We start from the raw sequence: 72,089 nt of genomic DNA on the forward strand, positions 1-72,089 counted from the left end.
GGGTCCACAAGAATTGTAGCGGAATAATAAGCCCACTCAAGTCGGATCCACAATATCTATGCCCAAGCTGTAAAGGCACAGCAAGACCCATAGACGGTAGGCCAGTAAGCGAGGCTGAGGTTGAAGGTGGCACACTTGATGTATGGTAGCTGACTGTTGCTACTTTGAAGACACCATGTCTTTTGGAGGGAGTGTGAACTTGCAGCCATAACGCGGTGCAAGTCAGCCTGATGCTGTGTGAGGATTCTCTATAACTCCAAAACATGGGCAATACTAGCTAAGACCATCAAGCGCCTACAACCTAATAAGAAAGCGATGATAAGATGGACTTGCCTGGTCAAGTCTGGAGACAGCATCCTGTTTGAAACTCTTCTATCACGGCGCGTGATCTTTTTGTGCTGAACATGGATTCTGTTAACCCAACTGACCACGAGGTGTTGAGAGAAAGACTTCGCACTCGACAGATAGGCCACACCCTAAACATGAAAATTAATTCATGACCTGTAATGATGATGAACCAATGTGTGATCAAATATACGACGTAACCCATAGCCTGTACCAGGGATTTCCAAACTTATCCCACGCGCGTACAATTTAAATTTTTCGTACCGTGTTCCCGTATTATCTACTGCAGAGATGCGACGCATGTTTTTGTTTCGATGACTTATTTTGACCAAAACAACATACAGTGACAATGCCTAATCAACATTAAAAGGATTCCCGCCGAAGTGAAAAATATTTGCTGTCTAGCGGGACAAGTCGTAACTATTCATTTTAGCTCCAAGCTTAGTGTTGTCAGAGGTTGCAAATGCGAAATCGTTTGCTTCTGTTTCCATCAAGATTTTAAAACACCCGGTAGGTGTTTTCATTCTTCGTTTTTTCTTTGAAGCTGAATTCAAGAACAACACGTGTTGGATGTTCTGCTGGAAGTTGAAATAGGCGACTGAGATAGATGTCGTTTCTTAATGAATTGGCAAAAATTGATGTTGTTGACGTATTCGTGCCATCTAATGCCTTTCACGAAACAAGCTTACTTACTATGATAAGCTGTGTCTTAATTGGCAGCAAAGGTACCTGAGAGCAACAAGTGAGTTAACATCCGATTCTTATCGATCTGTAATTAAGCCTACGATATAAATGGCATTCTTTTATGGTATTTTTAATTTACTGACCGTTTCCCAGCAGGAACCCCAGGAGGGAGAACTGACGAAGTTGTACATTTACTTGAAATCCTCTTTCTTAAATTTACTTACTTAAAATAGAAAAACATACAATAAAAATAAGTCGTCAGTAATGGTATAGCCCATTTCCTCTTAAATACAGTAGAGTGGAGTTGGTAAATCATTTACGTTTTTGTTGATTTAATCTTCACACACGTAAATTCTATGTAGAAAAAAATATTTTGCCACTAATTTCAAGTTTTGTTGGACCATGGCTATTTGGATTCCATAAAAAACTGTAAACACGTTCAGAAATATAGCTTAAAGGCTAGGTTGTTTAATAGGCTGTTTTTTTTAAACATCGCCATCATTATTTTACTCAAATTGCTAGCGTTGTTCTAGTTGCTTTGTAAAGAATGACCACAAATAATTTATTTTGCATCTTCCAGGACAGGCCATCAAATTCTTTATTGCAGTAAAACGAATTCAATTTCTGTCGTAAACTGACACAGAATAAAAATACATTCATTCACTTCAAAACCTAAATCAATATTTTTGAACGGCTAATCGGGTTTCGTGTTTTTGCTGAAGATTTCTTTACCCAGTACACATTGTAGAGGGAAATTTTCGTCATCGATTTTTTATTAGCAAATGTTTTGTTGCCTGTTTGAGAAGGGTTCCATTTCTATTAGCCAAGTCAGCTGTTTCCTTTGTTTTTCGTTCGTTCAAAACATGGATGTCAAAAGAAACCACTTGCCACGAAAGCAAAAATGATTACCCGGGGGAACTACGCCTAGAGACGACTAAAAGCATAAAAGTATTTCTCAGTAAACAGAAAAGACTCCGGCTGGCGATTTATAAAGCGAAATAACTACTTTAACGTGTTTTACGATGAACCAAGATCAGAAAAACTGTTGCGGCTGTCTTGCAACATTTTTAAAAGTGTTTTGGTACAGTAGTAAATAATATTTAAACTTTAAATGCCACAAACAAAAATTGACGTCTAACAAGGCAATTTTAAGCGAAAAGTAATTTTCAGGATAAGGGGCGGGGGGGGGGGAGAGGTTAGACGGAAATTTCAAATTTTATTTATCAAGATACTCAAAATCACAGAAAATACTGTTGTATCCTAAAATCAGGATTAAAGTTGAATTTGAAAATAAGCCGATTACTCCCCCCCCCCCCACCTTACTTCTAATCATTGTTGAAAGAGGTATGTAAAGATTTCTCCATATCACTTTCCCACCACTCTTTGCCTACTAACACCAAATATATCTTAAAGCCTAAATAAAATCTACTTACAACGTGCATTTCATGTTTTCCCTCCTATGATTTTGCTTGCACCATTTCATAATCCCACAGTTTGGAGACAAGCTTCGTAAGTTCCAACCTGCAAGCCAACAAGGGACCCACTGAGCTAAAGTATGATAACCTTTCTTTACATCTCCTTCCAAAACCTTAAATGTCTCATCTGACTCAGTAGCGGCGGATCTAGGAGAGGGAGCGATTGAGAGATCACCTCCTTCTAAAACATACAAAAGTAACTTTATTTACGCAAAATCACAAGGTAGGATTAATGTACACTTACGAATCATTGTGTTCTGTTGAAATCTCCCCTCCTCATAAAACTACTTGCTGGATCATTTCCTGACCTGACTACGGCTGTGTTCCGCCGATCATCCCCTGTTGATTATTAAATCATCTCCAGAAATGCCGATTAAAACTGATCGATTGATTTACAAATGTAATAAGAGTTAATTTGCAAAATATTGGTGCATTGAAATTGTGAACGTATCGGTGGATAAGAAACATATGACGTAGAATAGATAAACACTTAATGTTTTTAACATAGTTATCTTTTCAAAACACCGAAGTGGTGAAAACAGCAGGAAAAATTAAATAATTTGACCCGGTTTACACCCAACTGAACCGATAAATCAACTTGATTTCTGCAGTTTCTTCCAGTTTTATCACAAGCAATAGTCAACCTTCATAAGATGCAGTTAAACAATTGTATCTGAAGATAGTATCAAAGTGAAACAATTGGTAACTTTTTAATATGCGGTAATGGCTACCACTGCATCCATAGTCCTTTTAAAACAACATTGCACTTTGGATGATATGGCGTAAGCTTCGTTTAACTCAACTCAGTTTAAGAAAATTGACTTCTGAACAAAACTTATCATGACTTTATCGTTTTACTGTAGCTCACTTCAGTCATATATTCGAAATAGATTTTTATTAATGTCAAATCGCGTTACGACAACGGCAAATATTTACTTGTGATGTCTTATGAGTTATGAAAGAAAAGAGCTCGCAAATTCGTTAACAGCCAACCTCCACCATGTCTTATGTGCTGAAAGCAGTAAATACATTACATTTGTTTGGCTAACCCAATGCTACTCTTTCTTGTTGCAGCTGACTAGTGACTAGGCTGCCAACCAAACTAACATGTACCGTCGCAAAAAAAATCATCGCTGACTATAATGTGTTTTTTTTGTTTTTTTATGAATTTACGTTTGTAATATAGAGTTCGCCATGATGCTTGTATAGATGGTCGAAGTATTGGGCCGCTTAGGAGAGGACATGTAAACCTTTCTTTTCAAGACTTTGATCTTGTGCTGCTCAAGACAACTTATTGGACCATTCTCTCAAATAGATCAGGCAAATGCAACTTATGGCTGGGTCGAGTGACGCTATTTCTTTTTTGGTGTCGAATATTTATTGATTTACACTTGTCGGGTAGAAAAGCTTCCCTCGTTATAGAGAGGGATTCTGTGTCTTGCTCTGATGAAAACAGTAATTTACATCCTGAGATGGAGATTCAAGCTCAGCCAAACCAAAACAGTGACGACAGTTTTTCACTTAAACAACCGGGAAGCGAAGCGTGAGCTCAAGATCAACACCGATGGAAACACCCCGCTCTTCTGCCCAAACCCTAAATATTTAAGGGCAGTCCTGGACGCTCACTTACCGTCAACATTTGTAGTCACTACGCAAAAAGATCTCAACACGCACAGCTTTGCTAAGGCGTCTGCTCGGCTCAGGCTAGAGAGCCGGAGTTGACACTCTGCGCATTGCCACCATTGCGCTAGTTCACTCTCCAGCAGAATATTGTGCACCTGTCTGGAGCCGCAATGCCCACTGCCATCAAATTGACACTCTCATAAACGACGCCTTGCGTATCGTGACAGGTGGTTTGCGACCTACACCATCGGACAATTTCCCTGTCCTTGCAGGCATACAACCAGCTGTGCTTCTTCGCGAAGAAGCCACCCTGTCTCTTTCTCACCGCGCTATGAATCACAACCACTTGCTCCACTCAAGTTTCTACGAGTCTGTAAATGAGCAACCCTGGCAGTTGAAATCGAGACACCCATTTGTACGTGCCGCACAACTCTTGATGAAAACCGCTGAAGACCAATTCATCAGTGCGGCTACCTGGGCGGACCACCAATGGAGCTCGGAGTAGAAGAAGAATTCAAGACTCCAAAGTTTCATCTCCGACACCGGCCCCCACACGACCGGAATGCATTTGCCAAGGAAGGCCTGGGTGCGGCTCAAACGCCTGCGCACTAGCGTCGGACTATTTCACTCCAACATGCACAAATGGGAGATGGCTCCATCCGGGATCTGTGAGTGTGGCAAGGAGGAACAAACCGCAGACCACACCATCTGTAACTGCCCCATTTACCATGCGCCAAATGGTGTGCGTGGTTTGCGTGAACTGGATGACGAATTAATTCAGTGGCTAGGCCACACCTGCCCAAGCACCTAGACAGCATCGCCGCCATTGCCTAAGGGTGGTAAAAGGCAAAGCCCCTCGACTCCTGGACTGGCGAAGAAGGTTCAAACAAAGGAGAAGAAGAGTTAAAAGTTATGTTCTTTATCAAAAGACATTGGACTAAAGATCTTAAGGCTTGTCTTGGTTGAGGAAAAATATCACAAAACTTACGAATCATTGCCACAACCACAACACAAGAACTATTATTTTCCTATTGTTGAGCGTGGTTTTGGAGTGACAGAATATTTCTTAGAAAAAGTAGAAGGTACGTTTAAAATCATTAAAAAGCATTGACCGCAAATAAATGCAATTTTATAGTTGCTTTTTCATGTTTTAAAAGCTTATGTCTGTATTGTATTGCTTATTTTCAAACACCTTGGTCTACTATGAGTTGACTGAATAGTTGACAACAATCTAATTATGATTGAGCCCTTTGAGGTTTGGCAAGAAATAATCAGTTCAAAAACTACAGTCTGCTACAATAATTATTTATTAAATATTATATTAATTAATTTCCCCCCGGAAGTGATGATGTAGTAAATCGATAAGAACGACTTGGTGATTCTACTTTCTCAACATCCACTAGAAGAGTTTTTGAAAAAAACGTTAGTGTTTGCACAACTTCATGAGCAAAATTTATGCCTAACTAGACAAACAGTGAGAAAAAATTCTCGCTCCTTCAAGAACCGAGAAATGTTTCGACTTTCCCATAATCTCACTTTTAAAAACACATCGCTGTTCCAGTAGTCTTTGTCAGCCGTGTCGAAGCCGGTATGCTTCATTTGGCAAACCTGCCCTCGTGATGCGTTTTAACTTTTAACAGAGCTCTCATTGTTTTAGGATGTCCAAAGTGTTCTAAATAAAAATATTCTTAAGTCTTATCCAATCCTTGTTACTTGAAATTTGTCTTGATACATGTGCATTGTCACTAAACACTTATTTTTCAAACAAGCCATCAAACTGATCACTGTGGCATGGACCGTGGGTCGACAATCTACGGGCGCAGAGCAAACCGGTCTGCCAAGCAAAATTATTCGGCTCGCAGCCCCTCTACCAATTTCCGTAGGCCTAACTACTATGTGGCCCGCTTGTTAGTATATATTAACTTACATTTGTAACAGAAATGCAACTATAATAAAGTCATCTAGAAATACAAACTTTATTCTCATTTTGTTGGTCAGTGCAAGAGAACAAGCCTACGAGCAAAAGATCACTTTGTTGTTATGATACAACAATGACAAATTAGATTTTCATCACATTTTGATCACAATCGTTTCTTGAAAATGATATCAAATTGTTTAGCACAAAGTTTGATTTGCAAATCGAACCAGAGAGAATTATGTTCGGCGCCGGACCATGACTACTTTGGCTGGGTGTTTGCTATTTTACGAAGTTCAAACATGTGCATTTATATTAGAGCCCCCTTATTAAATCCACTAAACCTACTCGCTTGGGAAGCCGAGCTTCCGATGCAAAATGGGTTAGTAGTGCAAAACAGGTTTGTATAATGCATACTTCACTTCTTTTGTTAAGAAAAAAAAATTTTAAGCTTCACACCCCGCTTAATAAGCCAAGTGTTCGGTTTCATTTGCTTGAAATTAGGTGATACACGTCAAAAATCGCACTCATTGTCTTGCTGTTTACTGATGACGTATCAACTCACCTACACCTATGAATGTTTCCAACACCAGCCCAACATTTTCCAAATTACATGCAATTTTCGTCATTTTCAAATATACCAAACTGTGTTTCGAAACAAAAATCTTCAATTTTTACAGGATGGTGCTTTTGTTTAAAGACATGTGACCATCTCAAACGTCTTCCGTCTTCCGTTCGTCTTCATCATCTTCAAACGTCTTCCGTTCGTCTTCCGGCAAACCCAAGCCTGCCGGAAGACGAACCCCCATTACAAAATAGCGGTTCGTACCCGTCTCTCTGGTCCGTCCTAAATTTTCGGGTCGCGGCCTCATCAATTGGAATTTCGACCAATTCTCTCCTCACAGGCACCACATCTCCCCAGCTCTGGCCCCGCGTCCTTAGCTGGTGGACTAAATGCTTCCGGGCGCAAAGTCGTCCGTCCACTCACGTCGCGCCTCGCATATGCTGAGCGCGGTAGGCCGGTTATTCAAGGTCTTCACGATCGGGCTCATTTTTATTTTGTGTCGATAGTTGTTCACGTTTTATCGCCACTGATGCAAATATAAGTTCAAACGAGTGACGTCTTGTCTGCAGTTAAACAAACGATTAATTTTTTGCAATGTTTTCAACACATCATTATGTTCTTATCTTTGTTTGTTTTTTTAGAATAGCTTGCAGTCTCTTGAAAACGTTCCGATAGGATCCTGCTCGTTCCCATTGTATCATTTCCTTGGTGCTTGTTAGAAAGTCGAAACAATGTAGAGAAATTGAGATGAAAGTTGCTTGCGGTAAATGAGAAATCTATTCAGCAATATTTTAAACTAAACAAATTAATTCTACGAATAGTTGAATACATTGCTTCATTCAGATGTGCACAGCAAACTTAATGGTGATCATCTCTTCTCAAACTACGGCTTAAAAATACATAACTTATTATACATTGAATATCTCAAACAATCAAATTAATCTGTACTGTAGAAACTCATATTTTAGGGAAAATCCGCTTGAAGAGCAAAATTTTTGTTGATAAACGAAACCATGCTGGTGACGTCAGAGTAAATTAGCATTGTTCTGGCAAATTTATTTATTTTTTCTTGTCAAAGAACCATCCCTCTGTTGAATTACCTGGCGAACTATCTCAACTTCGTAAACTAAGTAAACCACTTAAACTGTTTGCAGTCACCATTCAAAGTGTAAAAAAATAGTAAAATATTTTGGTTGATTAAAATAAAATTGAAGCAAAAACACATTAATGTTCGACTTAAACGATTACCAAAAAGATTTCTATGTGTCACTGATCAGTGGGATTCATTAGAAAATCAAATAAACTGGCTCATGTCAACAAGGTTGTGTTTCGTAGGCTACTGGATTTCCGTATGCAATTTTATTAAAAATGAAATTGTCAGAACTTCATTTCTTGCTCCATGAAAGATCTCAAAATGATCGTTTCCTTATAGTGAGAGCATATTGTCAGGCTTTACCTTAAATCTATTTTTTGAATTTATGTTTCAAATTTCGATCAATGTTGTACATTTTTAACAATACCAAAAAATACAATTCCAACGTCCTACAACATCAATTTGCCGTAACGCAAGATCATTTTTCAGCAATGGCTTACGGCAGATGGTTGATAATAGGAGCTATGTTATAGTATGCAAACAGAGCATCTTTGCTCAATAAATATGACATCACATATATTGCTTACCAAATGAGCGATGGCCTGCAGTTGGCCAGGTCTGTAGTGGAAGGCTTAGTATACAAGTTGCATTATATTCGTTAAAACAATCGATTTCCTGGTAGAAATGTAAATACGTCGTATTTTTAACATAGCAATGCAGTATGGCTTCTATTGCAGGCGGTTGGAAGAATATATTCTAAGACTTTCGTAGTGTTTTCATGGTGGTAGAAGAATAAACACGTTGGCTATGTGATATTTTTATGGTTTAGAGTTAGAAAAAAAATATTGGTAATGCTGAGTTCGGCTTTTTAGCACTTGCTTATCAAAAAAACTTTAAAAAATATTTTCAAACTGAACAGGATTTTTGTGTGCAGCCGTTTTGTGAAATGCAAATGTATTAAAATCGAAAGAACTCAACTGACATCGTATTAATATAAGTCATGCAAGATGAATAAAATGTAGTTTATTTTAGAATGAAAAACCTTTTTCAAGCTTATCCAACTTGTATTCATTTCGAATTGAAATAAACTTTTATTGCCATCTACACTACAAACATTTTCGCTTGAAATTTCCCTTTCGCTTCTATAACCGGTTTGTTACTTTTTTGTATAAAAACATGCACTCAAAAGACTTTAGCTTTTAATATTGATGTGACAATGTCATTGCAGAAACAAAGCTAACATTAGGAAACTAATATTTTTAATGCAAACATGACAATCAACAGAAGCAAAAGCTCAAATGGAAGAAACAAATTGGAGCAAAGAAGATTAAGGTAACAGATGAAATTTCTGATTAAAACGTTTCTTTTTTGATTAAAATGTAACAGAACCTGATTTAAACAAACCTTTGTTTTACTATTTTCGCAAACTTTTTGCTTACAGTACAGTACTAGTACCATAGTACACTATTAATTTGTTGGTAGAGTCGAGCATATACTTGCTATGGGAATATAAGGTTTATTTAGGCAGTCCAAAAATTTTGCTAATAACGATTAGCAAATACTACGATTAGCTAATAGGCCGATTAACAAAATTCTTGGATTTCATAATTAAACCTTCAAGTATGTGTTCGACTCTAGAAGATTTCCCAGCAAGTATATGCTCGACTCTACCAACAGATGCTTAGAAAATGTTAATAATTTTCCTTGCCACAAAAGTAGGCTATTAGTTTAGAGTGTAATTAAATATTACAAAGCGCACAACAAAGTGAAAAATGAAGATTTTAACATATTATGCCAAGTCCATATACTGTAAGCTATCATTTTTGTAGTTGTTAGGATTCTTAAAAAAACTTCATCAGCTGTCGTCATTTTATAGAGCGTGCTGCGCTACTGAAAACCTCTTACCTTTAATTAACCTTCTGTTGGATTGATGCAACCATCACACAGAGTCTCGAGCACCTTAAATACAGTATCGCAGTTAAAAACCGGATATTTGTATCGACATGTAGACTTACAACCAACCTGTGAAGCAGCATCTTATGTTGGGCACCAATTTTGTCTTTGAAGTCGGAGACCAGTTTTGTTAGTTGGTTCTGGCTAGTGGCTTTTGTCACACAAACAGTTATAACGCAGCAATTTTTATTTAGTCTTTTAACGCAGAAATAAGTTTTTTATTGTCTTTTGTTAACTTGTTTGCCGGTTACTATAATGTTTTTATTATTTATTGTCGTCGGGTCTCCATAAAAATTGTCAGTTAAAGTGAGCTGAAGTTGCCAAAGCGAATTACGAGAACTAGCCTACTGTGCTGAAGACTGATGCACAATAAAACTATTTTGCCAAAAACAAATCAGTTAGATTTGACGTGCAATCAATCCTTGTTTCAATAAAACATTTCTTGTCTTTGACATACCTTATTTGCTTGTTTAAATTTATTTGACAGAACAAAGAAACACTTTGTTTTTGAGATATTTTATGTTTCAAAAACATGAGAATTGTGCATAGTGTTTTGGTGAACTGAACCTAACCATGAGTTGAACCATAAGTAAACGAAACTAAGGATCACCCCGGCATTCACCATAATCAAAATTAATAAAAAGATTGCAAACGTTTTCGGCCATAGCCATAGTCCCACTTGGTTTTTTGTGATTATCACAAAGAATGATTTGGATGCGTCACTTCGTTTAGAAATCACTTCCTTCGATTTTAAACATTTAAAAATTGAAAATTTTGGTCCCCATTAGTCCTTTCCATGAGCATCAAATACCAATCGCAGTTAAGAAATTTCTCGTTTGCAATGAAACCTTTATTTGTGGACACTGTAAGAGTAAGTTTTACAATTTATTATAAAAAATTCACGGAATGCAGTCATTAAATTTTAATACTTGTAGTTGTAGGCTATGTGTAACAGAGATGCTTTTGAACTACATTCTAGGCAGCCGATTGTAGCAAGAATTAGTGCAAAAAGTTAATGCAAACAAGAAAGTGTAAGAAAGGGTAGTTATTGTTTGCGCTTTTCACAGATTGTTAAGTCTGTTTTAGAAAGGCAAAAAAGCATTAAGGGGGAAAACTTTTTAAATCAAAAGTTACGCCTAGTTTCCAAGGAAGTGTACACCTTTTCGATAATGTCCCACGCAAGTATTTTTTGACAACAATCCAAGACAACATGTTCCAGTTCGTTTACCTGCATCTATTGATTTCGGATATTTATGGCCTCAACGACTGTCTCTGACTACTCATGCAAAAAAGCAAAAAATCACTTTAACCAAATTTCTATTTGCATTTCAAAACTAAAACTTTAGCAACGCATTTTTCCGAAAACCTTATCTGTATTTTTAATCACGAGTAGCCGTTTGGGGATGTACTTGGGTAAAAATAAAGTTTTTAGTTTACTTTAGCGTTTCCAGAGATGAATCGGTGTGGATAAATTTAATTTTAGCCCGACACTCGATCTTTGTTCATGCACAAATCAAACATGCTTCCACTCCATGAAAGTCGCAAACAAAAGAGATAATCTGCAACGCAAACACATCAGCCTTAACCGGTGAAGGAAACAGAAAACAAACTTACCTTCAAAATGATTTAAAAAGAATGAAGAAAATAGTCAACGTATGAATTTTGTCGAAACAACGTGAATGTAAAAAAATCGTTCTTGAACCTATTTTTCTTTTATGTACCTCACACAAACTTTATGAGCTGATAAATTGCATGCAAATAAGTGGATCTATTGAGTCACATGAAGTAGCGTGCAAAACTTCTGACGGAACAGACACATTTTTAGTAGTAATTTTAACTGTTCAATTTTTAAAGTGCTTTATGGAAGTATCCATTCTTTTTATACTTTTAATTTTCAAAGCTGTAGACTAATAAAGAAAAAGCTTTTATTACCGTACCGTACTGAAAGCTATAATCTTTAAAAATGCTTTTTCAATATTAAAAATTTCAATACCTATGTTGTATCTTCAAAAAAAAAACTTAAAAAAGATGTTTCCCACTGCACGGTATGTCGTTTAATGCTGCGACCATTACTGACGGAAAAGCAAAGGACTCAATGTGTCCATTTCTTGTAAATAACACAAAATTGTATCGTTGCATTGATTTTCTTTCGTTTTCAAAATTACAAAATAGTCATAGAAGCAATTTTGTCAGCGTCTCCAATTTATCTAAACTTGGTACAAATTTTTGCCTCTTGACACTAATTTTAGTTGCTCTATACAGCTGTTCTTGCCCGATCTATTAGCTTACATGTTAATTTTCACATTTCCTTACAGCGGCGTTTAAACCTTTAGTGGTAACGGAAACATAAGTTACGTTTCAAAAGGAAGCTGATTAACATTCGGTGAAGAATAATTAAGTAAAACTGCAGAAAACGCTTAATTTTAGGACTTTGGTACAAAACGTTGAACTTCACTATGTAAAGATACTAAAAATTTGATTCAACGAGTACGTCGTCGTCGTCGTTCGTATGAAGCAGAAAGTTTGTGATCAGCCGAATGGAAGGGCTTGGAGCCAACTTTTCGTCAGATCGTCAAGTGTGCGGAGACCTGTTATTCCATTGGTAGGGAAATAGATGGGACACCCAAAAATGATGTGGTTAGCTGTTTGCTCCGTCGCACCGCACTGGCAAGCAGCAGAGTCCCTCATGCCCCAGCGTGTCAAGCAAGCATTGAAGCGCCAACTGCCGTTCTTAATCGGTTCAGTGTCACCCACTCCCGTCTCTGAAGCTCAGAACCAAGTGGGAGTGTTTTATGTGGTAATTTGCGATTTAACGAATTGTTCAATACACCTTCTACTCTCACGATGCAGCATCACACTTTCAGAAGTACCCGTGTTTAATTTTCTTTTATTGTTCTATTTTAAATTCTTTTATTATTTTTAAACGAGACAGGGAAATAACCCGTTGTATCATCCAGTTTGTACCTTGTACGCAATAAATCAACGTGTCAATATATGCTAGTACTAAAAACAAGCCACTTTTAGCAAACAAAACACAAGCCATATGCAAACAGAAACACACACATTCGACTGCACATACAGATACAGTAGGCCTACATGTCCACTTTTTTCAAAAAGTGTCGAATGAATTAAATTGGTGGTTTAATATTGTGCAGTGTCTAAATTCAAATTATAAAAATGGGGTAAAATGACATTTTTGAGCAGTATTTATTGAATTACAAAACACAACTTTTCAATTAGTTGATATGCTTTTGGTACATATCATTGGCTAGTTTTGAAGCACTCCTTTACACTACTTTGTTTTGTATTTGATTGCTCAGTTTTGTATTGTCTCTCTACGCGGTTTATGTGACGTTTTAAGAATAACAAACGTACCGGTAACCTAATAAAAGAAAAAGCAAAAGGTTGTATTTTAATATTTTTATAAGTTAAGTAAGCAGAGATATTTTTCAAAATATTTTTGCGGAACTTGCCTGTATGAAACTACAGAACTACACAACGTCCACAAATCAACATAAAAGACAAACAGACGCGAGTTTTCTATGAATTTGGCGACGATGTAACACGCATTAACGATACGGAAAACAAGATCATTATTGCAAAGCAGTAAACATTGTGTACAGTGTATTTGGCTGTTGCATATAGCCTAGTCCATGCTTACCTATCTGAGGTTAAAAACAAGTAAAGCACATAAATTTTGCTTTGTTTATTACGTGTAAATGCTACTGTATGTCTCGTAGGCCAAGTTAATTCCAAAGTACGCACCATAGCTTTCGAGTTTCAGCGAACTTTAGCCTAGGGATACTTAGGCTATTTTGCATTTGTTGTTGCGTGGACCAAGAGGACAAAAGAGCTGCTTCACCTTTGGAAAAGATATGAAGATAGGTTGGCAAAATGCTAGTGTTGGGCATCATCACAATCGGAAATAGATTTTAAGGTAAAATTTAATGACCAGAAGAAACGTTCCTGTTTGAACTGTGAAGCTTGCGACCGAGTAAAACGAAAACAAAGACCAAGACGGCCATTTATTAACTGAATTGTTAGGAAGTAAAAAAAACTATTTTCGACAAAAAACAAAGTGGAGTCGACATGATTCAAGATCAACCACGACCGCTACGTCTAAAGATTGCGCTTTAATCCTATCTTAATACGAGCTGTTTTAGTACGCGAAAAGCACGTCACGGGCTATCTTAGCCCCGTGCTAATTAGTCGCTAATAACGGGAGCTCTGAAAATCACAGAGCCAAAATATTTTATAAGATAATCGCCATGTGTATTGTGCGTATAAAAGTTAAATTGTTACCCAACAAATATATAGAAATAAAGTGTCTGAGATGAAAAAACATCAGCAAGTCGGTTTTTATTCTAATTTTCCGAAAATAGCTTCAAAATTGAAATTTTTTGAATTATAACATAAAGTAATCCTAAACTGAACAAAAAATTACTTTTTCTCATAAGTATAAGGCATTTTTGGGGGTTTTTACACTTCAAAGTAATTGCACTAACATTTATATTGCACTAACATTAAAATATATATACCTAGCATTACACGAAAACGTCTAGTCACCTGAGACAAAATGCTTATTGTGAAGAGCAGGAAGGTAGAAAAATGACCAGTGTAGATTTAGAAATTCGCAAAGAATACAAACTGAAAGTCAAGAAATTTCACATTTCTAGCACAGTGCTCTTCAACCTTTTTGTCCGTGGTACACCTTTTTTCAATTTTTAATAACTACGTATACCTCACAGATAGCAATGTTTAATTGTGCACAGGAAGTAAAAACATAATAATTAATTAATTGTTTGTTAAAGGAATTATAGTAGTCTTAAACTGGGCACAAGAAACTACGCATGCAAAAGTACAAAAAACGTCAAAATTGAAGTTGATTTAATGGTTAGCTTGTTGTTGCATTGTTCGGCAAGTTGGACATAACGTGGTGTTAGCTCTTTCTCTATTCCTTCCCGCATTAAAGAATCAATGTCAAGTATCGAGTTTCGTTTGTTTGACTTGATCTCAACAAGACTGGAAAATCCTTCTTCACACAAATAAGTGGTAGGCATCTGCACCAAGACATCAATGGCTTTTTGCGCGAGATTTTTGTATTCGGAAAATTCAAGAAGAGAAACCCAACATTCTATGTAATCTTCTTGGAATGAGTATTTTTGATTTAAATCAGCCCGTAGTTCCAATAATTCCTCATCCTCAGTTGGTTCTTCATTAAATGGTTGGATAATCCACAAGTTTGCTTCCAGACAATGGTCGGTAAAAAGTAATTTCAGGTGACCAACAATAAGGGCAGACAAGTTATCTTCAGTAGAAACGTCCTCAAACTGTATACCCTTCTCCAGCTGTATACCCTAGTTTTGATCTGGTATGCACTTGGGTATACAGTATACCCGGTTGAATAGCACTGTTCTAGCATATTTCCTTCTGTGAAATATTTCACTACTAGAGTGGGGCGTCCTGATAAAACTTCGTGTCGCTACAGATAGGGTTAAAGCAATGTAGAGTCTTCTTCTACATCCCACATATTATAAGGTTGAAATAGGTCAGAGCAGTCTATAAATTATTTTGTAATATAAACACGTGGACTGGAAATTCAGTTAAATCAAATTTAAATAGAAGTTACTCGGTTAAACATGAAAAGTCAACACATAACCTAAAAATAAGGTTTGTATAGCAAAACTAATTTATGTACTTCTGTCGCACAAGCTGGATTGTGTTGTATCGTAGCCAACAACAAGCAAATTTTTATTCAGGATTGCAGAATTAAAGAACGCTTTGTTTGCATTGCTTGTGTGCATCTTTATTGCTTCTTTTTTCTTCCATTCCCAGCTTAAGACAACGACTTACTCAAAGAGAGATCGAGCTTTGAGAGTCAATCACCAATTGAACTTGATATTTTAAATTGTAAAAGTTTTTTTGTTTATTAGGCTTTGATACACATAGGTTCCTTTTTTATCACTTCAACATACAGTTTTCACGACTTTTTGTTTAACTCTAAAAATTGGTGTTAGAAAAAGCATATTTTTATAGTGTTTTGGTCAAGAGAGTGTCTATGAAAACAAAGAAGACTTGCAGTATAATAAATCTGCCCGTTATCAAAACTTCCCAATATTTTGCCAGCTATATCCAACCTTTTGTTGTTAATAAACTTAGTAGAGCTTTTATTGTAAAAATTAAAATGCAATTCAATTCAATTCAATTCAATTTATTTTTTGCTGCTGGCGCAAACATGTACAAAACGGCAAAGTAAACATACGAATTTGACACCAACAACAGGAAAAGATGGCAAAACCCAAAAGTTATTTGAACTATTTGAACTAACACTGGGCTACTGGCAACCTTAGCGGCTAGCTGCGTAATTCACCTGTCTATTTTTTGTGCCAAACCTAATTTTCAATCGCCACAGCTTCCACCGTTTATTGGACCATTCAGGTTCAATTGAATTAATTGAACTTGGCTAAGTTGCAATGAGATCTAAGTGTTTGAAATTAGTTACATACCGAGAAACTTTTAGAACATTTTGCTTCATTTTACTACAAAATTCTTCGATTTTCTTTCATTTTGAAATCGAATCAGTTTCACTTCGTGGCGCAGCCGAAACAAGGGTAAAGTTGATGAGAATATTACAACACAAGAAGCGCGCAAAATTCTTAGGTATAGACTAGAGGCCACGAACCAATAGCGGAACTAGAAAAAAAATTGAGAGGGCACCAGTGTTTTAACAAAGCAAAAACTGTAAGAGAAAAATAGACAATCGCGGTGTTTGAATAAAAGAATTGTGAATAAATTTACAACAAAATAGGTTTGTTTGCGCCACGGTTTGCCTGAATATTGGCAGACTGTGGTTCCCGAAAAAAAATTGAAATTACTGTTCTCTACAAGTTAGTTCCTTGTTCCACCATATTATTCTTTTTGATAATAATCTTTTTCGTTAATGCGCTGTAGAAATTGGAGATAGAAAGTTTGATTTAAAATATAAGTTTATGGTTACAGACTGGCTTTAATGTCTTACTTTTTTGATAGAGTGCTGTGTATTCAATCAGTAGAACTTCGAAACTCTGCCAGAGGTATTCTCACATTCCGCTGTATTGCATGCACGGGATATATATCGCCTTACACCTCTATTAACATTAGAATAGGCTGATCTAATTTTAGCTAATTGAGTAGCCAATATGTTTACTTCGAAATATTGTATTAATGTTTCATTGTTTGAGGGCTTCATGAAAAAATTCTACTTTTTAAAACTTCTGTTGAACACACACGCGTATTATACCACCGGCTAGATTAATAAAGTTTGATTGAATGAACAAAACCAGAGGAAAAAAGTGAAGAAAAATGACAAGTTTTTTTATCAGTTTTTTTTTTTGGAGAGCACTTGATCCAATGCATCGTGGATCCACTACTAAATACAGGGTTCAACCACATGTATCACATTCATACGTTACTTACACTTCATTGTTGGTTTTAAAGAAAAAAGGGTTATGCTGCTAGTGACAGAAAAGCCAAGGCCATAAAAAAGAAGAGAGGATTATAGAACCGTTTCATTTTCAGATTGCGTGATTGGTTGGAGATTAAGATTGATGATCCGAACTACCCGGGGCTGGATTGGGTAAACCGGGAAGAAAAGATTTTTCGTATTCCATGGAAGCACGGAGCAAGACACGGATGGAGAGAAGAAGAAGACGCAAGACTTTTTACAGAGTGGTCTAACCACACAGGTAAAAAAAGCAGGTTAATCGGTAGAAAAATACGAACTTTTTAAAATACCCAAGTTGAATATTATTTGGTTAAGTGTCTCTGGTAGTGGCGTAAATATGTGTGGTTTTCAAGACTTCATTCAAGTTTTGTTCCTGGCCCATTTTCTTTTCACTTTAGCATATTAATTATCGTCGATATTCTGTGCATTCAATCGTGGCACAGTGATGATCAAATAAAAGGACAAATAAAATCGCTTTCACTTAGCAATTTTTTTTTCACTCTTGGTCGCAATTTGAATTTGCTTCATACCCTGAAGAGATGTAGCCAAAAGTCGCCTGTCTGACTCAAAAAAAGTAATAAAGTAGCTACGTTGATGAATAAGTCTCCAGCGAAAACAACGAAAATGAAGTAGTTGGAAGTTTTTACTATCTACCATAAAAAGTAAAGCCTACAGTTTTAGCTTGAAAGCTGTTGACTAGGGCATTTATTTTTACTCTTGCTGATTGCATGTTTTCAACAAAACAATGTAGGTTAATGTTGTTTTCAACAGTCGTAACAGCACAGCATCAAATTAAAATTACGACAAAATTGATGAAAATTTGTAATTCCCAGGTGCCAATCCGAGAGATGTGAAACAGCATAAAGCAAACTTTCGTTGTGCTCTTAATTCCTTACGAGACGTAACTCAAGTCCATAAGCTGAGCAAACAAAAAGGAAACGATGCGTACCGAGTATATCAAATGCTACCCAAAAAGAAAATGAAGCAAGGATCAGGTAGTCATGAATTACTTACCTTTTCCAGAAACTCCAGACAGTGCGTTTTCTGTTAATAGTTTTGTCTAATTGTGTTTGTAATTGCAGTATGGATACGAAAGAGAAAGCAAGGAGCACATTCAGAATCCTCCAACTCATCGTGCCCCTTTTCTACAACTAATTCGTTGATACTCCCTCATAGCAAGTTTGAGTTTGAAAGGCATCTTTCTCCTCCAGCTTTAGAACTACCTTTCAACCAGTCACCTGCTCAAAATGCTCCTCCAGTACATCCTATCTTTTCAAGCAAAATCATCAGCACTTGTAATGGTAACCAGGAAATGCATCATTCTATGACAAATTTTCATCCAAATGAAATGAAACCACTTGCCTCTTCATCTCATGGCATTGATTCCATTGGTTTCAGCAACAATATGATCTCAGATACAAAGAAAACATCAATAGACACGCATGCTACTTTTTCTATTCCTACAAGCGAAATTAACTCGACATTTCAATTCAACTCATCTGTTTGGAATGTTATGAAAGATGCAAACGATACTGTAATGGAAGAAGAGTTTCCTCAACAAAACAATTTTCCAGAGTCATCTGAACAGCATTTAAGCAACACGCCCACTTCATGCTTTGGTATTTCCGAATGGGACTCAGACTCATCTGCTGCCCTGAGTTTATACAATGCAATGCCCAGCGACAGTGGTAGCATCACTGCAACAAATGCGAGTTTTTCAATGAGTGACGAGAAATACCCTGATGCAGCTGATTATCTCAACAACATTTTGACTTTTCCACCTGCAAGCGAAGCCTCCAACCACAACATGAAAGCAATGGATTTGTGTTCCTCTCCAAAAAGTGACTGTGACACACACTCCACTCGATTACCCACTCCAAAGACAGGTATAGTTCCATTGCTTCTACACATTGTTTTATTTTGGATTAAACTAGTTGTAAAGCAAAAAACTCTTAAATTCTGCTACTCATAATGGACAATGTCTTTAAAAATATTTACGAAATATGGCAGTTAACAGCAGAGCCATTAAAAGGATGTTTTTGGGCCCGGTATCAATGGGATTCTTGGGCATCGAGTCAAGACATTTATACGAAAAAACGCACTGTATCCAAACAACACGCTGTAGTTTGTTCATTTTTCCGGACTCCTTGAAAAAGTTTCTGGCCCCCAAAGGTGTCCCAACTCGAGCACTAGAGTACTCTTTAGACCCTTTCGGTTAATGCTATGGGTAAATAGTCAGGTGTTGAACTTTCCTATCGAGTCAATTTCACCTCGTGATAGCAAACACATTTATCAACGGCGGATTGAAGAAATTTGGTCACATCCAAGTAAACTTGACAAAAAATCACCATATGATATTTCCAAAACAATCTGAGCGACAAGCTCTTAGACACTTAAGTTTCTACAAAGGTGTTTTTTTTATCCTTCTCCAACCACCTTATTAAGAAATCACGTTATATGGCGTGCACTCAATTGTCTTCCTTTACTGATTCAGCAGAGAATTTTTGGTTTAGCCTATAGACTGCTATTCAAGCCTGTTCATATTATTCTCTTTCAGAATTCATTCCTGAAAATGAAAACGTCTTGGAAAAAACCTTTTCAATACTTCAAAACACTTTTCACCAAACTAACCATCAATCAAGTCATGAACTTATTCCTGAACACAAAAGAGAAGATTGGTTTGTGTCGTGCGACAGCGCTGTGGAAGGTGGTAAATTGCCATCGGCATCAACGTTGTTGTCACCTTGGCCAATGAGTTGCCCCCAAACTGAGTTCAAAGGTGGATTACAAGTTATGTCTTTATGTTGAATTTCGACACTCCGTTTGCACATTCCAGCATAGACATTGCGAAACGTGGTGAAGTGCGATATCTCTTTTTTGAAATAAGTTTGTTACAGACAATGCCACTTGCCTATAAAAAGCGAAGATGTATAAAAATGGAAAAAAGATTATGCAAATGTAGTATTGTGTGTTGTTAATTAATATGCAAGTGATATTAAATAATAAATACTATTAATACCGTACTACAAAAAGTGCTCAATGCCAAGCAAAAACGCCAAGCAGAGCAAATTACATCACATATAGTTATTACTTTCTAAAACCTCTACAGCCTGGCACCCGAGGCATCCGATGGTGGTAGCCCTTTGCAATTCTGAGTTTTTTTGTAGATTGAAATTATAATGTTTAATATCTTTTCAGATATTACCGATTTATTGTTTTTGTATATTTTTTAAGACCTTCTGATGATTCCCTTTTAGGGTGAATAAGGCTGTAGAGGTTTTAAAAAGTAATAACTATTCTTTAATGTAAATGATATTATGTTGAACACGTACAAAACAGGTTTGTGCGTTTCATTAATATATAAATTAACTTATTTTTGTATTGACTGTTGAGATTTTAACAAAAGTGTAACAAATCGTTTCACTTGCAACTACCGCATGGAGTAATGTATTTTAGACATATGCATGGTGTATGTCTCCGTAATGTTTGGTAACGTTATTTTTTGTGTCAAAATAGAAATCGGTTTGAGAAAAAAAACAAACAAGAACTTCAGATACCATCAACAGACAACGGCAAATACTTCACCGCCAATATAATAAATAACATTTTGGTCTTTTAGTATGACCGAACAGCTTTAGAACTTTGATTTTATTGTTGCTGCAATTGGTTATAACTTTGTTATAGTCGATAAGTCTTCTATTTTTATGTGGTCAAGTAGCCTTTTCTTGGTCTTCTGTTGCACATGTTACTTGTAATTTATATGTCGGTCTATTGCTCATGCTCACAAATGTTTTTGTAAATTTTATATAGAAACTGTGCTATAAAATTGCAATCTGCTTCAATTGAGTATAGTTCAGCATAATAACCGATTTAATCATTTTACAAAATACTAAAACCATACTAAACTTTGGCTGCTATCTTGAAACGATGTCACCGTGGGTTTTGTTTTAATACAGTGCTAAGCGAAACGTTAAGCTATGTAAGTCTGGAAAAAATTTTCAGCAGATTGGGGTACGACTTCTCTGAAGCAGACCATGCTTGGCCCAACTTGATCATCAACCAAACATAATTTTGCTTCAACGCAACATAACGTTGCAGATACTGAACATGTTACAGATTTAGCCTACTAGTCACACAACCACAACCCCTGTTTTTTAATATCAGGATTAAAGCCATAATTTTTGTTCATGTGAAATAAGTTACATGTTATGTAGCAACACACAATGAAGTTTAGGTTTTATGGGTTGAACTTTATCATGTCACTAAAAGTATTCTATCCGACAACGATTTTTTGGGGTAAACTTTGGGTTTCAACATTCTTCTATCAAGTCCGGGTATTAAGTCCTTAGAATTTGATAAACATTGTATCAGCTCAACAACGCATTTGCTTAAAAAGGGTTTCTAGATAGAATACAAAACGAAATGTTTATTGCTTATTAACTTACTGGTTACAAATTAACATCAGAGAAATCAACAATACAAGTCAAAAACATTTTGTCACGTGCATTCACTTTGCAGTTAATCTTTCACCTTGACAAGGGCAAATGACAAATCGCCTTCTAATTTCTATATGAAGTGCTTCCGAGAAAATACTGCAAATAAATTGTTTACATTTGTCGCAACAGATTGTTTGGTTAGCTTCAGATTAAATGATCAATGTTAGTTTATTTTTGTAATCATCAACTTAATTTAAACTTTGGCTTCAAACTTATCCCTTAGTTAGGCTACTTTTCTTTTAAAAAAATCTTAAGAATTAAAAACTAGCAGGTTTTTTATTTAAATACTTCAAATTGCTCGGATATTTTATGATTCTTTTTTGGTGTATTGTAACATGTGTGGGACTGCGCTTTTGATATATGTTTTATGCTTTTTCGGGTAAATATTGATATTTAAGTACTCTGACGCTGCTCTTGACACAAACAGCAAAACCTACCACATTTCAAACTAGGAAAAAGAGACAAAATTTATAAGCAATCAAAACATTTTTGTCTCATCTCAAAGTGAAAAGGTTAGGCTACCATTTGATGTATTTCGCTCATTTCGCTCAAAAGCCTCAATGCCGAGGCGTGCTTGCGAGCTGAACGACTGGGAGATTGCTAAATTGACTCTTTTACAGCAAGGATGTTTGTTATAGTTCGAACACTTAGAGGCCTTTCGGGTGGCTTTCGCTTTAGTGCTGAATCAGTAGCTCATGAAATTTTTGACCCAGAGCATTACAGATTTTCGACTGGGACCAGGATCATTATGGTTCAGTTTGAAATGAGTCTTAAAAGTTTTTAATTTTTCCATTTCTAATGAAATCTTCCCCAATAAATGCACGGTGTTTGCCAGTCCAGGCCATTTTACATACCGATACAAAATTTTAAAAATTTCCACAAAAAATTATTCACTTATAAAAACTAAAACCTGAAACACAAATGGTAAGTCCTTTGCTGCAAAATTTTAATTCAACTTCCTGTCAGACTGCTACAGCTTTGGTACAGTAACAATTTGAAATGTGGTAGGTTTTTCTGGCGCACCCTGTATAAGTATAAAGTAACCAAGGAAACCAGCATAAACACTTAGTTTGCATATTTTGCTCTTTTTTGTTCTCTGTTATCCATACACCTGATGGTTAGGCCTATATGCGCTCAAAGGCAACAAGTTGTTGTATTGTTTTTTTTATGTATCATCTGGGCTGTTGTACTGTATTGTTTTAAGCATAATAAAAAAAATCTAAGGTAAAACTAAATCGCTAAAGCTAAAAGCAAATTGTGGCAAAGACAGTAGTAGTGAAATAACAGGGAAATAGCAGGGGACTACAGAGAAGTAGCAGGGAACTAACAGGGAAGTAGCAGGGAACTCAGTGGCGTAGCCAAGGGGGGGTTTTTGGGGGTTACAACCCCCCTTTGGCACGCGTGTGACGTCACAATGTTGAGAATGATGCTTTCTGTCTAAAAAAAAATTGCTAATTTTAAACAAAACTGCATTAAAAGAGCGAGTTTTGCCAATACCAAACATCTCAGTCAGAAATTACCAACAAGAAAACATAAAGACTTAGCTTTATTTCCGAAAAATGCCGAAGAAAACATGATCTTATCCTTTTGCTGTGCCACCGGACGGCACCATGTTACAGGAATATTCATACCCACATTTTTGTTGAAAATGCTCTCAGAATGCACCAAATTCAAAGTAATTTTTCAAAATTTTCTGGGGGAGGCCCCCCAGACCCCCTGCCGCTGGGTCGTCAAAACCCCCCCTTTCAAAATTTCTGGCTACACTACTGAGGGAACTAACAGGGAAGTAGCAGGGAACTAACAGGGAAGTAGCAGAGAACTAACAGGGAAGTAGCAGGGAACTAACAGGAAAGTAGCAGGGAACTAACAGGAAAATAGCAGGGGACTACAGGGGAAACTTGAGCAGTCACATGCATAGTGATACTAAAACAAAAAGATACATAAATACAAAATTAAAACAAACACAACGAATTAAAATACAAATATTTTACATTATCTTTTTTAGCTTGATTTCAACTAAACTGGAAAATTGTTCACATAAACAAGTTATAATCATCGATAAGCACTGGCACAGCAATTGGCTTTTTCGAAAAAATTACTATTCATAAAATTCAAGTAGAAAAAACACTAAACTCAGGAAAATTTACTTCTTGAAGTGAAATTGTTTGATTCAAATCTCGCTGAAGTTCCGATAATTGCTCGTCCTCTGTTGGCTCATCATCACTTATGGCCGCATTATCATCCAATATAACTCTGAAACCTGGAATATCTCAACAAAAATGGCTGAAATAAATGATGCTTTTGAGATGTGGTGCTTGATTGATTGATTGAATCGTTATCCTCCTCCTTCGCATAGGCTACTTGAGGCTTTGAATCACTGACGCAGGCCCGGTCACCGAGATTGGCAGAGTGAAGTTTCCGATTGTTGAAGTCTTGTTGCTGGGGAATTATTCCATCCATTAGATGCCGCTGAATGGAGAGCAGTCAGAGAGTCGAACCAGCGCAGGTTGATTTTGAAGCTTCTTCGTGCCAGAATTCAACTGAGCTATCAGGGCTTCCGTAGAATGCAACGCATCTCATGGCTTGCAAAGAGACAAACAAAGAAGTTTTACAACAAGTGCACCAAACCAGATCTCTGTTTAAAAATATTAAAACAAGACAATATAAATTTCTCAGCCATGTAACAGCTTACCAGCCTTACATCAATGGCGTTTTACATTGTCGGTCATCATTTGACATGACTATTTCAAATCCACGAAACCAGTAAATTTATCTTATTTTATTCGAATTTATACAAGAAGAAATAAAAACTAGCCTATAGGCCTACTCTCGCTTTCTTGAAGTGCTTAGGCTACAATATTTGAATTGTTGGTAGAAAGCTTTTTCCAACATTAAACATAAAACGCTCCTGAAATGGCACAGATGTTGGATGTTAACAGTCAGTAATTTCGACCGTGGTGATACAAGGTTTTCTTTTGAAACCTATTAGAAACATAAAATTTGTTTGAAGAGCCTACAACCGAAAAGAAATTCCACACCGCCACATTATTATATACGCATACGCATCCACATACGCTGACTTGTAATTGGAAAGTGGGGCGTTTTGTTTTCATTTCAGAGTCTTTGTTTTTCAAATCCAAATACTGCTTCACTCTTCTTTTGTATTGTGTTTAGTTTCTGTTTTCGAAACTGTTGCAATTGAAAACTTTTAGTACCGGTCCTTTTTGCTGGTACCATGGCCAGATTCTCCTCTGAAAACGGCCCAGTTAACAGCAATTTGGTAAAACCAGTCACAAAAGGAAAAATGATTGTTTGATGAGGAAGATCAAACTGAAAGCGTAGAGCAACATCATGTCAGCGATGAGAAAAACTTAAAGATTAACATCGTTTTGCAGTTGGTAGATCGGACATCGGACAAGAAGATTGGTAAAATATATTTTTGTCAAAACGCGTAGTGTGGTTGACATTTTGAAATCAATAAAATCATTTAAAAGTAAAAGAACACAACTTGTGCATCACTTACAACTTGTATGTAAAGCACAACATAAATGTCATTAATGAGCCAGTAGAAAAAGTTGAAGCATGACATTGAAGCAATAAACAAACGGTCGGTGGTGTTTGGCAAACTCTGAAGGAAATTATTGCATTGGCTGCATATTAATGTTTTTCCGCCTCATTTTTAAACAAGTCTATGGTTTAACAGACACAATTGCAAAAAATGTTACAGTAGGTGTCGACACTGAAAAACGTGGGGGCGTTATGGTGTTCATGCGGCACTGCACAATGCACATATGAAACAAAGGAACATTGGAGACTAAGACATTTTCGTGATTTAGGTTGTTGTTCTGCTGAGCCCAAATAAAAAGCCTAGTTGATGGAAGATTTTCTGTTGGCTAAGTTGTGACTTTTACCACCAAGCCGACCTTTGATTCTCGTGCATATAGATTTGGGTTCGATTCCAGGTCGAGTCATACCAAAAACTTTGAAAAAGTTACTAACAAAGGCCTTGATGTGCTAGCTAAACCATGGTTCGGCATGTCTTTAAAAACATTAGGCTACTTATGAAACCGTTGATGCCTGGTTCAGGCGAGACAAGGGGTTTACAGTTTACTGTTTGTGCAACACACAAAGTCAGACAAACCTGAAGGAATAATCTCAAGTAAGCAATTTTGTTCTCATGGTGAAATTTTAAGATTTGAATCAGATTAATTATTAATTTAAGGTTAGTGCTGCTTACTTATAGCGATAATAAACTCTTGGTTGAGACATTGTTAATAAATGTTTAAGTTAATTCCAAGAAGTCAGTAAAACGTCGACGATAACTCAAATTCTGTTTCAATATTGCCCTCTTTACACAAAGGAACTATACAGTGGTAGGGACTAAGTTTGTCAATAACTTCATCATTCATTAAGATGCAAAATTTCTAGAAGTGTGATAATATTTAGTTTATCTGGAAGCAGTGGCGTTGTTACACAAATTCCTGTTCTTGAATATTAAAGAAATTGATTTCTATTCATCATGCTAAGAAACATGCACTGGAGTTCATTAGAAAAATATTGTAGTCCTAATTAACTAATTATTAACAAATGTTAAAAAATAATTTAATTTATTAAATCTGTTAAGCTGATATCGAAATCCTTGCCATGGCAAGCTGTGACGTGTTGGTATTGGATTCACGTTTTGCCTGTTGTTGCGACGAAAGACTGTCGGGATGACCGTGCCAAGATGTGTATCAATGGAGACAATGACTTTCGACGTCTTGGCAAAGTTGTCCTTTTTTCGCTCATGATCTTCAAGACCTGCCATTTTTAGTGGAATGCAAAATAGCGAGGTTATCAACATATGCATAGGCCTACTTGTAGTAAGTAGCAGATCGCAGACACGGATGGTCTAGCGGAGGGGCGACTGATCCTCATGATCACGTCAGAAGACAAAACCTCTTAGAGATCTAAGGATTCCCTGTTCTCAGCCAAAAGGTCTAAATGCGGACCAAGTGTTCGTATTCTAGAAGTGAGCGTAATTGCTTGCAGGTCTTGATCTGCAAAAGCTGTCTGTTCGAAGAAATAAGATCTACTTTCTGGAGGTAAACTTCTCGTCGACATCCTGGGCGTGAAGTATGACTCGATTCACTTTTAAGCTACCTCCCATATCGAAATACGGTGAATGGAGTAAGTTGTTGAATTTGACAAAACATTGCCTTCAACTTCCATAACAGTTCTCTTTTATGATGCTCCAAGGAATTACCTCAAATTTATGAAAAATTACTAGGAAGCGGTCGCAATAGCATTCAAGAGGCATTTACACACGTAGCATTCAAATTGCGACTTTCATTCAAATAAACGCTTTAAATATTTCTGAATCTGAATAAAGCTCTTGCACCACCATAAGTCAAACCGCATCATGTCGTTTGGTGTATTTCTCATCTGGCGATCAGATTGGCGCAAAATACGAAGCGGAAAAGTTACAAAAATACTCATAAAACTGCTCCATTCTACCACAGCAAAACTCAATTGAGTTGTTGGCCAAAGGACGACCGTTGCCTTTGTTGATGAAGCCACACTGCAATTTGTTTGCAAATACTGCCTCTAGTGGTCATGTCATGATGTAGAAACCATAAACTGAACAAAAGTACATCAAGAAAAACAAACGAAATACATTACGCTACACTTTTGAGCAACCAGACAGCACCGAGCGATGGGGTGTACATTGTACACCAGACCACACCAATAGCAATTTCGGGGGAGGTCTAAAGATAGAGGTAGGCGGACTATTTAAATAACGTTTTTTGCGTTTTAGTTAAACAAATTTTGTTTGAAGATCACTTGGCACCGACGAGATGCCAGATTTTTAGAACAATTTTGATTTAATTCTAAGTGATTTTTGTTGAGGCAAAGTTGAAGGAATGTGTGGCAAGATATTTCGTTTTCAAGTGGATAGTTGCGTTGTTATTTAGAGATATTAGAGTGTGAATTTAACAACACTGAAATGTTATTTGAGAAACAAACTCAAGAGAAAGCTTCACGTGTGATGTTGTGAAGTAAATTGATGAAATATGGCCACGAGTTTCGTACTTGCTTTATATTTCTATGCTTAAACAACAAAATTGGGATTAAAATCAAATTAGAGTATTCAATTTGCTTTGTTTTAGCCAATAATAACAGATCTCTAAATAACTTTTTTTGATTTTGGAAAATTAAAACAGAGTAATTTTTCATGCTGCTTGTTTATTTTATATTTGTACTGAGAAATTACGTTTACAAGGAAAGCAATTGTGGATTATTTTGTTCATATAATTTCAAATAATGAAACACCACTGTGTATGTGTTTTGCATTATATAACAATGTATTTTCCGAAAAATCCTTCGGAAGCATTCCCGCAACTTCGGAATGAGATGAAAGACAAACAATGTTGTATTAGGTGGAAACGAAAACAACGAAACTGTTTAGTCATCTGAAATGTGGATGTCGTTGTTTTCGCATTATGTCTGAAATGGCATTTTTGCTGAGACAGCAAAAGTTAGAAGTAAACAAACAAGCGTGTGTTTTTAAACAGCTGACGTGAAACTTATACAATAATAAACTTACATTACCCGGGAAAGTGTGTGTTTCAAAAGCAAGTCTTGTCTACATTATGCTGTCTGTCGTCAATTGACAACAATGAACTCATAAAAATTAACGACAGTAGCAATATAAATAAAGACAAAATAAAAAGTAAGACATAAATAAATTGGAAATTCATCACAAAAATGTGACATACTGGACTTGGCCTAGTGAGCACAACTTTGCTAGCGGCGATTGATTGTGTGTTTTTCTATTACAGTTTATGCGTGACAAAAAGCACCGAAGCATAAATAGGTCGATGACAGAGGGAATGTGAGACGTTATTGCGTAAACACCTTCATAAAAAAATTAAAGGTGTAGCATTCGATGAAATAAACAAACTGCACGCCAGCATTGGCGAGGTTGAGGGAATAAAAGTTTTTTACCAAATTTTTGTTCCAAATTAAACTTGTTCTTTTCGCCACTGCCCGGCTCTGCTAATTGGCAATGATACAATGATCCAACCAGCAACGATCCGCTTTGTACGGAAAATAAAGATTGAAAATAAAAAGTTGTCAAATGTTTCATCAGATAAACGTTGCAACTAGTGTTGGAAACAATAATTATCCTGATGAACAACTAACATTTCAGTATTGAAATGTTTCGCTCGGACTTATATTTATCAGCAGTAATGATAAGACGTTTTGAAAAAGCAATTGACCTGAGTTCCCGTCATCTGTGTTTTGATCCTGCGAGCGCAGTCAAACAATGAAATAGAAAACAACAAACTTTTCTCAAATAATTGCAGCTAAAAGTGCAAGGACGTGGCTCATACAAATCATTGTGACGTCATGAAACAAACAACAAACAATCAGAAAAAAGACTTCATCGCATTGTGACTTCAATAACATTGTGATTATATGTCTTTTCAATGTCATGTGATGTTCATTAAACTCAACAAAAAAATTTCATATTATAATGATTTCTTCTTCATGTGAACATTTTCACCACAAAGACATCATAGCAAATGAGAAAATGATACTCTTCCAGTTATATCTAGCAACGTTTAAACGACGTAAAAAAAGCAGCTTTTGCTAACTGAGTGATTGTGTTGGCAAAAGAGAGATTCATGTGGCAGAATCGAAAAGTGAGAGAATATCATCTTCTTCTGTGATGTTGTTGGACGTGGCGGCGACAGCTCCCAGTTCATTCAGTGGAAGAATGTCCAACAGTTCTGGATCTGGAAGAATCTGGAAATAAAACAAAATGTAGAAAAATTTGGAATCTTTTAGGTTCCACCAGGTCAATACCAGGTGTCAGAGAAAATTGTGGCTTCAATAAAAATGATTGAAAAAAATCAGATTTTGCGTAAATGACAATACAATACTGTACAACTTCAAGAGAATTTCAAAAAATGTCCATTACTCTAGTTCAAACTCTGGTTTAAATCATATATTTTAGCTTGAAAAAAGAAGATTCAGTAGAATTCGCCTATAACGGCACCTCTAGGGGATTTGCAAAAACTGACGTTATAGCCGAATTGACGTTATAGACGAACTACCGCAAACTATTCCACAACTGTCTTTGGATTATACACCTCTTTCTTTAATCAAATCAGGGTTACTGGGTACCACCAAACTGACAAAAGGCACGCAAAAAATTCAGTAAAGAAATTGTTTAAAAAAAATAACCTACAGCGAAAGGTACAGGAAATTTGCGCAATACAGCTCGTTACATACAGTAGTAGAAAAGTTCATTGTTTATTAGCAAAAAAGGCATTGATCTTGAGCTGTTTCGGTTTTTTTCAGATTTGACACAGCTGTAGAGCTGCTTTTTACACGTGATAGTTTTTCACGAGGGGAAAAAAAGTTAATTAGTTTATACAGTACTGCACGTACATTGTACAACTGTTGCTTTGAGTTGTTTAAAGGTCAGCTGTAGAGCTGCTTTTTACACGTGATAATTTTTCACGCGGAAAAAAAGTTAATTCAGTTAAAGTCCCTGCTGAGAACGACGTAGCGAAATAAAGGGAAGACATTTTGCAAGCAGCAGCGCTAACTGGATTAAAAGACTGACCGTTCGTGGTGAAGGTGATGGCTTAAAGTGACGTTATAAACGAACAAAAGACGTCTGGGGACCACTAAAGGGTGCTGTTACATGCGAATTGACGTTATAGGCGATGCTGTTGTAGCCGAACTACAATGTATGTAAAAGATAGGAATTCTGCCGGGACCGAGCGAAATGTGACGTAATAGGCGAATTGACGTTATAAACGAAGCCGTTATAGGCGAATTCTACTGTATTAATCTCTTTATTATGAAAAACAAAACAGTAAAGACGGAAATTAAAATTTTAGTTTTAAAAATAAAAGAGTTTAAAATATGTTTTGAAAAATGCAACCTCAAAAGTTCAGACCGCTCCGGAAATCCTGTTTGGGTTGTAAAACGTATGCATTGCTTAATGTAAACTAAAGCCAACATTAACACTTTTTCAAATTGAAGATTTGCAATGACATTCGGTTAGTTGAAGCTTTCTTCTTACTATCAACTTCTTACTTAACATTTTCCAATCAAACACCAAAATTGAGATGTGTTTGGTGTAAAACGACATGTTCAAATAAGTTCATGTATTTACGTCAGTTAAAGTTACCAGGTCATCTTGGGCTTCTTTGTCGGTCCTGGCTCCAGAAGTTGCACCAAACGCCAAAACAGAAGCTGGATCCTCATCCCCGCATCCCACATTGTCTTCAAAGAAGGAATCCAAGATCCCAAGGTTGTCCTGATCCAAGCTGGGTAAGGAAACAACGGGAGTCGTGGGATTGATGACAGATCCAGGAGCATCCACGGATGATGAGCACTGGATGGTTGAAGATTTAACTTGATTGGAATTGTTGCAAGGCATCGAAGACGGAGTTGGGCAGTTTCCGCTCTGACTGTTCACAGATTGCGGAGTAAGAACAGCGCTGCTACTCGGAGGACGCATTGGAGTCTTGGGTCCTTGTGGAGTTTTCGGAGTCTCTGGACATCCGCGTTTTCTCTGAAACAAAGATAAACCTTGTTAAAATAATACACAAAAAGGTGACGTCTTCAAGCGTTTAAGCCAGGGGTGTCCAACCTTTTTGGCCAACGGCCCACTTGCAGTTTACAAATGACTGCGCGGGCCACTAGTGTATACTGCTAATTTACTCTCTCCTCGGACTACTACCTTAACGTGGTGAGAGAGTTTCCGTGCCTCAATGACCTCTAGAGCTGTATTGGCGGGACCTAACTGCTCCCAGAAGGGTCACCCATGCCAGGTTGGTCGAAAGGTAGAGGTCAGACAAAACGTAGTCCAAAGTACCCAAGTCCCCAACGGCGGAACAGGCGGATGAAGCCAGCCAGGCTCAACGACTGTGAAGGCGGATGAAGGCTGCAGCATGCCACCAGCTCCAATCGTCTTGGCTTGCCTTGCCTTGCCATTGAATAAAGCTGATGGCTTTGTCAAGTTTATGTGTGCTTGTTGAGTGTGCGCCATCAAGTCCACGCTAATCAATTCACGCACAGGCATCTTCGCAAGACACTCAAACCTAACGGCGATCGATTTGACAACCATAACATACGAAAAAGTACAAAGCTCGCCGTCTACAATGCAGTAGTTATTACAAACACTACTATATGCTTCCGAAACCTGGACCACCTACCGAAACCACATTACAACTCTTGAAAGATTTCAACAACGCTGCCTGCGCAAAATTCTGAATATCAGCTGGGAAGAGAAAAGAACAAATTTGAGCGTGCTAGAAGAGGCTGAAACAACAAGCATTGAGTCCCGCATTATTCAAAATCAACTCAGATGGTGCGGTCATGTAGTGCGAATGCCAGATCAGCGTCTCCCTAAGCAAATGTTCTACTCGGAATTGGCTAAGGGTAAACGTTCGGTAGGTGGACAAAAGAAGCGGTATAAAGACTCACTGAAGAGTAATCTAAAAATGTGTAACATCAATTATACAAACTGGGAAGAAACCGCAGAGGATAGGCTGCTTTGGAGATCTGCCACTCGTGAAGGTGTTGCCACGTTTGAGAAGAGCAGATCTAAAAGGTTAAAAGAAAAAAGAATGCAAAGAAAAGAACGACAATCACACCCACAACCAACACTCCCAAAGGATCTTAAATGTACCAAATGTAACCGAACTTTTAAAGCCAGGATTGGACTCATTAGCCATTTAAGAACTCACCGTTAGCTTTTATTTTATTGCGAAGGCCATCATCCTCGAAGACGAGGGATAGCCATCACTGCTAATTTGTGATCTTGGAAATGGTTGTCTTATAATTTCACATTAAAACCCTCAAACCAAAATTCTAATGTAAGAAATGTGTATTATCCTCTTACAATTACAACAATAATAAACATACCAAGACATAGTAAAGCCAACAAAGTTTTTACTACACGTCGACATTACAATGTGAAGTTTGGTATTGTTTCTCTCTAACAAGTTTGGCGATATGTGGTGAAACTGAGATGGACGATGCAGCAAAGCGAAGCGAGTTTTCCATATGGCTGTCAGAGATTAGTGATCTCACAGTGGATTTGACATGGTTCATCCGGGAAAAAACTTGCTCTCAGAAGTAACTGTTGCGGAATAATGATGTCACAAAACTGCCAATCTGTAAATCCTCTGATAATTTTCTTTTGAGACAAATTTTTTGTAAAATTTTAGCAATGGAAAGTCTTTGAACTTTTTCGTTAAAGTAAGAAATATTACTGGTTGACTGACTCTTGAAGCACAAGTACGATTGTGTGGATAGAATGAGGATAATATGGAAAAGGTGATGCGTAACAATGTGCATTGTGATGCAATAAAATTAACTTGAACAGTTGTGCACCCCTGCACAAGAGATTATAGAGCAATAGACAAAGAAAGTAAACAATAAATGCCAATTTCTCGAAATTTAAGTTCGCTATAAATTACATGGGCGATTAAGTTGAAAATATAAGTCATTTTGCAAAATACTGCGCGGGACACTCCGAACCTTTCCGCGGGTCACATGTGGCCCGCGGGCCATGAGTTGGACACCCCTGGTTTAAGCAATGCTGTTAAAATAACTTATTGTATCTGAATAAACCAGATGGAAAATAGTCTCTGGTTGTAAAGAAGAACAACCGATGCTGTAAGTTACAGATGATTATCAGGTTGACTTATTAACCGAAATCAATTCCTATGGTAGTGTGCAGGTAACGCGTACCCTCCGTGAAACTGCATTTCAACTGTCTGTGTTAATAAACTTCAATCGACGCTGCATCACAAAGCAGTGCTTTTATGAATGAAAAAAGATTTTAACGAAGTGCATAAACTATTAGTTTTACAATACCTTAAACATGCTTTTAACTTGGAGGCTCTCTAACATTGTTTAGCTTTTTACTCATAAAACAAACCATTAAAAACATATTTCTCACATAAGGAGATCCTCCATTGATCAGACCAGCATCAGTTCCGGTTACGGCAGTGTTGAGTCTCTTCTCTATCGGGACCATGTCGTTAACTGCAATCTGGTCGCTCATCTCCGCTTTGACGGCTATTCCAGATGTCCTACGGATAAAGTTTCCTCCGAGATGGGAGCCAGAAGACACTGCGTTGTTTTCGAACCGAGAGAAATCATGAGGAGGGTATCCTTGAAAATAAGGACGCAAAATGTACTTTCATATTGACAAAACGACATACGTGTCGTGTACCTATCGAGCAGAAGATGCTCGTCAAAAAGTGTGCAAGACGTGTGTGAAGCGTGTTTACTGTGTTATCGGTGTCTGTCCACATATCACGCTATTAAATCATCATATCAGAGCTTTATGAAAAATTTTCTATTTCAAAGTTGAAAAATCAGCTTGGTACTTCTTTGCCCTCATTGCTGTTTTGAATAATGAACCCTTATAAAGTCATCTATGTATACATTGCGGTAATTTTTATCATATTTTAGTATTTCGCTCGAAGCAGCTTTACACCTGTACCTGTGTTATTCTCAGCACCTAATTTGTTGAATCCTCCTGCGCTTCCTGGACTCAGGACGGGGAAACCCTTCAAGTTACCTCCAGCACTTTTCATTCGTTTGCCTAGAACACAAGATCAGTGACTTTGTTCAGCAAAAATTCCTTTAAAAGCGGTACATACGCATTTGATCGCACCATCACTGTTACAAGCTGAAGAACAATTTCCGCTTAGTCACAGGCTACACCAAAAACAATCAAATCGACCTGCAACTGGCATTGTTTGCAAACATGGAAATTCAACAAAGCGGACAAATGCAGTCAAGCGCTTGTATAGTTTTGTGACTCAAGCCACGTGTTGAGTAACCTCCATTAATGTTACCACCCCTTAAATGGCGATGTGAGTCACTTTTCGTCTGATGACGATCGTTGAAAGAATTGGGCATTCTTCAACCGTGTCGTAGCACAGCTATGATGCCACAAACCATATTATAAACACAGTACCCGGTGGAACAAAGCCTATGACTGTCATATTTGTTAATTGAATACGGCAAGAGCAATGATACAGAAAACTCATGAAGACAGTGTATCACAAGAATTGAAACACCCAGAACATGATTGTTCAAGATTCAAAGGCACAATTATGACATCTTGCGGTAAGAAAATTAATGTGGTTCATCCACAAGAGTGAAATAACGAAAGTAATGAAACCGCAAACACCTTGAAACAAACCAATAAAGAAAACAATCACACTCACTTGGAGGAGCGTCCGCGTCTCCTCGTTGATCTGGCTCCCGTTTAATCTGAAGAGCGCTTATGAAAGGTTTTTCTTGTTTCACGGAGAAGTTGGCATTGTTGGTTGACATGGGTTCTTGTTTGACGTTGATCTCTCTGTACGGTTCGTGCTTACCCATTCCGTTTGGTAACTGGTCCATTGGACCGGCTCTTGGTCGCCCTCCAGGGTAAATAGATCCGGGAAGTTGCTTCCACAAGCAGTTGGCATCAATGGACACTAGTTGACAGTCTCTACCTTTCAATGTTTTGATGATATTTTGAATGAACTCGTCAACCTCGAGAACTTCCAGCAACGCGTTTTTACTGTAAAAACATACGTACAGCAACGTTGAAATCGTGATATTCAATTACATTTATGGTGGACAAAATAAAAGCGACTACTACGATTCAAAAAGTGTAAGATCCAGTGAACGAGGTATTTTACATTGCGTTAGCGTTCGGGTAACGTATGCTTGAACTTTGGAAGAAGAAATTTTTCTTTCCAACTATACGTTTATAAAAATAACGATAGATAACGTTTTTGAATTTCCTTGTGTTTTTTAAATGAGTAATTTATGTTTTATCGTGTAGAAATTCGAATGAAAGTAAAAAGAAAATTGTTTCAACAATTTGTAAATATTTGAATGTCCTTAGCTAAAGAAACTTCAGTCTTTACACGTCGCTTGACCGTCACCACGATATGTAAAGAGAACTTCTTCAGGGATAACAATTGCAAAAAAAGACATTGTTCGATTACCAGTCAGGAAGATTAGACTTTATGTACCTTGATGAAAATATGACAAATTTTATATCTATGATCTACATGCAATTTAGCGAGTAAGTCTTACTGGCAAATAGGGCACAACCACGTCGCATTCTCACTGTTCAGCTGAAGATACGACTCCAGGTCAAAACACTGAAAAAAAAAGTTTACATGAATGTAAGTCGGTTAACTTTAATCAAGTCAAGTAAACTGCGTAGAATAACGATCAGTAACCTTGTTGTGGTAATGTAGCCTATTACCCAAGTGGGGCTTCAAACATTCGTTTATCGTAAAGAAATGTTGATATTACGCATTCACTGTACAGTATCGCAGTGATACGCGTGAGGAAAAACTATGTTGAGACTTCTTATGCTTTTCAACTAAATGAAAAACGAACGACTTTAACTGTTCAAGTATCCAACTTAAGAGGGAACCATTTTCAAACGATTTTCAAAGTAATGAAGTGCCGCGTTTTTTTTAAGACACGACGATATCAAGCTAGTAAGACCTCGTTGAATGAATTATAGCTACTTGTACGATGCTATGCTACATTGTTGCACTCAATCTGCAAAACTTACAAGAATATCAAAACCTAATGCAAAGTGTGACTGTCAATCAAGTTCGGCTTTCTCTTACCTGCACATGTCTGCATTCCTGACCTCTAGCGGGAATCTGTATGGGGCGATATGTGATGGGGCAAAGCAGCGAAATCTTGACCAAAGTTCCAAGAGACTCAACAGCGCCGTTGGCGGAAGTATTAGGCATCACTGCGTCGTTGGCAGATATTGTTCCATTGCTGAAGTTTTGCTTGACTAAAAATATTTAAAAGTAAAGTTTTGCATTTCGTAACGCAATATCAACGTAAATTACGTGACGTGAACGCAATAGTTGACAAATTCCTTGTCCAATTGCATTGTTGCCAATTGCCTTGTCATTGAATCAACCATCAGAATGATCAAACCAAAAGGCATTTCACATTAAACCGTCGGAGTCCCGTCGTTAAATAGCAGTGTCTGTTGCAATAATTTACAAATTGAACAAATAAAAAATAAACAACTCAGTGATTCTACATTTAAAAGTCAATACCTAAGTTAGGTTTGACCAACAGGTCTCCAATCCCATGTAACAAGCACACATTTGAGCTCCATACTTTCACTTTGCTACGTTATACTACAGAGATATTTTATTGAAATCTTAGGGTAACAGGGAGCAGTCAATTTATTTTTCTAATTGAATTAACATTTAAGTCATTGGTATAAATACTGTTTGCATTTTACTGACAACAATACAGATTACAGAAGCTAAACTGATCAACACGTAAGCGTAACATAAAAATCAAAAAGAAAGCTTACTCTTTCTTCTGCAATTAACATCAGGCAGCATCCTCTTTCCCAGAAGACTTCTCAGAACAAACTGCAGGCCGGGTCTATGGACAACTTGAAGCACGAAAAAGTGAGACTGAAAAAAAAACACAAATTCAACGAATGCTGAAACTCATGCAGTACGGTACAGTAATATTAATTAACAAACACTTACTAGTTGATGTGTAAAATAAATAGGAGCTAAAACATAACCCACACAAAAATAACGGTATCACATGACATGCTGTCAAATGTTGGTTTCCATAAAGTAACAATACAATTTTTGACTTAATTAAAAACTTGAAAATTTTCAATAAAACCAGCAACCTCCTTAATCTTTGTGTAAGACACCAACGAAACCGCAGAGTAGTTGATACTTGAGAAGTTGAGCAGTTCACACAGACACAGATTTATTTTAATAAAAGATTGAGCACAATAAACTACGTGAATTTCCACGAAATTTCCATAATGAAGCGGTGGGGAAAGACAGGATGCAAGACTTGTTTGTAAAAGTATCAAAAACGCAGCGATAATAACATGAAAGAGACCACGATCGCTCATTTTAGCCCTATAGCTAATCACTGTTAATTTGTTGACAGCGTTTTACAGATGTTATACAATCTTCAAGGACATCATTTGAAATGAGACTAATTGACCATTTGTCCTACAAAGATATACAGGTATTACACAACAGTTAGACTTACACAGCAACAAGACGAAACATTGATATCAATCGCATTTCGCCCGGGTTGACAAACACTCTTCAAATATAAGGGCTTGTGGTCCCCCCGGTTGACTCCTCTGGGCACAGACAACTGGGTGCCGTTCACACCGACCTTTAAAATAAAACAGTTTCCATTATAAAAGTTAAAAAGAAATAAGCTTTAAAAAGTGTAAAGTATCGAAAACCTAAACACAGATCCAGCAATCAAAAAACGATAATGTAAAACATAGCGGCCCAAATCAAGTAATATTTAAACGAAAATGCCAGACTTATTTCGGTTTTGTAAACACAGCGCAGTGAAAACCATTAAATTCCGGAAAGAATTGCTTTAAGCAATTGATTAATCATTGTTATCAAAATGACTTCAAAATAAGCCGTTACTTTAATGACATACCTGCACTGAGTGGGGCCAGTTGGTGTGCTTCGTCGCGTCGTCATGGTGATAACATTTAAACTGTAGATCGAGATCACCTCTGAAAGTACATCATCTTAAAGTAAGAATACGACACTACAATCAGGTATGCAACAACACAGGTTTGAAATACCTTGACAGGTGCCCTGAAAAACCTCATAACTATTTAAAAGGAAGCAAAACTTTTCCACTGATCAGTGACCAAGACATTCATTTTAGGTTGAACAAAACTTTTTCTTTTTACACAATTTTCCTTTCCTCGTTTGTTTGCAGCTTGTACTGTCAGGATTGCTCATTGTCAATGCAGAAGCAGTACGACATTTTTTTATTTCGGAAATTTCTTGTCATTCTTCGTTTGAAATATGTGAGAAGAAACTCTAATGACAAATCTATACATCACTTACCTTTCAGATAATGTTCTATAAACCTGGTCACGCAAGTGAAACGCATGGCTGCTCAATGACAGATTATGCTGCAGCCTGAAAGCCCCGAGAACGATTCCATCCCGAACAGGAAACGAAAGTCGAAGATCATCAGCATCTGAGACATGAAGATATTTAAATTTATAGTTAAGATGTGGTCCGAGCAGTCAAAAAAAAAGCATCCACAACCTGAAGCGGTAAAAGGTTAGACCTTCGGGTACTGAGGATCAAACGAAGACGAGGCAAGATCTATATACTGAATCTAGAAAAGTTAAATTCACATGATCACTCTAATTTTAAAATATTTTTATTCTTTTGCATGTATTGTACGATATTAAGGACATGTCAGCTATGTTTCTCCCAAATACGTGATAAAACTCGATTAAACAAGCAAAACCAGGATGATCCGGATATGCAACAATAGTCATAAACAATATTAACCTATTTGTGATGATGAAGTATTCATGGGTGGTGGAAAATATGGTCCAGTTGTAGACACGGGAAGACCTGAAAGTATGAAAACAAAAGTGAAACACAGCTAAACTCTATTCAAGTCAGTCCTTTGAAATAAAAAAAAGACACGTGTGTTTATAAAATTCGCAACACTTGCGTAATCAGTTGTTCTATTTATCGTTTACTGGGCAAATGAGAAAGCTCGCCTCGATGTATTATGCACCCAAAACATTCAAAGGCAGTTTAAACAAAACAACCAGCAAACAGATCGGGTTCTTAACCATTTCTTACAAGTAACTTGTCAGAAGTATTTGTATTACCACGTAACATGAGTGAATTGAATACACAGATGCTCGTTTCAGAACCGAAAAAATGAATGCTTAAGTTCTAGCGTGCGGCAGACGCACAATATTTGTTTAAATCTGCATATTGCGTAGAAAGTTTATTAGAGCAGTAAGGTAAAAGGAATGTGAAGTGTTTATGGGATTAGGGATAATGTTGCAGTCCCACGGTTGTGCATGCCGCATTGCTACAGCTTTGCTGATACACGTGAAGAAGCGGCATGCATTTTTTTTTAAGTGTATTCTATTCAAGTTGTTATAGCTTTCGATTGCAATTGTCCATCAACACTTTGTGAAGTTATTTAATATTATATCGCAAAACCTGATGATGAAAATATAACCTACCGCAGTAGCTGTATTAACATTATGTTACGCTAAAGGCTCTGACATTACTAAAACTAGCCCAAAAAGACCAGTAAAATAGTACAATTGAAAATCAAGCAATAGGCAAACGTTTCCATACAAATTGGACTCGTCATGTCAAAGCAATGTTTGCTACGAGAGTAATTTCCTCATGACGTTTTCAAACTCAAATGTTGTTTGCATAAACTAATCTTCACATTAGAGCGTGTGGAAAGCACAATTAAATAACTTACCAGAGTTCCCTTCGCTTAATCCGATTGAGGCCATGTTAGGATATGGAGGGACATTATGAGCACTTCCTGGCGTGAGCGGTGGTGTAGGGTTGCCCGGCATTTGAGGCTGAGTATTAGAATATCTCGCCTGGAGAAAGATTAAATAAATGTGTATTTTCTAAGCAACAAGAATATTCAATGTCAATTAACAAAAGAGACCCCTGTTTCATTGTTGAAAGCTGCATCTGTGTCAACAAACAAAAATTTGACAAACATTAAAATTTGACAAATTCTAACCTCGTTAGAGTATTGAGGAGGCATATGGGGTCTTTGGGATGGTGGTTGGGGGTAACTATCGGGTTGACCTCGTTGATTTTGATAGGAATAATACTGCTGTTGAGGGTTGTTTGGATGAATATGGGGCTGGCCTGTTCCAGAAACTCTGGGAGTATATCCAGGGACACCCCCCGATGCCTGACGATGCAGTCCCACGTGGTTAAAACCGTCAGAAGACTTGTTGAAGGGGTTTTCCATGTTGTGGCCTCCATTGTATGAGATCTGGCCATAACCCTACAAATAGAAAACTCAATTCTTGGGTGACTGTATCAACTCTTAATACTAAGAAAAGATGTAGATTTTATTGTAACCGATACTGTGCACACTTGCGTTTCTGGTGACAGCTTCAAAGTCAAGCAGGTTCAATTTTTATACAAACTGCTTAGTGCTTATGCTTTTAACTAAAAAAAGGATAAATCTATTTCGTTACTTAGCTAAGCGTGTTTTTTTTTATTTTGCAACTACGGCACTCTTTTACATCAACTTCACACAAAGCTAAACTGACATACGTCCAACACATTAACAACTTAACAGCGGTTGAGAACTATGTGGCAGGAACTAGTGGTGCGGTACTGATGAGCCCAGCCTCATGGGCGAAACACGTGTCTATCGCCGAGTTCCTGCTACACTCGACTGCCGAAAAACAACTTAGCATTAAAACAGACCTGCTGGGGTCTACAAGATCCTTTATAAGAAGCGTCGTTGGTGTACATTGGAGGCCCGTTATGCGTGAGTGGTCGCGGTGACGGAATGGGAAATGACGTCGGAACAGAAGCTGCTCTTGCATATTGCGGAGACATTTGTGGCCTCATACGAGCCGCTTGAGGGGGCACTCCGTGCATACTTGACCCAGGGGGCATATGTTGCTGATGGGGCGGCATCGATTGGTGCATGTGGGGGTCTCCCATGGTTTGACTCATTGGGCCGACAGGTCCCTGTGAAAAGAATTAATGTTTTTTACATTGCGAATTGATTGATCTGTGTTTTGACAGATTTCAATTTAAGAAACATTTATTGGGCTAAATACATACAAATATGTTGTTGCAAACACAGATTTCACACTTGACAATTAGAATACATTATCGTGAATGTAGCAACGTTCATCCAAGTGAATGGCCAAAATCGCATTGTGCCAAAGTCAGTCAGTGTAGAAAAGTTCTTTTCTAAAGCCACAATAATTGGCTACTACGCCCTTAAGCAAAACCACAGGTCTGTCTGTATTTTTGACAGTTATCATTTAATAACGAGTAATACCACAAAACTATCTCTGTAAAGTGTTTCTAAAGCCACATGGTGACTTGAAAGCAACTTCAAATTATTGGCTGCATTCATCGGGGAAACTCTTGTTGCCTTGCAAAGTGAGATTCCAATGGCTTCGGGCTATCCAAACCTTGTTATTACACAATAAGCATTTTATAAAGGACATGCAGGGCAAGATAGCGTTGAATGTCATTCTGCCGACAAAACTCAAAATAATGCGATTGTTTTGTTTTTGTGTCCTTGGTTTTACGCCGGGTGTAAAATATTTATATCAAATGGGCGGAAGGGCAAGGGAACCAATCTTCGTATTCACATTCAGACAAATCATTGAGTATCCTGTCGAAAAGCACAGCGCGTGCACTTGACGGCCTCGGTACCCTTTCCAAGTCATCGTATCATGACTCTCTAACTCGGCTATGCATAATGCTGAACAGAACAAACTCTGATATTCTAGTCTGTGTTTCGTTTAAGAGAGAGAAAAATGGCGTTGGAATAACATTTGTTCGAAACTCGGTGTAGGATTATTGAACCGTCAATAAATACCGTAGGATGATGGGGAGGAGTTGGCTAATATCTTTGGAAGAGTGACAATGGTGATATTCACTGACAAGCAGTAGATGCATTTGAAAACGTTAAATTTCGCACGTTAAATTTCGAACCATTGACAAATTAGGATAATAAAGCGGAATGGAAAAATTATATCTGTTCACATCAGACAAGTTTCAACCCCAAACTGGGACTATTTGAACAGCTGATTGTGAAGTTTTTCAATGAGTTATGGAAGTTATTAGCTTTGTAAACGTGAGATACGCTCTGACACAATAATGGCAACTAGTGAATAATGACAAGCCTGCATTTTAGTCCATAAAAACATAACATTTAGACAAATTGGTTAAACAGTCAAGTGTTAAATTTCTTTGAGAAGATTTTGTTCTAATTTGAACTGTTGACAATAACTGTTAACGTTTTTTTTCGATCAACTTTCCTATTGGGTCAATTCCGACAATTTTATGATAGAACATGGTGAACATCATTGCTAAATGATCAAAGGAAAAAAAACGACTTCGTGTTCATGACAAGGTAAAAAGTTTTGTGAAGAAAAAATGTGCGAAATGTTAGAGTCAACATCAAAAAAGCATTCATCTATGAATCTTGTGAAAAAAATTTAGGCCAACGCTTGATGATTGGGTGTCTGCAGCATTGAGAACAATAGTTTACTTCAAATCACGATCGAAACTGGTATAAAATGTAACAAATTCATACGCTGCGGCAAATCCCGGTCATGCCAAAGAACATTCAAGCTGAAAATGTTGATTAAAGCTTGCGAACGATCAATGCGTTCATGTAGAAAACAAATGCGGTCAGAATGGTAAACGTAGCGCCATGCAAGAATACTGACTGAATGGAAAGCAAACGTTCGTTGATGAAATAAGCGGCTTTGTCGATGCCTTGGAAAACCTTAAATCAGCATATGTCAGTAGTGGAACTAAAAACGATCTGGGTTACAAAACAAGGTGAAGATGTCCTGAGCCAATTAATTGCGTCCTGATTGACATAAGCATCATTGAAGGATTGTTGTGTCACAAAGAAGTTTTCTTATCTACGATCAGTAGAACCGAGTTACGACGTTCCTCCAACCCCGGAAGATAAGAAGAAGACTGCATAGGTAGAACGGAAGTGGATGAAGACATAGGCTGAAAGCTCAAGACCCACTAGCATAACGATTACACAAAGTTGGTAATAAGAAAAAATGTTCAATTTTCTTGAGTATCGCCGAAAGTGATTATGAAGCACATTGATAGAACTTGTATTCCATCATATTGGGGTGCACCAACCTAATCTAGTCGGTATATAACTATAAAGTTTGTGTTTCTCCATAATTTAACTGTAGGCTTAACAATCGGCAAACAAATATTGTTGAGTGACATAACGCATACTAGACTGTTCCTCGGGGCACATAGTGTGCTGTGGCACACTGGAATACTTTCCTAGTCCCATGCTGTCTGGTGATTTGTTAATAATAATGTTACGGTTTTTATTTATTGTCGCTCTACAACAGCTAAGGTCTTTTAGCTACAGGGCACATTTTTAATTTATATCAGGTTTACGATGTTATCACATTATTACCCGGCTCATTCTCACTGCGCTATGCAGGATAGAACACAATTGGTACCGTTTTTAAAGTCTTCAGTTTGACCCGACCTGGAATCGATCTCAGGTCTACCAGCACCAGAGCCTAAGGCGAAACCACTCGGCCACTGAGCCGGTTGGTGATTTGTTGAGAGTGATACAAGTTTAAGATAAACAAATTGTTTTACCAGACGAAAGGTAAAATGTTTACGAGACGCGGGCATTTTGCCACATCAGAGAAGAATAATGCGATGTTTTATGGCAACGGCGGATTTTATGATTTATTTCTGAAAGATCTGAAAATCCTTGATTCTGCTAAAGCCTTTAGGCAAATTACGTTACTTTGAATAAGCTAAAGAAATTCCTAAGTTTGGTGAAAACCCGATTTCTACGTCTGCCTACGTCTGTTATCGTACGCCCAAACACATTTTATCCAACAAATTGCCTCAATTCAACTTACAATAATTACTCAAACGTTTAATTTGAGGCTACCAAACACTTCTTTGAAGGAATTTTGAAAAGAGGCTATTTTGTTTGTCATGGATGTGATTTAATTACTGGTTGTTGTTAGCCAACATTAGTGCGTTGATATAGCGCATGAAATAAACTGATTATTTCTGATTTTTTGCACAAAGTCAAAGCATCTTGGAGTAACGCAAGATATGTTGCTCATGCCACGCCGATGCGCTCTCCCCTAAGCAAACAGTCGTCACTTTGAAGCATCGACATGCTGCAGCTGGAAGAAAGATCGAAACACTTTACGCACGGCCATCTTGATATTCAACCTCTCCACTCCAAGTATTGCACATGTGCCTGCTGCAACAACGCTCACTGCGAGCGTATCAGAACTGACATGGCGCCTCATGCAGAGTGAATAGACCTCATTGACCAATATTCTTACAGAAGGCAATCTTCTCGTTGATCTTTTTACAGATAGTTTCTTAGTGAGGACGTCACAATGTCACAGAATTTGTGCTCCGATGAAAGATCGTCACTGTGTCAATCAGAATTCGACAAAATTCAGTTGTTGCTTAGTGAAACTAAGCAACGAAAATAACGCTGCTGCTAAAGATAGAGTGCAAAATACAACCAAATTCAATGGTTCCCATGTTATGGAGCATCCCTACTGAGACAGGAGTGGGTACTGGGTACCTCTCAGTTGCCAGTAAATCATAACAACAAACATGAAAGGAGTGGTAACAGCTTTCAAGATCTGCAAGAAATCAAAAAACGAAACACCAAACGGCTCATCATACCCTTGTTGGTGACAAACAAACCACGTTTCTATAGGTTACTGACGGTTATATAATCGAGTTATTCTTCAGCGTTCTTTACCCGAAACAGCAATGACTGGTTAGTACGTGACTGAGGTAAGGAAAATTTTTCTCTGGGCCTGAAATTTAAAGATTAATTGCTACTGTCAAATACATTTATTTCAATTTATACTTGTCTCACCTGATCAAACGAATTCATTTGATTTTGATCTTGATGTTCTTTTATGACAGTGGCTGTTGCGGTGGCTGTTGCTGTGGCTGCTGCTGCTGCTACGGCGGCTGCGGCAGCTGCTGCTGCGGGAGGGTGATGTGGCTGTGTCAACAAACCGTTATTCAAGAAGTTGCTCCATTTCTAGTTTTGTATGTTATAAGAAAAGAGACAATGTGCAAAGGTTCAAGAATCGTTTTCGTGATGCAAGTGTCGTAGTTTACTTCGTAAATCTAGAAAAGCACTGGTCGTGTCTTGCATGGCGTCTATCAAGCTTTTCAGCTTCGATAATGGTGAAGCTTTTTGCAATTCTTTATAAAATTTAGTTTAGCTGTTTTTTTTATTTTAAAACGTTTAAAACTACTGTATTCATTTTAGTATATTTCATTTTAAACTGGCACAAATGAATTCATTTTAGCAGATCACAATTTTAATCTGCCAACACTTAATTCATCAACTTTTGGTCGCAAGTCAGCACCTGGTCACCAGGCACATGGTGCCCCTGTGGTCCCATTCTTCCAGGAGGCATTCCTCTGTGTCCGGATGAAAACATGGGAGAATTCTGAAAAGAATCCGCCGGGTTTGGTTTGTTGGCGTAATTATTGTTGTAATTTGATTGGATGTTGCTTCTTCCCATATGGGAGCCTGGGTGTCCCATGTGCTGATGCGGAAAGGACGTAGATGAAGATTGGCTGTGAACTGGTACAGGAGGAGTTTGAGTCGCCGACACTCCCCACACCGTCGCAGTGGTGATAACAGATAGGGACTGATGTTGGTTGGGATGAGGAGCTGCCTGTTGCCCAGTTTGGTTCCACACTGACTCATGAGGTCTGAAGAAAAATGAAAAACTTAGATTTATGTTGGCTCAAAACTGAAGATGATAATATTTCATGAACAGTACACTTGTAAACATGTCATAAAAAGACTAATAAGACTAATCACGGAAAATTACATTTTCAATACATGTCAGAAAGGCCTAACAAGAATAATACGACAACTTTTCATACATTTTTTGAAATTGCATGGAAAAACGACTCGACTATAATTAGAATATTTCAAACAAAGCAACAAACTGTACAGTTGATGCCGCTCACGTCAAAGCACCGCTGCGATCGCGCATTACTCATTTAGAGAAACTTATTAACTTTCACACCGCGCAACGATGCAGTTCATCTTCTGCTAATTCCCTTCATAATGTATTTTATTTAAAGGTCAAAATAAAGCCAGCTCGAGAATTGAACGTACAAATATATCCAATGCTTAGTGATGCACAGGTGACAAAAATGCTTTGCCAATTCAAAAATATATAGTCGAGGATTTGTAGGAAAAATAACAAGGACTACGTTTGCTGTAGGCTACGCACTTCAGTTGCTCTTGATCGAGACTAGGCTTGTGCTTCGGCCACAACTGGGAGATTGTTTGTTTATTTTGTTTAATGTTTTCATAAATATAATTTTGACCAAGTTCTTGCAAAACACAACAAACCATCGTCCACAAACTGGGATTATGACGTTAATTGTTTTGCCGCTTAACAAATTTTGGCGTTGCAGCCAGGGCTGGATTTAGCTGATGGGGGCCCCGATGCACTTTTAGATCGGGGGGCCCCCCCGTGCAAAAATTTTTTCGCTTAACAAAATTTGGCGTTGCAGCTAAAATAGAAGGGTTTCAATGACACAAAATCAATTAGGCCTACAATGCGAAACATTTAACAACTAACATTTTACTTGAACAGATCCAAACTTGAAACATTAGACTTTTTTTAGCAAACACAAAAAGACGATAAAAGCATTGAAATGTTACCTTCGCCCCATATGGGTTTGAGGATACCCCATCTTTGAATGGTTCATGTTATTCAAGGGTGAGGAACCAGAGACACCCTGGGGAGGCATGTTCTTCTGTTGCATGGGGTCCATTTGAGAGTGATGGTGCATCATTCTTAATTTTTGGATGTTCTGCATCCACACTTCGATCATGGCTGAAACAAAATGTTTTTTTAATTTTACAAGAAGAGTTTTATAAAAAGCGATTTGAACAAATATCCTTTGCAAAAACTTTCAAAATTTTGCTTTGCGGTTTACCCATTTTATTCAGGAAGGCAACGTCATAGGCAGCTTTACAACATTGCTAACGTGAATAGTTTAGTCAATTAGCAGCCGAAAACAAGAAGAGAAATCTCTCTGAAGCGTGATGAACTATGCAGATTAGTGAGAATTTGTTACAAAGTACATCGTCAATCTGCACCCCGACCTAACATGCAAATAAGAGCAACACATTTTTCACAAGTCAAGTATTTTCCACAAGTTACTTTACACGTCGTGTTGATACCAAAAAGATGAAAAAATAAACAAATTAATAAGGTAAATTTGACTTTTTATAACATGACACATCTCCAGGTGGCCATGCATGACATGATCCGTGTATGAAAAGTGTTTTGTGTCGAAATGAGAAAACGTTTGTTCAATCTTAACCCTGGCAGGAAGATATGGTTATGGACTGTAAACTGCTGACATAACGCCAAGGTCGTCGATGTTGACAATTGGAAGTTTCGCTTGCTGTTGAAGTGTTGTTGCTTATTAGTGATATATTCTACTCGTTGTGTCGCTGAAGGAGAGTTGTCTTTGAAATATGCCGCTCAACTGTACATCTCCCCAAGTCGACCCATACTCACCTCATTGTCCATTATATGTTTTCAAACCAGTATTTGGGATATGGGAGAGTAAAATGTTTGCTCACTACGTGACCAACTGACCATGCAAGGTTAAGATAATGATAGACGTGTTTTCGATAAACAAACACTTACTGGCGGCAGTTGAGTTAAATTTTTCTTTTTGTGAATGACAAATTGCGATCAATTTGTAGCAAAATTCCAAGTTAAACCCTGGTTTTCCAGCCACATCGTTGATCACCTGAAACATAGAAGCCCGTGAGGCGTGTTAATGTATAAGGGAAAGTAGATATAAAAAATGTAAAGGCATTAAAATGCAAGAGCCGCAAACAAGCTTTCAAAAATACAGTACACCCTAAACCGGGTATGGGAGAAACATTATAGTCTCCATAAGCATACAACAAGTTCAATTCTAACAATAAGCACAATAGTTTACTTCGCCAATAAATTGTGCAAGCCTAATAAACATTGTCATTCTAACATCACGAGTCAATGAAAATTTGCAATCTGTAGCGTTTGTTCAAAACAAACCTGATGAAGTGGAGGAAGGACATAATAAAATTATCCCCCAGCGCTTAACCGCTTTCAAATCGTTTACGAAAACATACAAATAAAATATAAACCATTTTTAAAAAGTAGAATTCACTGTGACAAATCACAGAAACAGCGCAATCAGATCTTGTTTTTCCCAAACAACTATAGCCTAACTTCAGCAAATCTGTTCGAGGCATAAGTAATTTAAAAATCCTCATAGTAGGTCTACGGCAAGTGAAGTTACATAAATATATAAACAGTTCAATGAGGATAACCAGAGAATGATTATAAATGTACGAGTAACCAAACTGTCCAATTAAGCTTAAAAGGGTCTTTCTCAACTGATTAAAAACAGTGTAATACTTTCATTAAGGGAAAATGCTATTGCTTTAAAACTCGCTAATCGGCGTTTTTTGTCGTAGTTTTGCTGTCACCAAGCGACAACTAATACTTTAGTTACAATAACACCGCTAAATGCTGAGCAGACAACACTTGCGGAATTTGGGATTTTGGCATACTTCCAGCAGCACACCAGAAGTCCAGAACCAAATCTAGTGGACCTGCTCAAGAGCGTAGCAATCCAATGGACGTGGACGTCGCCACAATAGCATTTCGATAAACCCAACGCTAGGCCTAATCTTGGACAGTAAACAGCATTGCCATATTGGCGGTTTTACTAAATTTGAGTGCTAAATTGAAGCTAAAGTGCTAAAATAGTGCTAAATTTGAGCGTTTTTCTAATGCGTTTGGCAGACTATTTTAACTTTGGCAATTTGATATATTTTGGCGTTTTGTTTTTTAATTTTCAGCAATGTAAATAGTTTAAAAAACTCTGTTTCATCAATTAATTAGCAGTAGCCTATTTATAAAACATCAGGTTTGAAAGGGCAACTTTTCCGGAATCTTGATGATACTTTTCATAATATTGTATTTTGGGCTGAATTTGTCAACAGCATGATTACTACCATAGCCCAAGTTGTTGCGACCGTACCATATTTTAACTTGAGAATCTATTAAAAAAACGTCAAATTTCTAAACTTTGGAATTAAAACCGCCAATATGGCAATCCTGTTTGCTGTCCAAGACGAGGCCTGGCGTTTCACTTCCAGTCCATTACAGCGACGTCTACGCAATAGACCAATCGAATGAATGGCGTGCAAAACGTCGAAAAATTGATTTCTCGAACTCAATTATTAATAGGAGGTGGAATACTGGGCGGATGAAATGAGCTCTTCTTATTAAAGAGTCATGTTTTGCTGGTCTTTCGTCTCAGGATGTCAAATCAACGTGAATAGGTTCGCATTTGATAATCTATTATTGATCTTGGTCTTAAGCTGTAGCAATGTCAGGTAGGGTATTTTTTGTTTTCACTTTAACTTTTATGTTTCATAAACGTTAGTTTGACGAGAAAAGGTCAAAAAGTCACTTGGGAATTTTGAAACGTCGTTGATAAAAAATCTTCTCTAAAAAGATTTCAAATCAAGCAGGTACTCGACGAACCTAGAAAAGAGTCCACCGTTAATACTGCGCTAATCTTAAGCATTTCTAAAACGTTTTTGATTTGAAAGCAGTATCTTAGATTCGTTTTGCTAAATTCTGGCAGATCTTTATAGAAAACGTAAATAATTTTTAGCAACACTACAGTTGCACAATATTACTTGCACCATGTATTAATGAGACCCTCTCAAACCGCGATATTTCGTTTAAAATTTAAATGTTATTTCGTTTCGTTGTTAGTTATTTTTATGTGTTCTTGTTTTTGAAATAAGACACTTGATGAAGACCTACTTATTAAGTTATTATCATACGAAATTACAAAATACATGCAATGTAGGCTACTACCACGTGCTTCACTGAAATCACGTTTAAGAACTTGAGAAAGAAGTTCCACAATTGTGTTTAATTGAGAATTTATACGAATCGTTGTGTCCAATAATTTCTACATAAAGTTGCGGTTTACAAAAGTACAAATATAAGGAAAAAAGAGTCAAAATCGGCCATGGAGTTCATTTCTCAAACGTCGAGGTCAATCGAACAAGGTTGCATGCAAAGGTGGGCAGTTTGATCCCCCACACAGCAATGCCACTAAACTACAAACTTTCAAATTTATAACCTAGGTCATGCATTGTAAACGATTGTGGGAAATGTGATTAAAAATTTAACAGTAGATTAATTATTTCTGCGACCAACACTAAATACTATTCGGAAGACACAAACGATTATTTTTCCTATTCCCAATACTGTGGATGCCGCAATGACCTTCAAACACACAACAGCTGAACAAGAAGCTCGTTCAAACCGAGCGACGTGTACTTAAATACAAATTAAAATTAGTTTATGCAACGGTTAGTTTCGAATTAGAAGAATAAATGAACCAAGTCGTTGAATTATAACAGAATTATCTCATTGTGTTTTCAAATCCCTAAACACTATTTCGCTCGCGCGCACTAGAAACAGTTATCACGAGATGGCTCCGAAAAGTTGACTGTTTTTGCACCTTGCTAAAACCAAGGTTGTGGACTGCAACCGCTCCGGACTCTCCAAGTCATTTTGAATCCTGAGTGGACAACCTTTAAAAATTGACAACTTTTACTGACAGGAGAACAAACCCTTGCAGTGGTGACAAATGTTTGTTTGTGAATGATCAAATTTTGGTAACAATGAATTTTATTTATTTTGTCAACGGCGGGATCTATGAACGTTTCTGGAAGTTCAAAAAAAAATCTTATTATATGGCACCTGGAAAAATAATTAAAATACTCCGTTAGTTGCGCAGCAAGCAGGAAGACGCCGGTTTGCAAGAATTTAGTAATCCAACACCATTTGCTCACATTAGCCGGCTATTACCTGAACATTAGCGCAAGTAATAAGATACCCTGAGATTGCTACTGTCAGTACACCAAAATCAACACCAGCATGTGTTAAAATGCCAAGATGATTGCAGACCGACTGCGTTTGCAACTGAGTTGAGTCGCATTTGTAGTGATCACTGATCAGTATGCGCCAAGCTACACAAACAACACCCAGAAGAACACCTGCAACAACTCAAATATCTGTGTAAACCTTCGCTGTTATAAATGACTGTTTTTAAAAGGTAAATCAATAAAAATCTGATTCTCAGACTAAAAGCGAAAGTCTGTTTCGAGAAACAGCGTCAAAACAACGTCAAAACAACCGTATTCCGTGCACAAGAAAAGAAAACGTTTGCCAATTATTTTGTTTGTAGACTGTAGCCATCAGCAAGCCATTCAGTTCAATACAAACATGCAATTGCGCAACTTTAGGAAATCGCGGCGCAAGTCCCGCTCAGCATCAAACAAAAACTTTAGAAACATTCTCCAAACAAGACGAAACTAGGAAACTCACAAAAGAATTTGGTTAAGGGGAACTACAAGGGGCCAACTATTTTCTGAAAGTGATTATAAAAAACAAAACAAGAAAAAAAAATAGAGAATTGTAGAAAAAAGTGGCAGGACACGTCGAAACAGGTAGCTCTTTTTTTCGAAGATTCAAAGATGTTAAAACCAGCTTAGCTACAATTTCTCAAAACGAATGATTCAAAAAAGCAACGAGACCAAACTTAGCCTTTCAGGTAAGACCATCGAATCATTAAATCAAACTTTGAACAACAGCTTCTTATGAAATACTTTTTTCTTATTAACCTGCGTTAAATCACACCAGGTGTGTTAGGACGAAACGTTAGTAAAATTTGTCTCGGTCAAACGGGGTTGTTGACAAAACCTACAAATTGTTTTGAAGTCTGTGACTGTCATAGAATAGCTGCAGCTACACTAGGAGATGCCGGTTGACGGCAGACCACAACTGTTACTCAAGAAAAACATGTGAAAATCATCAAAGCATGACTCATCGGCGACGACTCGATCAATCAGCGAAAGATACCCAAGACGGTTAGTAACGGCTAAAACGGTTGAACGAGTGGGAAAGAAATTGCAAACTTCTGCGCTTGATTTCCACCCAACCTATGCTTTTCTTTCATTTAAAAAATTTTGAAACACGTCGAACATTTTTTTCTTCCTTGGCATATTCAAAATTTATCAACTTCTTTCAGATTCTTTAAAATCAGTAGTAATTTTCCAGGGGTGTGGCCAATTCCCTCCCACTGATGTTTGTGTTTGTTCTTCCTGTACACTGATAGAAATGAACACACACGTCACATGTTTGAGTATCACTCTACCACAGTTTAGGATTGTTTTATTGATTCAACATTATTAACCGCTGATACAATGCAAAATCTGAACAACTTTCCGCCAGTCGTAGTTACGTATAAATAACCATACACCCACATACCAGCGGAAGTCACAACATTCGCTTCAAAGCGTTCGACCTAGCAAGCAAATGTTGACCTATTTTCATTGCCTCAACTTCGGCAGACGTTGAAGAAATAAAAATGAGTCAACTTTGTTCGCTGAAAAGTCAACTTTCGCAAGTTCACGTTTGAGATCGCTTGCCAAGGCTATCTTTAGCAGGAAAATGAACGGTTACTCAAGCTTAAAGCGATTGAGCCCAGTTTGGAAACTTAGGGCTAGTTTTTTGTTTGTTTAGCAGTGAAGCTGAAAAAAGAATACAATCAAAAAATAAAAGTAATACGTTTTTATTGAGGAACCTTTCCTAATGTGAGAAAACAAATAAATAAATCACAATGCTGGTTTTTGATCGCTGCGCATTTCTCGTTGGTTAATCAGTTTAACCAGTTACGAGTTACGTTTAAGAAGTTGAAACTTATTGCATTTTACACATATTTTCAGATTCTTGATGAGGGCTTAAGTTAGGCCGAATTTTTTCGACTGTTGCACTATGATGTTGCGCCTTGCCTGTCTTTGGTACAAAAATGCACTCTCCCCCAAAACTATATAATCAAGAAATGTGACATATATTTTGTAACTACATAATTGTATTCACTCGGCTGCCTGACGGAATAGTGAGAACTTCTGAAGAACATCAGTTCAATGCTAATTGCCAGCAGAAGGACATCATCTGTCACTTTTGCATTGATTCAAGGTTCGGCTTTTTCTGTCTCGAAACTTGGGAAGACATTTAATGGCTCCTTATGCAGAAACCAAAATAGCCAAAACATAACAATTAAAACTGCCGTTCTTTTTGAACAACTATAATATTTTGGATAAACCGAAGTCTTTCTCCATCTGAGAACCACCAAGAAAAAAAAATCAGTATAACCAGGAAGGGTTCTTCGACCAATCCAGTTTTTCTCATATTATTTTGCTGTTTGTTAAACGTGATGGAAGGATAACGGATGAAGCAAAATATAAACAAATATGAGGTTGGATGATTATTGCGCCAACCCAGCACTATGGTCCCTCAAAGTTCATCATTTGTCTGTTTCATGACGAACTTTATTGGACATAAAGTCCGCGCAGATCAATTCCCGTCAATCAAGGTGAGTTTTTGGCTACTTTAACTAAGACTCAAACATCGTCGTATCCAAATAACTAAAGTTAACTAAAGCCGTGAACCTCTACATTAAGGTCCACGACAAAGCTTTGTGTCAGTTTTTCCTTTCCACAGGCACAATGATACACCAACCGCAAACAAAACACGCAAATGCGGAGTATTTTTCATGTCATTAACTCATCAAAACTCTATAGCAAGACGGCAATATGTAACTTACGCACTACTTTCGTTTACTAGATGTTAATCATTGATACGCTACACACACCCCATGAGTTAGCTCAATGCTTTGTGATGGCTGTGAGATTGTTTTAACAATACGCTACAGCACGAAATCAATTTCTTTCTCATGTAATTAAGTATCAAACACGGCGGGTATCAATCACACGACATTTTTGGGCAAATTATTATAATTTAATGTTTATATTAAAGCTTAAAATTTTTTGTATTTTGTGGCTTTCTTGCACAAAATGAATCAACCTTAAACATTTACATCATTTCCCTATTTGCGATTTGTTTTCTTGTGATGTAATTCTTATGATGTTTTTAAAGTGTTTTGTCGCAGTGTACATTTTTGCGGTAACAATCACGAAAATGGAACACAGCAACATCTAACTTTTTTCGTGTCCAAACATAACTTTTCACAAAAAATCTCAACTAAAGCATTTTTGCACATAAAATACATGATTTGTTTTTCAAATTGATTACAAGTAGCGATTCCTTCGGCAACTAACCAACTTCGACTTTTTTCTAGGAAAATTAAAAAACTTTGCATGCTTGCGAAAAGTGAAATATGCAACAATCGGTTAATGTGGTTTATATAGGTATCACAATCAGATAATAACAATTAACAATTGAACAAACACAAGCAATTTTCCATAGACCAACACCGAACACCAACTAAACATTTTCCATACCGGTAGTTCAAATAAAAGGAACACTAACTCTAAAAATTAATCTGGGACTGTCAATGCCTGGTTTAGCCAAGACAATAATTCATAGCCAAAAACAATAACTCATCATCATTTTTTTCACCGTGTTGTTTTCCAAGTCCAGGCTTTCAAGGTTTAATATTGAAGCTTTGTCACAGAATAAGTGTTTTACAAAATTATCTAGTTTAGCTACTTCCTGACATAGGAATGTTTTGTTTTGCGTCAGTTAGAAATCTAGCAATTGGAAACCGATGTAGAAATCTCAACACTTGTTTGCAGAATAACAGCAACTAACGTCTCAACGACTGGTGGGGTATTGCCAGGTGTCACATTTCTTATTGTGGCGTACAGGTCAACTCCCATTGTTGTTACGATACATTTGTTGAACGTGATACGATAAACAAACGTTAAAGATACAGCATTGCTTCCAAACTAATGAATGTAAGAGCAGAAGCTTGTTGCTCACGCTTATTTGCCTAAGTTCAAGCTGCAAGATTACTACTAGTTTTGAAAATCAAACGTGAATTGGTAGATGGACTCACTTTACAAAGGCGTGATGCAAATTTGCTATGACTCGTGTCTTCGCCAAACGTTCAACCAGCAAAACTGACAATACAGTGCGATAGATAATTATGCTTAAGCAAACACTATTTTCAAAATTCGCATAAAACTCATACTTTGATGCAAAAAAGCGATTTGTTTGTAAGTTTTCTTGCTGTCACTGGTTCAACAAGTCCAACAAAAAATTTACTTCGTGCTCGATTACCAAGTCAACAAATCAATACTTTTTGCATTGATTCAATGTCTCCAAACGTTGAATCAATATTAAAAAGACTGGTTCTTTAACTGGGTACAAACTTGCAACACCGCAACTTCAAAACTTTTCTATCAAAAAGTAAACAAAAAAAGAACAAGTATCGATTGTTGTTGCAAAAATGTTTACAAACTCACGCGAACAATAACTACATACGTCATATGTGCTTGTCCAGACATAATTAAAATTGGTAACGACAAACGACTTCACTTCATCATTGCTATATCACTTTTAAGAGATATCGAAAACGTTTCAAAACATTAAATTACGTAAACATGATGAATTTCGCACCTCGCAATTATTAGCAACATGCCCTCAAACATTTGTGGAAGTATGATCAGACAAAATTAAATAAAAAGCAATGCTCGAAATCCCGAATTACAAACAACTTACACCGCGTTGTGTAATCTCCAAAAAACATAACTATTTCAGCAATTAAAATAGTTAAAATCCGCAGTGTTGTAAGCCATTATGAGCAAATATAAAAGTTTGTATTCGTCTGTGAATAAATGTGCCTGCTGTCGTTAAGTCAACAACTACCAGAACACAAAGGAACAACACAACTCTTTATTTTACTAGAAATCTAGTCACTAAATTGATCATGCCTGACTGAGCAAGCGAAAGATGACTTAACGCCAGTGTTGCCGTGTTTGAACAAGCATTTGATGTCAATTGTCTGGCTTTAAGAAAATGTGTGCTGATGCAAGCTAAATAGCCTGTACGAATCAAAGAAAACGCTAATAATAATGGTGTAGTTTGTTTTTTTGTCGCACCAAAACTACTAAAGCGGTAAAGCCTTTTAACTATCCTCAAGCAAGAATACGACCTGTGCCACGTTTGACATCTTAATTATGACCCGCTTAAAAAGTAAGGAAGTTTCGAATTTAAAGTGCGAATTTCACACGAAGCAGTCCGACTTAAAAATACTACTGCAAACGGAAAAAAAGTTTTGTGGAGAAATGAAACGCTTTGCTACAAAATACGATCAACTGTCACATTCCTGCACACATGAAATCTCTGCAAATGTTAATTTAATGCAAAACATTGGATTTAGTTACGAGGTTAACTGCACGTGTTTAAACAGGCAAGAGACTTCTAAGATGAGCCTGGTTGAGCGGTGAACACTGAACAAGTATGTGAAAGGAATGTAGGAAATCATCGCCATAGGCAACTCACCGCATGCCCATCACAGCATCACTGCAACACTTTCAAATGTGCTTAGGGTGGATGTCAGTGACACAGCAACATTACACCTACGACTTCTTTTGCTAACTTTCAACGATTTTCAATCTCTCGGAGCGCAAAACAACAAAATAAGCCGTATGAACAACACATCACAATCGTCCATGTAAATTTTGACCTGCAGTAAGCGACAGCAACATTTCGAATGAAGTATTTTAAACAAAGAAAACTTGAAAGACTGATTTGCTGGTAGTATTCTTTCCACAGTCGTCGACTATCTATGTGCATACGAACACGACCATACTTGTAATGACCTAATTGCACTTACCGAGAGACAGCTCATGAGGCATTGATGAAACTGGCCTTGGAAGGCTCTTGCATCCGAACACCATTCCAACAACTCGCTTGCCGTCCGCACAAAACCGGCGGGATTTTTCAAATGCTGCCAACAAAAGCAAAATTAATCAATTGCAGGACATTGCTCTCATTCTAATCATGAAATACACAGAAAAATCTCACTATGAAAAGTATGGGATCGCAAATTATTGCTATACAATTGATGTCAATTTTTGTGACAAAATTGTTTAATCCATGAGAAATGATACTTTAGAATGAGTTGTTTCTTCAATTACGACAACAGTCTAATTATAAGTTGCAACAAGTTAGACCCTAGCTTCAATGCCGTACTTGACAGCGTTGTTAATTGAAATTACAGCTTCACAACGTGTGAAAACTCTTCTGTTGTCTATTGGTTCTTATCGGGCAACCACAACTTTATGAGACAGAAAATAAATCTGGAAATGTCTGCCGAAATGCGCAGCTTGAACTACATTGATATAATTGGTGTCGTAGGCTGTAGTCAACCTACTTGCATTTCTGGCTCTCAACAAAATGGACTATTGCAACTTATTTAAATCCCAACTTGATTTGAATCATAATAAAATCCTACGACTCTTTTACACAAGAGCTACAATGAGCATGTTGCAAATACGTAAATTGTCCCAAAGATCTGATCACCCGGGCTGGAAAATCTCAAGCGGACCCTTTTGACTAAACGGAGCAAGAAATAAGAAAGTGTCTTTTGAAGGGAAATGCTGACAGTTTGCGCATGCTGATGCCGGTAGAGACATTGAACTAACATGACGCAAAATCGGTTATCCAGGTTGACAAATTTAAAGTTTGAACTTGTACCTGAGGCGTTGTTACCTGTAAACTACTCCAGTGCTGGGCTTCTCGACCTGTATGGCGAATCGCCGAAATACACTGGTGCGATGCAAAACGATGCTGGGCGTCAAGACGTGCCCGAAAGAGAAATACGATGCTACGTGAAGAAGATTTAGCAAAGGTAACACTTTTGCAAAAAACACAAGTAAAGAAAATAGTGGAGAAGCAAAAAAAGAAAGAATCTGTTTGATGAGATTTATGATGAGTTTGATGACGCTCATTGAAACAACAAACTCATCAATAAACGTCTTAAAGTGTGCAATTAATTGAGTTTCGCTATTAGCAGCATGATCGTTGCTTACTTCACAGTGTAGATTCTAACGATCTGTATTTTAGGCTAATACAGATCGTTAGAATCTACACTGTGAAGTCTTAAAAAGTCTTTGTATTTCCAATTTTGCATTTTCAGTTTCATTTTTAGGCTGCAATGTAGCGCCAGGCATTGGAAGTTTGTCATGACAAACGTTGTGAAGTCTTGCACAAGATGTGAACAGATGGAAAGTTGTTCATCAGGAACACTGTGCAGCTACACAGGCCAAGAATATAACCAGAGCCACTGGAGCTCTCCATTTCTTCGTTTGCAAGAGCAGTTAATCAAATTGCATTGCGGCGAGTCTTTTTGTTGGACACAATATGGTTTCGTGGAATGCGGTGAATGTTTCTGAATTCTCGGATTCGTTCAGTTTACTAATCCTTCTCTTATACCAGAGGTCACCGAATTACGACCCATAAGTCAGATCCGGCCGGCAAGGTTTGGCCACCCGACCAGCCGCATTGTGCAAAGAATGTGACATAGCACTTGACACAATCCTCTCGAAAGTGAACGACGTGTGTGAGTGTTTAATTTGCCGTTTGCTGTCCTTATTTTCCATCAACACTTATTGAAAATAACCAATTCTGAAAGATTGTGTTTGACTTGAGAAGTTTGTAATAATTTCTTTCTTCAATTCATTCGCTCGCAATGACAGACCGCCAGCAATGACCCTGATCGCTGCATGGCCGAGTGATGAGAATGTCTGAAAGAAAGTCAATACCACCATTTCATATGCAGTATGCCCCGATAGCTCAAATGGTTACCGCGTAGCTTTGAGATCAAGTGGCGCTGGTTCGACTTTCGGGATGTGCGCTTGAGCAACGCATTCCAAGGACTGCTCTCCATTCAGCGGCACCTAATGGATGGAATAATTCCCCAGCAATAACACTTCAACAATCGGATATTTCATTTTTTCAATCTCGGTAACCGGCCCTGCGTCAAGAGCCTCTACACAAGGCTTTGTCAGTCCGAGGATAAAGATTCAAAGCCAAACAACTTATGACGTAATTTTTAAAAACCGCGCATCTTGGTCTATATTTTGCAAATAAAGAGCACTTGAAACTAATTTTTTGTTTGAAAATCGCGTTTCGTATGATGATTTGCCCTACAAGTTAAAAATATAAAAACATTAGTGGGTTATAGTAAAATGACTGATTATGCAATACACGCAAGTCATCACTCCATGGTGTGACAATATCGCCACGTCTTTATGCTGATCGTTTTGTATGACACTGACGTTACTAAAACTTAAAATGATCCAAAAAAACTGTCGTTAAAAGGAAACCATAATTCTAAGAAGCGTAGTAAAATCTTTAGCAACTGAAACATGGTAATATGAGCTGACACTAATAGTATGCAAATAATTTGCAGCGCTGTGCATCTAAACAGCAGTGAGCATGGTGGTAAGCATGCTTCTTAGTAGCAGAGTCTATAGCCAATTTATCTGTAATTGGCAGTTTTGGAAACGTTTCAGTGAAGAAGGCATTTTAAAATACGTGTATCCAAGGAGAGAAGCTGCGAAATATACATTTAGGAGGTGACATGATTAACCTCATGGGTTAGGCTGCCAGTCGTTAAGGTTTATTAATGACACAATCTGAACGAAATTATGGATAAACAACCTTTATCTTCAGATAAGGCAGACGTGCTTTGCTTAGTTTCTTGCGAGCCTTTGTCAGGCAAAAGAACGTAAACATGTTTATGGCATAAACTGTGTTACCTTTTGAATGCATTGAAGTCGGTCTATCGTTTGACGGGTGTGCAGGTCTTGATAGAATGAGTTGGAAGCTGGCATGGGACTTGGGACATGGCCGGACACGGGCAGAGACATAGGCCGCATGTTGTGGCTGACAGTCCCTGAGTTCATCTTGATGAAGCAGTGAAATACGTCTAGTCAACCACTCAAATGCAACTTCTAACAGGCAATGATGGCCAACTTGACAGTAACATTGGATGAATAATTCCTACATTTGCTCTAAATAAAAACTTTTTAGTCTATTATAAAAAAAATTCTTTTATTCATCATGCGATGACTTGCACGGTGAGCTATTGCGTCATAAATACGTAATCGGTTATTTAGCAAAATTATTCTTGGAATTGAAAACAACGTTTTCCTAAGAATGTCTCCACTAAGAAACTGACGAAGGCCAGATGCTAATGATCAATAATTCAACAGCTGAGTAAAAATCTGTGGTTGTTTCACCAAAGCAATAAAACCCAACACAATTTAGTGTGGTGTAAACAAAAAAGCTTGAGTATGATTAAATTTATTACAAGCATTGTATTATTGTTAATACAGAAGGCAAAAACTGATTTTGTGTAACAACAAACTTCCACGATCTGACAAAAGTTAACCAAACAGTCTCGAAAATGTTTAATATTTCAATGCGAATAAAAGTAGAACGACCTACATTTGAAATCAAAAATAAGTTTGAAAAGTTGTAATAGAGACAATCAGTCATTGCGACGATGACATAAAAACGTATTCCATACGTAACTTTGCCTAAGTTGGTTTTCTTAACAAAACGCAACCAATACTATAATAATTTGAACTCCACTGCAATTGACACTGACTTGCTATGCAGAGCTCCCGCTCAACCCCTTGTATTTGCTGAAAATAAACCTGTTGCCTGTGAACAAGATACATCTGCTTGTAACACATGAACACAACCATCACACTACTTGACACCAGTGCCACCAAAGATATTCGCATTTGATAAAAGACTCAATTGGAATTTGACTGTTTTCAATCGCTAACCCAAAATACCGAAAACCTTTTTCGCGGCCAAATTAAATAAAGAAAAAGAAAGAGAAGCGTTAAGTTAGTCCAGATAAATAACAGCAGATTCACAAGAACTAACATCATGAAATCATCTCGCTCGGTTCTCAGCGGGGCATTGTCGCTTTTTTCTATCAATTACCCAGACTCTGAGTAAACGAGAGAATTATTGATCTTGAGTGTCACTCACAGATCAGAAATCTCGATTGTTTTGTTGTTTCAACGTAGTTACACAACAAATTAACGTTAATGCTGTGATACTAAGAATCTAGGAAAGGTTACGCGGCAGCGCGTGTGGATTGTCTTTCTGGTTTCAATGATTTTCAACAAATAAAACGAAAAGCTGCCACTTCTCGCGTTCTGTTCACTTGACTGGAACTGAAGTCTTGGCTGGGCTTGACAAGAGGTTGACCCCAGTTAAATAAAATTAGCTTTTGTGACGGTAATTCAACATCATTTACTGCAAAGTGTCACATTTGAAAGCGTGGAAGTTAGGTTTTTCTTGGGTGCGTTAGTGTATTTTAAGAAAATCTGTCGTCTGACTGTGATACAATCACAGTACAATGGGTTTAAATACAATAGAAATGTTACTTTACTTGTTAAGTTTGGTTTCAAAAGTTAAACACTGATTCGCACGTCATTACACGCTGAAGGATACAACCAACACAATACATTCCAAACAAAAGACAATTGAGACACCATTTTCTGCTTTACAAGTGACACGTCAAAATTGAGATTTTGAAAATTTGCAAGTTAACAGAAAAAAGCTTTAAAATGGTAGTTGCTTTAAAAGTGATGGCTAAAGCTTTTGCCACAGGAAAGCCGGCTTCTACAGTATCTTATTCAAACATATTTTGTCTTTTAGAGTTTGATTTTTTTTTAGCTTTGCCTTTGCAAGAGTCTCCGTCATTTTTCTCAGCCTGCAAATCTGTCCTTTTTACAATGATTCCTAGGATAGACATATAAAGCACATTTGCTTCATTCATTCGAAAATTAGCTCATTTGACACCACAAATATCATCTGCGCAAGCCCATACTTATCAAAACTTTGATGTAATCTTGCGTTACACAGGAACAATAAAATCATCCCAAATTTTTTTGCTTCTAATCTAAAACAGCAACAAAATACTTCGTGCAATAATGTGCTTCAATGTAAACCAACAAAGCGACATTTAAACTATATTCGTACAAAAAAAAAAAACGATAGAAATAGATGGAGTTGATTTGTTTTAAAACAGCTTTCAACAAAGAAGCAAAAGAAAGCAGCACTGCTCAGTGAAAGAGATAACGATTGGCAAATAATCAAAAGTGAGAAAAACTAACTGGAAAAGGTGATCAGGTACTATGACACTTCCTCAAATGGGCGATCAACCTAACACAGAAAGCAATCATTTAGAAAATAAATCAATAGTTTTTTTTACAAGTCTAAACCTTAAACCATTTGACCAGGTTAACACTCACAATAGCATTTCAAAAAAAATTTTAATACATATTAAATAAATAAATGAATAAATTTTTTGGAATAGTTGTGCTGATATTTCCCTGCTACTGTAATGTTTTTGTTTCGATCCAGTTGTGCTGACGACTCCTAATGGAAGAAAACCGGTTCCACAACATAAATTATATTAAAATTTTTTTTGAAATGCTATTGTGAGTGTTAACCTGGTCAAATGGTTTAAGGTTTAGACTTGTAAAAAAAAATAAAATTAAATTAAAAAAACTATTGATTTATTTTCGATTGGCAAATAATGATGCGTCATACGCGTCAAGTTCTGCAAGAAGGAGCTTATTTTAGATTACAAATAACGTAATAGCGCAACTGTGTATTAATAATACATAAACATACGCGCATCGACGTCATGGTGCAATGTCAAGAGGCGCAACATCGCTGGTGCTCTTGAATAAATTTGGTCATTTTACGTTGATTGATTGTAATTTTGCTTTTGTTGAGCTGTTGGGATGTTTTCTAACAGTTTAAACTGCTTTCTACGTAACACAATTTCAAGAGCAGGTTCATAGCAACAGTTAGCATTAAAGAGCTTGACTTGGATGAAAACACAACCTGGTTGGAATGTAGCTTAATATTCAAATATAAATCTTTATCAAAAGCTTGATTAAAATATTTTTTTTCATTGATTTGTTTGTAACAGATTAAATACACTCTGTTGTTTTGGCAACAAGTTTAAATGGAATGATTGTCTCATATTCGCATCAGTGCTTTCTACATCAGCGCGACCACTCAACGGGGTCAGAGCTGGGAGGGGAAAGAGACGCTGGAATGTCAAGTCGTCGTTTTCTGGAGATGAATTTTTAGAGTAATTTCTTTGATATTTACATAAGGTGCAGAGATACAAATTACTTTTGCGTGACGTTTTAACACAAGGAAATGAAAATGTTTCTTGTCCAGTGTGGTTCATACCTACAACCAGAGTAGATGCTTTGAAAAAAAAGACAAGTTAAATATAGAAGGATGAGAGCTATTTCATTATTTCCATATATGAAATGAATGAAATCATCCAGAGTTTGATACTATATTACAGTGTTATGGTCTATGAAAAACCTTGATTCTCTGTACACAGTGTATTTAAAATATGGGGTAATTTGCTATATGCCATGCTGTGCATTACATTCTACATACATATGACTGTACTTAGAAACGAAAATGATAGTTTAAAAATCACATCATTTACAAGCCCTCCTATGGCTAAAAAGTCCACTGCGCGACCGGCAGGCGCGGCCTATATCCACATTCTACTGTTGACTAATAAGTCAACGATAGTCATCATCGCTAACAACATATTTCAACACTACGGCTTAAACCCTTGCGACAAGTTTTGAGCTTCAAAGAAGACAGTCCCAACATGAAATAATATCATTGTGAGTATAGAATGAAAAATATTGCACGTCATGGAATATAGGAAGTTTCCATTCAACAGCATGTACCCTACTGCAAGTGGACTGATGTAAACTATCTAGTGGAAATCATAAGTTTAAACTTGAGTTAACTCATCAGTTAAACTTTCGGTTGAGCTGTTGCACAAGGAACTCCACAACAACTAAGCTTCCAGAAACCTTGGAGCTTTTTTACTTGGAGAATATTAAATGTTTCATATCATTATTCCATTCTTAATTTGATGCTAACAGAGAGTTTAGTTAAATAAAACACACAAGCAGCTTTTTTAATAAAAAAAAAACAAAAAAGGTAAAAATATTTTAAAGAATTGAAAGATGGAAACTTTAAACCAAATGAAGAATTGTTGCTGGTACAATTGCAAAACAACCACATTCACTTGCTCACTTGGAAGCAAGTCAACAAAGTATGATTAAATCACGACAATATTAAATTAACAGCTTCTACCCTTTTTTTAACTGAGAAAGTTTGTGGAGGGAAATAATTACTTCTGAGATATTCTGAATCAAAATAGTTTAGTAGAAGATTGTTACTGCTCTTACTGTTAACTTTGCAAGTAATCTTTAAAGCATGTTCGCATAGTTGAAACTACAGTTCATTGTACCAGCACAATGCGTAACGTTCAATGAAATAAAATTGTCATTTGTTTTTCCAAAAAAGGAAACCCATAAATATTCTTTGCAATGCTAATGCTTGCCGACAACTTCAGAGTTTCGACACCAAGTGCATTGCAAGATAAGTCCAGCAGACTTGTGTTAGACACATAACAGACACAAAATTAAACAAATAAAAAGAGGGCTTGAAACATTCAGAGATGAAGACGTCCATCATAGAGTATCTGCAGCATCCACTTTAGAGAATCTACTAAAGAATAAGAATTTTCCTCATCGTTAGGGTTAGCCTCTAGAAGGATATAACCAAAGAGGAAGATTTCAAAGCTCTATTGAATAATATTTTCAACCTGTGCTTTCGGCATGAGAAGAATGTAAATAGAGTTCAAAAGCTTCCAAACTTGATGAGGTGAGTTCATTCAAAGATTTTTAGAAAGTAGAGTTGTTTGTTAAAAGCAAATATACCATGTATGCAACATGCAACACCACAAAGTGAAAATTTAGAATTAGATCAACCTGTTTTTGCTCTCAATGTTTGATACTTGTTTCCAATTAATAGTTTCAAAGCATTTTTTCAAACAAAAAATGTTTGAAATAACTGTTCGAGTTTTGCCTTAAAGATCTTTAGTTTAGCTGAAGCTTTGGGATTCATAAAAAGTCGTAAGAAAATATCGAAAACCCCTACTACCTGTTCATAAAGTGTTAAAACACCCCAGGCAAGAAACTAAACCACCCTCCTATGGATTTGCGTTTTGAAAATTCTAGGAGGTGTGATTCCTCTGCTAACTTGTTTTCACACTTCAACCATTCACTGTTTTGTTGTCAGCCATTCATAAACTTTTGGAAGTCGTAATTAACGTGACGAAATCCCAATCTTACTTCGGTCTGCACAACGTACAAATGAAACACAAGAAGCCAACATAGAAAAAATCAACCTCGTTTAATTTTTAAACAATGAATCCGACTGCACAGCTTGAAGAGACATAATTACGATGTTGCTGCCTAGTTAACTGCTCAGCAAAGACATTCCTGCAATTTTACTCTTCTGTAGATCAGAAGAACTTACCAAAACTGCACTCCCCTATATTGAAATATTGAAGAAAGCATGCTTTAGGAAACAAACGTATCACTCAAACAGACAGACGTCACATGATTGTATTGAAAGACCACTTGCATTTATCTTAAGAACCAAGCTGTAAAACAAAAGCCATCACTAGAATGAAACCAAAAAGTTTAATATCTCGTTTTAGCTTAGAATGTTTTTTACAGATCAAATTTAACTGCTATGTTAAAAACCAATTTGTGTATGACATACCTTTCTTCAAAGCTAGAAATATATGGAAAGTTTCCTAAAAGTTATCTCACTCATTCTATTTTGTTTAACCTTTTATTGAAGCTCTAAGCTTTTACTCAAGGTAAAATCGCTTCCTTGTTCGTTATGCAGTTTATGCAGAGGAAAAGCGACATATGGAGACGAGAAGCTGTTCTTTTTGATTGAATTGAGAGCGTTTTGTTATAAAGCAATTTTTGTAATGCGACAATGGGGTCGCCACAACTTCATACAATCCAGCTGAGAATCTGATATTTTTCATCACTGCAACGTTAGCAGACGTTGGATTCTCTCAAACATTGCCAGATTTTCTGTTAAAATAAAGCAACGGAAACAGCTGGAATAGAGATTCAAAAACGGATGGGGGAAGCTCTCAAAAAATTCAAAGCAATTTACGTCAAAAAAGTATCCTTCGACGTAAAAACAACTTGTCTATATGCCGGTGCAGGGTTATTCCTAGCTTTACGTTTCGCCTGCTTTCTTCCAAGACAGTTGTACTAATAACTAACTACGCTCCAAAATCACTTTAGACTTTTTATTTCACATAATATATGTTATTTCCAGCATCTGCCATGGGGCAGGAAAGCCTTTAGTTTTCTTGTAGTGAACCATCATGTCAAAGAATGTGTTTGATCCATCAATTTTGCTTTTTTCTTATTGTTTCCATTAAATGCATTCTCCCGTCCATCAACTTGAGCCCCTTTAGCGTGTGATATAGTCCACAGGCTTAGCTTAAAGTCGAACCATTGTTTCTATTGAAGTGTACACAGTGTTTTCGTGCACATCACGTAAATCCAAAACTTGTTTCACAAAATGCAAATCAAAATCAAAGACTTCAGTTACGGAAATATATCACGCAATGTAAATTGTTTGGCTGCGCTGATCCGCGACAAAATTCACGCAGCAATAAATTTAAATCATCAAGTTCGACGCTAGTGCAAATTATTGTAGAACAGTTGCGAAGAAACCTAATAGAGAGATTCAGATTGTGTCGCACTTTTTAGGTTGACGATATTCTCAGCTGATGAAATAATGTGCGATGTAGTTGCATCACTTTGTTGTATGTCAACATGAATCAACCTAAACATTCGCTTGGCTCCAGTAGTTGAACTGTTGCAAGTCGAATAATCGCCACCAATGGAAAATATCGACTCAGCTAATATTACGCAGAAAAGGATCATAAAATGGACGTTAAATATCCGTAGCAATCTCATGATTACCAATAAACAACAAAAAAAAGTTCAGTGCCGATCCATTGAAAATCGTCCTTTGACGTTATTTTGGAAACTTTTGAACGTTAAAGACGCTAAAATTTATTTTTATTTTTTGAAACTTTTGACTTATTTCTTTGAATTTCTAACTTGAAGAAAACAAACCTATTGATCAGCTTGACGTTTAGTAATATTACATTGGCCTCAAGATAACTGGCATTGCCGATATCAAATCCTACATACGCGGTGAAGCGAAGCATTGAAGCGAAGATTCAGTTAAAAAAACGCTTGTCCCAGTGAGCAAAGTTGTCCGTTTTACATTGTTTTCCTCTGAAATTGGATCAAAAAAAGCGATATTTCATGAAGACATGTTTGTGGTTGTGAAGCAGCTGAAGAAAAAAGTTAACTAAGTCCTTGACAACCGCAGAGTTAGCCATTGTTATTTGTTTTACGTTGAATCTATAGCTAGCAACGTGGCTATTTGCAAAAATTTATGTTTTTTCAATTGGTTGATCATTTCGATGTTTGGTTGCACACTTCATGTGAGGATGGAATGAGTACACAGGTGTGGATCAAAATCATACTTTGAGCAATTGACCATTATCTTCTTTTCTATGCTTGGAAATTATTTTTTTAAATTTACGCAAAACTTACAAATTTACAAAAAACAAAAGTAGATTTTTCATCTTGTGAATAGCAATCGTGAAATAAACATAGGAATAAAAAGCAAGAAAATGCGATCTTTTAAAATTTGTTACATCTGACAAACAGCGGTTGCCGCATTGTTTGAACACTCATGTTTTCGTTTCACTTGACAGAGAGTAAAATAATGTCAGGACAGCAAAGTTATAACTTGATAACAAAAACAATAATCACAAGCTTTTATTTTACGACGTTTATTCATGACGTGACAATCTTATGCCAGAGTAAAGTGAATCATCACTACGTCAAACGCCCTAGCCCGTATAATTCCATCCACATTCGCTCTTTCCCATCTTTTCAACAAACAGTAGTTTATATTTGACCATAATCAAACAAAACCGAAATCCAAGTCTGAGTCAATGTCGTTCGATTTATTGCCTACAAGAAGCAAAGCGCAAACAACAGCCACAATCCAAGGTTGCAAAGATGTCATTTTACAACTTTTCAACGTCGTTATACATTTTTCAACATTGTACAATCGGCAACACTTGGTAGGTGGGATAAAGCTTTTGCTGCGATGGAATTCCAAAGCGATATTTGATTAACAATTAACTGCGCGCCATGATGGTGTTGTAATGCGTTTGCGTGGAAGTATTGAAAGCTAAAATAGTTGATAGTTTTTACGCTTCCTAAACATAAAAATCTTTGCTAGAAAGAGAGTTTGTTTTGTTGAACCATAGACAAACAAAACCAAGTAACTTCAGCGAGTTGAACATGTTTGATGACAAGGAAATATAACATAATTAAAAAAAAAAAAACTCAAACGTTTTCGACACGTAGGCTACGTGTGTCCTCATCAAGAATTACTTCAATCTGCAATATACATAAAATGGAAATTGTAAGATATATTTGACTATGCACTATAACTGTAACGACACTCCTGACTGAAAAGCACATACTGAACAATGAACATTGAATAAGTCACTTATAGTCACAAGTCACTTATACCTCTTTGCAATAAAACATGTTAAACCGTTAAAGTTACTTTGATTTGTTTGTCCAAACATAAAAAAATGGTGTAATTTATGTACAGTTTCTGCAGGATGTTAAAAGTTGTGGAGTTAGGCTCATCATTTTTATGTCAACTCCATCAAATAAGATAAAAAGTCACGCAAACAAAGGAAATGATTATCGCCTTCGATAAAAGAACAAAACTGTCATCTCAAGGGTTGGGAAAATCGGCAAGAAATGTCGCGACTGATGTTGCAGTTACATAGGAGGACAAACATAGGTTTTGATATCACGCTTATGCACGCTAAAGCAAAGATATTGCATTTTGAAAATTTTTATCATTCTTAACACCCCTTGTCTTATTTATGACAGTTCAAGCTCCTTCCACGATCAACTGCAACAGTGTTACACCGACCCTTACAATAGATCAGGGGTTCTTAACCTTTTTTGTCTCGTTCACCCCTTGCCGAATGAAAAAAGTAAAATTACCCCCACCGTTTTGGTGGCCCCTTGTCATCGTGTCCAGTCAACCATGCGAAGAAATGCAAAAATCTTTTACACGATTGTTCTCGACGGAGTCCTGTGAAAAATAATGTCTACTAATATGTCCTAAATAACTATGATAAAAGCACACAAGAATGTTTAAGTTTTTTTCTTTTATTAATAACTGACACGCAATTTCAACAGTCAATCAGTGAGACTTTTGTGCTTGCTTTCCACGAATAATTTTGGAGTTTCTTGAAACAGTCGTTGAAAGAGCTACTCTTTGGGAACTAAGCGAGATCGATGTTTTGTCTTAATAGTAAACTGAAGAGAACCCTGCTTCACACAGATAAATAGTTGGAAAAGGTATAATAACTTCCAATGCACGCTTAGTCAGCGTAGGAAACTCTTTGACTAATCCACACCGAAACTTGGAAAAGTCACCATTGCACGATAAGAATTTGGTACAAAGCGTTGTTGAACATTGAAGATCAATCAATTTATCTTTGCAAAGATCATCATCAGCAATACTTTCTAACTTGGCTTCGAAGGGATGAGTTATCCAAAGAGCAGTAGCCTACTGTTAAAACTCAAAGTTGTTTTTTAAGGCGGCAAGGTACTGGCATATTTCGACTTCGAGGTCAGAAATATCGTTGCGACCTCTATTGACTTTCCAATCATCAAATGTTGAAAAATTTGCGTAAATTCCTTTTTGAACTCTTCTACTCCACAGATCTAATTTTGTCTGAAAAAGCCCTGAATTTTATTATGTACATCTATAATGGTATCACTTTTTCCTTGCATTTGCATATTGAGCTGCTTCAAACTTGAAAAATTGTCTGTCCAGTAAGCCAATGCACCAATAAATTTGTTGCCGCCAAAGTGCTTACTCAACGGGGATTTGCGTTATCAAGAAAAATCTTGATTTCACCATGTTCACCAATCCACTTTGTGGTCGAAGTCCTAGTCAGGTTGTGTACAGTAAAAATGTAGCACACATACGCTGCTGAAATGAAACGTATAGTCTTCTTGCGTAGAGATAAAAAAAAAAGACGAAAACTTATATTAAGCATAAATTTGAATCAAAATCGAGTGCAACACTATCAGTTTTTTAATAACTGAAAAAATGAAGTTTGCTTTAATTTATGATTCAGTAAACTTACCCCCTGGGTAGGTAAAATTTACCCCCAGGGGGTAAATTTACCCCCGGTTAAGAACCCATGCAATAGATGGAGCTGCCTGCACTGAGAAGTGCACTTGCTCAGGATCAGGAGGATGAGTTCCTCTCGTTGGACACCGGGACGAGGGTTTATCCTTTTACCGCCCCGGTTACCTTGTCAGTTGCGGTCTCTGGTTGTTGCCATTATTGCTTCGCAATCGTGAATTACCGGGACTCACTACGAGGAGGTTGGCAACTTAAGTCTCGGTCAAGTACCTAAACAATATGAAAAACTACCCCCGAATACACGAAATTTGTAGGTTTGTTAACAAAAAAAGGTTTGTGAAAGACAACAGCTTTCGTCAATCGCACTGCCCGGTTCATTCATAAAACCGCATAGCCTACACGCAAAAACAGAGCTGGCTAAGTGGCTAACAAGAGCGTTTTTGTGTTCTATCATAAAAGGTCATTAATCTTTTTCAATAGAAAAGTACCACTTGCTTTCACTTTCACTAAGTGCAAGTATCGCCTTCTTGCTGAAGCGGAAAGTCACTTACTCACTTTGGGCCATACGTGCACTGTTTTTTCTTTTTATCAAGTCTGAACTAGCTGGTTCTGCTTTAAATTTACTACTGTCGTTTAACGCTTGTTACATGTAAAATGGCAGCGATCGTTCTTGCTGACTGAGCCCTTAACTTTCGGAAATGAATTAAAGACAAATAACTCAGTGCTTGTCCTGGTATTTGTAAACTCTCAAATTGTAGTTGTTCGGGGGGCTTTCCACTTGTTTTGCAGTTTTGAAACTGAAGACCCTAAGGCAGCCCACAGAGTACGAACAGCCAACGACACATGAACACGTTACAACTAATTAAATCTAATTGTTTCTGCAAGACGACTACGACCAGAAAAAAGCAAAATTATGTTTGCCGGCTTCACTTGTGTCATAAATGAGACTGGCTACAAATTACTAGTAACCCTCTCACAAGCAAGCACTCGTGCGTGACAAGAGTTGACATCACAAAACATAAATAAGTCACACACAATTGAATCGGTGAACAGTGACAGAGAATCAGGAGTTAGAACTCAGTTGTTAAACATGATTTCTTTTCCAAAGAGTACGACACGGTTGGGTTGCTTGATTGTATTATGGCAATGCTAATCTGTCGGCGACGAAAGTTTAGTGAAACAAAGCCAAACACTCCACTAAGGTGGATGGATTTATTATGAAAACAACGTCATATTAGATTTGTAGCATGAACGAAATGAAAAAAAATATTCCAAACATAAAATGCAGCAGTTGCAAATATAAACATCATCATATTATTTTCTTTTTCATCATTATCGTGAACGAAACAAAAAAGATAGTACTAAGTACAATAATTGATATACCAGCACGCCAATGAACAGGAAAAGAATATGCATTCTGCAAAATCTAGCTGGATTTTCTAGCTTTTCTTTTTATTAGTGTATTTGAATTTGCAACAAGCGGTGGATATTTGCTATCTAAAACAAGAAGCATTTTTTTTCCAACAGCAATTTCTGGTGAATTTGGATTAGATGTTTCTCGTTTGTATTGTGCGTCGATAAGGTTGAAAGCACAGACAGAAAAAAATGCGTTTGTAACTTCATATCATGTTGTGTTAAAATTCCAATTTGTTTTGTGCCACAGTACTTAGAAAAGTATGATCTCGCTAAAT

The 72,089-nt window shown here is 37.1% G+C and overlaps 2 protein-coding genes across 2 annotated transcripts; one reads left to right on the forward strand and one right to left on the reverse strand.

The window, feature by feature from the left end:
• Positions 1-8,931: 8,931 nt before the first annotated feature.
• On the forward strand, positions 8,932-22,842 carry LOC145783327 (uncharacterized). Its single transcript, XM_082595173.1, has 5 exons — positions 8,932-9,032; positions 17,211-17,377; positions 17,970-18,131; positions 18,219-19,022; positions 19,694-22,842. The coding sequence occupies exons 1-5, from the start codon at positions 8,971-8,973 to the stop codon at positions 19,942-19,944; spliced, it is 1,446 nt and encodes a 481-aa protein (XP_082451299.1). The 5' UTR covers positions 8,932-8,970; the 3' UTR covers positions 19,945-22,842.
• A 4,179-nt stretch (positions 22,843-27,021) lies between these two features.
• LOC145782968 (zinc finger MIZ domain-containing protein 1-like) lies at positions 27,022-60,213 on the reverse strand. Its single transcript, XM_082594726.1, has 21 exons — positions 59,976-60,213; positions 57,047-57,160; positions 47,965-48,070; positions 46,965-47,139; positions 45,643-45,994; positions 45,138-45,269; positions 40,958-41,227; positions 40,254-40,526; positions 39,978-40,104; positions 39,029-39,094; positions 38,570-38,705; positions 38,148-38,226; positions 37,734-37,865; positions 37,021-37,126; positions 36,305-36,480; positions 35,754-35,821; positions 34,889-35,229; positions 34,156-34,257; positions 33,607-33,821; positions 30,823-31,209; positions 27,022-29,423 (listed from the first exon to the last, which is right to left on the reverse strand). Exons 1-21 carry the CDS (start codon positions 60,120-60,122, stop codon positions 29,301-29,303), a joined length of 3,627 nt encoding a protein of 1,208 aa, XP_082450852.1. The 5' UTR covers positions 60,123-60,213; the 3' UTR covers positions 27,022-29,300.
• Between the last annotated feature and the right edge of the window lie 11,876 nt (positions 60,214-72,089).

This window comes from Aplidium turbinatum, chromosome 14, assembly GCF_918807975.1.
Source record: "Aplidium turbinatum chromosome 14, kaAplTurb1.1, whole genome shotgun sequence".
Classification (NCBI taxonomy): domain Eukaryota; kingdom Metazoa; phylum Chordata; class Ascidiacea; order Aplousobranchia; family Polyclinidae; genus Aplidium; species Aplidium turbinatum.

What these genes read in the sequence shown, in the direction of transcription:
- LOC145783327 (XM_082595173.1), top strand. Translation starts at nt 8,971, where the DNA reads ATGACAATCAACAGAAGCAAAAGCTCAAATGGAAGAAACAAATTGGAG. An exon ending in AGAGTGGTCTAACCACACAG is followed by an intron (nt 17,378 to 17,969) that starts GTAAAAAAAGCA and finishes TGTAATTCCCAG; the next exon opens with GTGCCAATCCGAGAGATGTG. An exon ending in GAAAATGAAGCAAGGATCAG is followed by an intron (nt 18,132 to 18,218) that starts GTAGTCATGAAT and finishes TTGTAATTGCAG; the next exon opens with TATGGATACGAAAGAGAAAG.
- LOC145782968 (XM_082594726.1), bottom strand. Translation starts at nt 60,122, where the DNA reads ATGAACTCAGGGACTGTCAGCCACAACATGCGGCCTATGTCTCTGCCC. An exon ending in TATAGAACATTATCTGAAAG is followed by an intron (nt 38,227 to 38,569) that starts GTAAGTGATGTA and finishes ATGTACTTTCAG; the next exon opens with AGGTGATCTCGATCTACAGT. An exon ending in TCAATGGAGGATCTCCTTAT is followed by an intron (nt 31,210 to 33,606) that starts GTGAGAAATATG and finishes TCTTTGTTTCAG; the next exon opens with AGAAAACGCGGATGTCCAGA.